Genomic DNA, 64,693 nt, shown 5'->3' with positions numbered 1-64,693 from the left:
AGACTGAGGCAAAGAAGGCATTAAGTACCACGGCCTGATCCTCATCCCTCATCTCTGTTGTTCCCCCTGCACCCAGTAAAGGTTAGGCTGGCTTTCCATGTCTCTTTTTTTTTTTTTTTTTTTTTAGAAAAACTTTTAACTTTTTTCCTTTTTAATCTCCTGATTACTGATCAGTTCCATGTCCATACAATTTTGAAAACTGATTGTCTGTCACATCTTTGGATTTCTGCTATGATGGCCAGCATGATATTCATAATGAGAAAGAAACTGTAAAAGATGCTGAATTCTTCTGTCAGGACAAATAATGATTGCCAGACTCTGTATCTGCTGAGATTTTTCTGGATTTTCTCTATGCTATTTTGTAATGAGTTCTTGCTAAAAATCCTGTGTGCATTCAAACTAACTGTATGGCATTATCATACCAATGCTATGGCTGGGTGAGAGCATTTTGAGTGTGCCTCTTGCTACTGGAGCTGCGGTGTTAGGGTAATTATTGGATGCTATGTAGGCTGAATCTGCTATATTTTTTTCCCTAATATTGCTATATAATTTGGAAATACTGTAGTAGAGAGCTAATGCCTGGCTAGTCGACCTTAAGAATGAATGACCCAACGAGCAGTACTTCTGTGATCATGTTCTTCTTTGACTGACCTTTAACTCATTACAGGCTGACTTGTGTAAGGGCAGAGAAGAGCGAGAGCTCACAAGCATATCTTTGTGTTGCAGAAAGCATGCAACCTGACTTCTTAGTCCAGTGGGCTCATGTGGACTCTCTTCTAAGTGTTAGGTTAGGTGGATGAACCTAGTCAGCATCCAAAATATGTTCTCACTCTAACATCACCTTAAAAAATGACTGACCTTGTGTGTGCTGCCTTTTGATGAGCAGACCTTGCTCTCTGTAGTACAGCATAACCTAACAGAGTGGGCCTGGCTTAGAGGATGTGCTATAACTGAATGTAATTTTTAAAGACTTACCAGAATAGTTAGTTTGCTCTATATTAAACAATCCGCTTCCCACCAACAAGCAGTCATAAAATCCCAGTGGTAAATGCCATAGACACGTGGATGTTGCTGTAGGAATCCACATGGTAGAGACAAAATGTGACTTGTACAATGGTGGGGTAGTTCGAAAGCTGTTGAGAAGGAAATAAAAAGAGGCTAGTGAGCCAGTTAAGCAGTTTGTTCCAGAAATTTGCCTTCATTGGTTTAAACTTCATGTTAAAATTATATTTTTATTGTTACAGTACTGACATATCTTTACAAGGAAGTTAATAGGAGGGAACAATCTTTCAGCAAATTAAATGAAAGGCTACTATTTGCAGTTGACATCTGTGAAACTGCTGCTACATTCCTTGCAGTAGTGCTTAGAAAAATAAATGAGCAAGTATTCATTATAATTGAGCTTTAACGGTATCCATATGCTATATATCTTGTAATGGTGCTCATGTTGTGTGGCTTCTGTGTAGTAGAAAAAAAATGAGTATTAGTCTGTCAAAGGCCCATTAATGTAAATGTCTTGATTCAGTATGTAGCTTTGGTGAAGCTCATGTGTTTTAAATATATCCCAGCATATTGTGGTTGGTGCAGCAAATCTGACAGTCTTTCTGGTTGACCTTTCAGGTTGTCTGTTTCATGTCATACAGCCTACTTTCTGATAATGAACACTGTAGGACCAAAGAAGATCTTAAAAGTGTTTCATTTTGATTTTAATTATTTTGAAATTAATATTTTCTAGTGGACATTATAATGTGCAATCTTTAAGCAATGTTGTTTCACATCATGTCTTCATAGTCTACTGAGGCCATAAATAAACTATTTTCTCCATCTTCTACCCAGAATTCATTTTGTAAATTAATTGAGTTTTGCTTAACTATGTTGTAGTCAGCATCTTTTTAACAGCTAATAGCTTTTAGGCCTGTCTTTGAAGGCTTAAATCTGTCATTTTAGTATTCAGTCTGTTTAAGGCTAATTAAGGTTTACTAGTATCCAAGGTTTTCATGAGCAGTATGAGTTCACAAGCTTGCTTTTGAGTAACTAACCTTTGGACAGTAGTTCAAACTTGCTTATTTTTCTCCACTTAATGAACTCTAAATTGTCTCCATTTTTGCATGATAAACAGGTTCCTCTGAATGACATACCACAGATGCTTTGATAAGGCATACCTTAAAAATTAGAAAGAAACTCTTTATGGGGCTTTACTTGCTTCCCTCCTCCTCCTCCTAAAATGCACAGGGATGGGATGCTGTAAAATTTTTATTACTATTTTTAAACAAGCTTAATTCATCATGTCTGATTTAGCTTTCTATTGCTTTATCAGATGTTTTTGGGGAGGTTTCAGAAATTAAATAATCACCGAAAACAAGGCAGAAGATATGTCGTCAATCCATATCTTCCAATACTGAACACCTAAGTTGTGCCTAAGTTTTCCCAGACAAATGTTTGTCTAGCCATTTCTTCAGCATCACTTACATTTATTTCCCTAACTCAAGTACAACAGAAAGAGAAAACATTGAACAAAGCCATGGCACCATCAGCACTTTTAGGTATTTTTTGGTGTTAATTCTATAACTTGTCAGTACTTGATCCTTTGATATGGGAGTCTTTGTGTTTTGGTATCTCTTGAGCCTCTTTGAAGTAAACAACCAGTTTATTTTTCCTCTTTTTCCTTTATGATCCTTTGTAATTGTATAGCTTTTTGTGTGTGGGCCAGATTGGTTTGTTGTTAATCAGTCGTGTATTGACTAAACATGCCTTAGGTACTTCAGAGGACTGGAAGAAGACTTGTTGCCATCCACAGAGATAGCAGCTGTGGCAGAGGCTGTTCGTTCTTCATGCTTACTTGCTAGGCAGGAGAAGGGAGCCTGGCCTTTTATATTCCACCCCTCCATTCACTCACACATCAGTGACAATTTGGACTCTGGTTGCTGGCCCTTGAAGACACCCTTTGTAAATCTGCCTACCTGAAAGAGGTGGGAGTGAGAGAGGACAGCCCTCTCCATTTCTGTGTTTACTCTGATCATTTTGACGTGGGCCAGGGTGTTGTTTTCATACTCCCAAATTTGTAATATAATAAGAGTCAAGAAATAAATAGTTTTGATACAGTAGACAAACTCTATTTTAAGATACTCATAAGGGAGCTAAAATAGTTTATTTTGATGGCTTTTTGAGTTCGAAAGACAATTGTGCACAATACCAAAAATACTTATTTTAACTGACATTATCTTTCAAAAGTGTCAAAAAGACTAATCAATATGCCATATCTATCCAGAATGTACTCCATTCCTGACAAGGTCTTTATTTTAGTTGAAGAACAAGCATAGCACTTCTTACATGATGATCGTTGCAAGATACTCTGTGCTATACTCTTCCAGTCTACAGCTGGAAATACAAAAAAGAAAAACAAAAAAAAGAAAAAAAAAAGAAGCTTAAAATACAGTTTCTTGCACTAAAACCATTAAAAGCAGTGAGACATTACAAACAACATTTAAAACCTTTGATCAAATGGGGTTTTTTTTCTGAAATTGGGATAGAAATCTGATTTTCTTAAATGCTTTAAAAATACATAGCATCATTGTTTTAATATAAATAATTTTAAAAAGAAAAATAGCAAGGTACATCCCCTTGTGTACACTGTTTAATGCTCAGAAGCTTCTTCAGTGTGGTTAATGAAGCAATGTGTGCTGGTGCAAGAACAAAAAGTACACATACTGTCTCCAGCAGGATTCCATAAGTGTGTTTTTTTCTGAGCCTTTGATTGTTCTGTTGTTTTAAATAGTGATCCTTTCATGCTGATTTAACTTCATCCTTTATTATCTTATTTTCTTTGTATTGATTAAAATCCCATTACTGTTAAGAAAAGCTTATTTGACTACTCGATGCCAGCCCCTTTATTATCTGATAATCTGGTTTACGAAATCCTCCAAGGAATATCCTACGTGTGGTCATGAGTATTAACGCATGGCTTGTGATTACTTTTTTAAGAAGTACTTTTAGAAGAAATGTTTGGCACTTCTCATTTTTCTGCTGTGCTGAGGTAGCATAGCCCTTTCAGTCTTTTTCAACTCTATTGAGTTATTTGGTAATTGAATGGAAAACTTTCCTTCTTGAAGATATTCACTACTTTAAAGTATCATTGTATTGTAATTTAAAGTGTGGATTACTGCAGAAAGATTATGGAACAAAATTACTTTTTCCTTGAAAATACAAGTATTGCCTAATCTGACTTTACTGAGTTTTCAAGGTGATGTTTGTCCTTTTTTTTTTTTTTCCCCCTTCTTCTCTTTATGGTATAATCAGATTGTTCTGATTTTTAGTGCACTATCCAAGAATTAAGCTGTATTGTGCTGTGCCGTGCTATCTGAGATTGTCAGCATCATTGGTTTCTTGTAAATAGCTCATCTGTAAAATGAGCAGCAGCTGCGTAAAAGTATTTGTTACTTGAAGTAATTATAAGTAGATTAAAGGTGAAATTCTGGATTTGGTGGAACACAATTGAATAACCGATAATAGAGACTCTACCACAGGAGAAGTGTAATGAGGAGATTTTCCTCAGGTGAAAATCAGGTGCATATTAGATTGTGTTGGGTTTTTATTCTGTCTGCCTGCTAGACAGTAGGAAATATTCCTATTTAATCATACCTTAATTAATGGATTTGATCATATTTTAGCCATTGGTTGATTTTCCTTGATCACATAAACAATGAGGGACTTGATTCATTTATAAATATGTGATCCAATGAAATCACACTTAATGTTTATTAAACCATATGGCATTATGTTTGTAACGCAAGCATAACATTCAGAATCAGAAACTGGTAAATAATATGGATATCTTCAACATGCCTAGTGACATACCTGAAACTAATGTCATTTCAGAAGAATAGGAATAGCTCTTTATCACTAAATTGACTGAATTATACTGAATAATATGTATCTTCTGTAAGTGTATAAAGTGAGGAAAAAGGAGACTAAATTGCATGTGAGTACTTCTTTTCTTTAAAGTAATTGACTTTAATCTTGATTTTCAAATAGTTATGGGCATTGAAGAATAAAGCTGTGCATAATAAATATGTCATGTGCTGAGAAAAGAAACCAGAACAGGCTGTTTTTACATTGTATTACTGATTTCCAGAAAGAGAACCAGTTCCCAAATCTGAATGGTGTTGATGGAAAGGATTTATATGGTGATGCTGGTGTTTCAGTCAGGCTGCAGGGATTCCTTTTATTCATATTACCTATTTTCTCTGCAGTAATTTTAATGACAGTTATAAGATTTTTATGCTTGATGGGTGTCTGTTGAAGCCACCAGGAGTTTTTCTGCTGGCCATGAGTAAGGATCAAGCCCCCAGTGACTGGCAGTGAGAAAGACATGTTTATCTGATCCCAGAACAAATGGATTTATATGACACAGCAATGTATGAGTAAAGAAGAATGAGAAGGCTGAAGCAGACTGGAAAAAAGGGACATTTATACTTTTCTTAAAGCATTTGTCAAAACAGATTATGTTTTTAGCAACACTAGTCTGAAAAAGACTACTTCAGGGGGGTTTTTTATCTGGAAAAGCTGTCCGTTTCAGTGAACCAGAATGCCATTTCAGAAGTGTTTTGTACAGCTGTCACAGCATCTGTGAAAGCGGATACTGAAGAGAGAGGTTTCCCTCAACAACAGTGGTGTCTCTGTATTGTACGTGTTTAGATTGATACACATATCTATAAATGCATATGCAAGTGTAATTTATGGCATTTGTAAGTTAATGTTATATCAGATGAGTATCACAGCTGCAAGTCTTGTGACAAGCTGTCCAGTATCTGAAACCACTGTTGATCCCACAGCTGTATTAAAAGGAGAAGTAATTGACTGTCAGTCAGAAAGTCTTTGGCGTAGGCTCCTTGCAATGGATGGTAGCTACAAAACTGCTTAAAACAGACCTTTGCAAATTGTCAGCCAATTATTTTTAATAACAGAGCCATGCAGTTAGTGTAATGATTTTGATTCTCACTTCAAACTTTTAATGGTACTACATGCAATATCAAGCACAATAAATGTGACTAAATGCTTTGAAATACTTTTTAACTTAACTGGCTGTGAATCCACTTAAAATATTTTCTTGACATGAGAAGCTAATAAAAGCTAATTGAGTTCAGAACAATAAAAGATTAAAAACACTTTTTGAAATGACCAAATGGTAGTAAGGAATGAATATGATCTGGATAAATGAGTGATACAGATATATTTAAAATGACCGAGATTAAGATTAGGAAAATCTAGAGTATGTATAAAATTAATGTTAGAAAGTGGGAAAGTGGGAATTGGTGACTGGGAGGTTTCATATGATCTGTCACTTGCCAACCATCGCTTTGAAGCTTTAAATCTTTACCTTCTCTGAAAAGTCCTCATCACACTGAAAAGACTGAATATTCAGATTTTGTCCTCTCTGGAAGATCCATAGTGGCTTTCCTTGAAAATGTGACCCCTGCTCCTCTGATAGAGAAGCCACCATTTTCACAATATTTCAGTACGTTAGTGTTCTTGGTTGGGTTGTGAGTGTCCTTAACCTGAACTGTAGGTGACCACTGCTGCAGGATCTTCATCCCAGAAATGCATCTTGCTGCTTTCCACTTGAGGCTGTGTGGGGACAACTAAGATCTCAAGTGACTGGCAGTAGAGGGAAGAATATCTGATAACATGGAAGTTGATTGTGAGAGTAAGAGTAGAGTTGTGGGCTGAGAAGGAAAGAGAAGCATCAAGAAAACCCAGCAAACATGTCACAAAGAAAAAATAAATTATTTTACAGATCAAGGAAATTTGCACTTGGACAATACAATTGATATGAATAATTTAGCAAATCTCAAATATCAGTTACTAGTAAAGGAATTTTGATATGGGATAGAAACTCACTGAAGTTAGAGGTTAATGAATTAATCAGGGTGGAGGAGGGATTTCTATCAAATCCTCAGCAGAAAAAAGGATAACCTAAAAGCTGAATGCTGGAAAAGTGATATAAAACTGGGAGCAGAGTTTTACAAAGAGATGTACTGAGAAAAGTAGATCAGAAGTGCTGATTGCCGTCACTATGGTGGTTTAAGGCAGCAAGCATTCTTATTTAATGTGAAATATAAAGTTCTGAAATAAACTTTAGACCTAAACAAACAAAGTTAGTTTGTCTTCTAGTATTTAAAGGCATGGCAGAGAGGAAGAGAACATATATAAATGGTGTTTCTCAGGGACTCTTCCAAAATTCTTAATTATTGTTTTCCCAGTGAATCTGTTAAGAAGGTGCTTTCCATTGGCTTCTCAGAACCAGGAGTTTTTGGAGTTCTTCATGCTTTGGATTTTTTTTTTGCTGGTGGAAGGGCTTGTTGTTTGGTTGGGTTTGGTTATGGGAGTTTTTTTGGACTGTCATGAACACTAAGTTATACCAGTTGCTACAGTAGGGAATTTCATTCTAATACCTTCTTCTTTACACGGTCTAACTTATTATCTCATGGATGGCAGAACTGTAGACTTCTATTCATGACTTTTCATTTCCTGTTATTTTCAGTTTTCTTCAGGGACCTGATTAAAAGTAGTCTACGCTGGTACTTATTTTCTTTAGCCTTCCTCTGTTGTGTTGTATTCCCTCTTGCTTTTTTAGCCCTTGGAAATTGATTAATTAAACCTTCATTGCATAAATAGGAAACATGAATTGTTTAGCTTATTCATTAGTGTGTTGTGGGAGACATGTAGGTCTGTGCTGTGCTCAGATAACTTTTATCAGAAATTATTACAGTAACAAGTACAGTTTTAGATGGTGACACTGAAAATTACCTTTAAACACTTGACATGTCTCATAGTGACATTTTAAATCATGTACTGCTTGGCTACTAATTGTCTCTCCCTGTCTCACACTCTTCCACGTGGGTGCATATGCCTGAGCTCACTACTCTGTTGGGTTGCTGCAGGGTGCCAGTTCCACAAGCTTTGATGCCCCTTTAGAGTACCAGTAACATGAAAAGTGTCACAGAGCAGACAGCCATACGGAAAGGATTGTACAAACCCTGCCAGTAGAGTCCTAAAGAAATTCATTATTTGTCCACAGAGGAATGCTGCAGGGATTTGACATAAAGTAAGCAGCTTAACGGGCTGAATGGACTGGTAAGGATAAGGTACTCTGATTATTTTAAGCATCAATAGACGCAGTATCGCTCGATGCAGATAGTCAAAACCCATGTATCAGTTCACAAAAGAAGTATTCCAGGGTGTCTGATGGTATTCGGAGCCTGTGGAGGTGTTTTTATTTTTCATTCTCAGCAGCTGACAAGAGTTCAATGTGTACAATAAAACGTGATCATCCCACAGGCAATTTCACTGGCCTTTGCTTATTCTCTGCTGCACTCCAGAGGCAGATGAGATTATCTCCTCTTTGTTTTGGTTCTCTCTGGCATTTTGGTCTCCACCTGAATCTTGGCTCCTGCTGCTGCCTCTGCCACTGTTTCCATTCACTTCAGTGTCGGCTCCCTTCATTGTTTCCCCAGGACCCATCATTACTCTGACGCAATCATGAGCAAGTAGATTTCACCACAGTGAGTTTGATGGTGGTGCTGAACAGTGTCTTTTTTTACTGAGCAAAGAATGCTTAGTGGGGTTGCATGGACTATGACTTGGACATGGAATAGTCACAACTCTCTAGCCTCATCTGTATGTTTATACACACACTTCTCCAACGCATCCTCCACCACTGACTTGATCTTTCAGGGAGGTGGGGACCTGTCCTGACAGAGGCCACAGCACAGGCTGATACTGGAAATTTCATACCTCATGCACCTTCTGTTTCCTTCCCTCATTGCCGTTCTGTGCAGTTTCAAGAGAAAATGCCTGTTGGATGGTCACCTTGAGGAAGATAAGCCCACTTGGTCGTGTTCCATGATTGTTGAGCACTTTAACCATTTGCCTGCAAGTACAGTAAGGAAATAGTGACCACTCTAGGACAGCTTTAAAGGTCATTGGGTAGGTTTCCTTATGTTAGGAGGGAGATAACTTGTTCTTGAAAAATTTAACCACAGACAGTGCAACTGATGTACCTAGGTACTGTAGGGTCTCTAAAACAACTGCTAATCTTCAAGAACCACAAAACTATTCTGACTGTTCTCATCTTCCTAAAATTGACAAGGAGAGCACAGAAACAGTTTCCTCTTCCCCTGCCCTTTTAGAGATGGACATCTCTGTAATGTTTGGCTTGGAAAGTGTGCCACATATGTTGCCTTTGAAGGACCTCATGGAGAAAAGCAGGGATCTTGTTTTAAGATCTGTTTCATATTAGCATCTTTTTGGAGCTGTGCTGGTAGTTTCTCACATGATGAATGGTCAGCCACGGGAATCTGACTTTTCCTACTCTCATTTCCAGACAGATGGTGATGTGCATGGGCTGCCAATACAAATGGATGCATCCCCTGTACTGGCAGAACTGAAGTGGCCAGGAGATCAGCATATATTAATGCTGACACTGCATATGACTAAGCAAATAGACAAAATTAATGTTCTCAAACTAACAGCTCTTGAGGCTATACCTCTTCATTATCTCACTCGTTACAGTAAAAAAAAAGAAAGTGTTCTGTCTGACATTACAGCATAGAAATTTTTTTATTCCCTGTCGTACTGTAAAATTGAGTAACCACTGTTGTTGTTAGTCTTCATGCTGCAGTTGCTGATGATACTAATTCACAGTCTACCTCCTCCGGCTAAGTCAGCATCTCTAGAAACCACCTCACCAGGTAATTGGGGGTATCATTCAGCCTTCAGAGAGGGCAGCTCAGCTGGGCAGGAAGGTGCCAGCTGGGCCATGATTAGGCGAGGGCAATAGTTACACAGTCATCGTCACAGCTGAAAAACTAACCAGCTGTTAGCATTTGCCTAAAAAAATCTCTTAAAGAGGAATAAAACAGGCATCAAAAATACCACATAGGCTAGCTAGCTGATTTAAGTTTCTTTCTCTGCCATCTCCAGCTGTTGAGACACTGTGTGAGAGGTGCTTAACCAGATTATAATCATTTTCCTTTCTTGGAAAAGGGATACTGTGGAAAAGTCAGAACTCTGGCAGGAATCTGTCTGCCTTGGTCGATGCTGTCTGTGAGGGAGATAAGGAGGACAGGAGTGCAAAAAGTTAATTGGAAGTTGGACAGGAAGGTGGTTATGCTTGCTACCAGGGCTAGAAATAACAGAGCTAGTGTGCCAGCCCTGTCAGGGGTTCCCCGGTTTGACTTTGCCCACAAAGTGCTGTCCTGGCAGCCCTGGCACTAGAGTAGGGTGGAAGACTTGGGTACCAACGGTGTGGGCAAACCTAGGATTTCTGTGTTCCTGTCTTTCTTCTGTCAAATATGACAGGTATGCATGGTTTGCCAGATATGGGAAAAACAAAACTGCATTAAGTATCTTTGAAGTCTTAACAAATAAATCATCAGTTTCAGAGCTTCTGAAGACAGGGTTTTACACCAAGTTCTTAAATGTTGTACCCAGGGCGGGGGAATAAATATTTTGAGCATGTAATTTATCAAATACAGTTGAAACTTTAGCAAGTATTGCCTGTATGCTCCATGATTGGGATTTTTTGTTTTAAAAAGTATGAACCTATGATAAAATAATTTAATTCTTCATCACAGCTTCTTTATACATTAAATCATAAACCATAGTTGATTAGCATAGTTAGTTAGCTGCAATACTAAAAGGAGAAAGATGGAGCAGAGGGAACCTCTTCTGAAAAGTATCAACAGCAGATCACCCTTTAACTTCCCCAGTTTGGTCTACAGTATTGGATTTCGCTTCTCTCTTAGCAAGTGTTTAGCAAGGGATGTGTGTCTAATGATCTGCATTGGTTTCTGGGAAGAGAAGAAGCAGCTCCTCATTTATTTTTGTGACATATTGACAAATGGTTCCATTCAGGGCAAAATAAAAAATCATTCTTATGAAAGCATTTTCAGATGTGGCAATCCTAAATAATGCATGAACCATTAGATATTCTGTGAAAATGACCTCTGAAGATCATCCTTTTAGCTGCCATAGTGACTCCCTTAGCTAAGGGATCAAAGTATGCAACTATAGTATCCATTAAATATTTTTTCCCATTGTTTTTATGTTGGGGTGTGTATCACAAAGTGCATTTAGAACATATTAATTGTTTGGGTTTCAGTGCATTCATTTGCGTAGGAAATGCTGAAAGCAATTAAGTTTTATTTAGCATTTTGACGTATTTTGTGCCATATATTGCTTTACAGCAACTTAATCTTTTAAATATATTTTGTTTAAAATGAGAAATAGATACTGAGTATGTAAATGAAAACCTGACCCTCTACTGACCTATCTTAATTTGTTATAAGGAGACTTACTTGACTTAATTAAATTACAATATTATTATAAAAGACTGGTAATGGCAGAAAAGAAATAGACTGAAGGCTGTTGCAATGTGTAAACACTTTATTCAAAATGCAGTAACTGGCCATTATGTAGTTTTATTGACTTTTTATGAAAGGGCGACATTGTTTAAAGAAAAAAGTAATCCATAGAAATAATGACCAATTCTGCCAAAATGGAATGTGCCCTTGGAGATTTTTCCCATTGGATTGAAATATGGCAGGAAAAAATAATAATAATAAATTGACATGTATTACATCTATGAGAGAAATTTTGGACATAATGCATTGTATTAACTTGTTTATTTTACTAATTCACAATATTATGCACCATCTGTATGGCTTTGCTTGGCTAGGTATAAAAGATTCATGGACTTTGAGGTATCCTTTTCATGTCACTGTACTGCAGAAAGGTTTTCTGTATTTATTTTTGTAGTTTAATCTGCCAAAAGTTATCCTGCAATATTTTATAAAAATGTCACGCAGATGTGGCCTGTACGAAAAAGAACCATTAAGAATAAATTGTGAGCTAGGAAAAACCTTATTTTATGATTAAAGTATTAAAAATATAACATTAGAAAGCATTTATCTCCAGTCCTACTTTTTGTTATACATATTAGCCTGTAGATAGTTTAAAAATTTATCTGATACCTCTGAAGTTAATTGAAATCTTGGGGAGATTTGGGCATCTGGCAAGGGGTAACAGTCGGTGAGACTGGTCTCCCTGGGTTTACTCTGTAAAGGGAGAGACTCCATCTTTAGCTTAATCTTCTCTGTGAAGTGATTTAATTCTGTTATCTCCCTGTACTGATTATCAGGGGAGCCTCACAGAGATTAATTTCTGTGAATACCCTTGTTGCTGGAGTTGCACTGCTCCCCCATTTCCCCATCGTCACTCAGGATCAGCCCTGTAGCTGGCACACAGTGTCCGTGTGCTCAATTACCTGGTCTGGGGTATGAGCTGTGCAGCCGAATCACATGTGGTCCTAATCTTAAGGCTAAAACATGGAAAAACGATCATGTTGTGTTTTCAAAATTGTCTGAGGACCACAGGCTTCCTTTGGGGGGAAAAGCTGGGGGTGATCTTTTCTTTCACAAAAAAGCTAATAATTTTACTTTATTTCTATTTATAAGGCATGTACGCTTGGGGGTTGAGATTCAAAGAGAAGCGTGAAGTGTGTCCTGGAGAACTCGGAGGGGTAAGAAGGAGAAAAAAGCTGCAGGAAAGTTTGTGTGGCCTTCACATCATCCTCCCCCTTTTTCTTGACCTCCATTTGGGAAGGTTCCTCTCCCTCATGGGTGTCAGAGGAGTGGCTGGTGGTGTGGAGGGAGACAGGCAAGCCAGGGGCTGCAAGCTGGGCTGGGCAATGCTCTGCTCATGCATGTTAAAAAAGCATTAAGCCCAACCAATTCCAGTCATAAGTTGAATTCTCTGGGCAGATCTCTTTGTCCCCTCAGCCCTCCTGGAAGTATCAGGCACAACCTATATGCTCCAACTCAAGTCTCATGGCTCTGGGAAATTTAAATGGACCCTTCCTAGTGCCATGTTCTTATTTTTGTCATAGTGTTTTGCATTTTAGAATCATAGAGAGGTTTGGGTTGGAAGGGACCATTACAGGTCATCTAGTCCAACCCCCCTGCAGTGAACAGGGACATCTTTGACTTGATCAGGTTGCTCAGAGCCCCATCCAGCCTGACCTTGAGTGTTTCCAGGGATGGGGCTTCTACCACGTTACTGGGATAAAGAGGTGATTTTCACCCACCATCATAGTTGGAGGAGCTTTTTTGCAAAAAAAGATCAGTGTTAGTAACGTCCAAAGGGGCTTTAGGGAGTTATTTTCATATTTAATACTGGAACCTTTTGCAACAACAGCTCTTGGACATTTCACATTGCTGCTGCTGGATCTCTTTTATCCTGGCCTTTCACCTTTATGACCCCATAAAACATGGATACTGAATATTAGGTTAAGATTTTGCATTTGGCATTAAATATTGAAATTCTGAAGTCTAGCTCTGCCTCCAGCTTGTGGAGTTTTCCTTGCACCCTCCAGGAAAGGTTGGGGGATAATAAACAAGCTGTCCACAGAGACTGAAACAGTTCTGCTCACTGATGGCAAGAATTTTGATTTGATAAGTGTTTTGACCCTTTGAAGTATTTCCCTGAAGCTTTGCTTTTCCTTTCAGTTGAAAATTAGCTGCTGCATTATATGTATTGGGGACGTAATGTAATTTTTAAAAAAATCTTCTAAATATTATTGTGCCTCTGAATTTCAGTAATTTTTTTAGAAAAAAAAAAAAACAACAACCTTTAAATATTTATATTTCCTCTGTGGTTCCCTCTCCTGGTACATTCTGTACGTTTTAGAAGAGATACTGATCTCATACTTTCTGTTGCTATGTACAGAAGGACCAACAGTAGTCTACTGGAAAAGTACTGATTTGAGTTACCAGCAGCCCAGGTCAATCAGGCTCATATTTCCTGAGAATGAATGACAGTAGAATTACAAACACTATATTTCAGATTCTGTATTCAGATACTGGACACTTCTGGTGTTCAGTAACTAAGCTTATAAAGTAAATGGGAAATCTCACAAACCTAGTGATGGTCCTGCTCTAATACCAGTTCCTCACTTCAAATTTCACTTAATTACATAATGCTAGTTACAACACTGGTTATAATGATATAGAAATAAGCTCTGAAGTTCTATTGATGTTTTATAGAATTTTTTTAATGAGTTTTAAGTAGTATAAACAATATGATTTTAGATACAATTATTTGAGATGCAAGCTGGAAGTATTTTAGTACTGGGCTGGAACTTCAAACAAGTTTAAGTTGTGTGGTTTCTCCTTCCTTCCTGTACAGAAGGAGTTTTGTTTCTGACTCTTATGTCAGTACATGACTGACACTAGTACAGGTTGTAGTGAGTATCAACATAGCAAAATTGAAAAATACAATGACAAACTAAATTACAAAAAGAAAGCAAGATAAAGGATTGCAACTACTAGAAAGAGCGAGTGTCATATCTGGGCCCCCTTTGCTGTCCTCTACCAGTGGTGGTGCCTCTTTCTGAAGAGTGCGTTTGTCAGCTTACAAGGCATTTAGGACATTAAACCTTTTTGGAAGAGTAATTTGAGTGAAATTAAGCTGCAAAAACTTTTCAATGCTTTACAGATTTTGCTTTGGTTGAAACGAGTGATCTGCACATAAGGTTGTGTGGCTCACAAACTGGGCCATACGCCACCTTTTGAAAATCCCTCAAATGCCCTGATCATTCTCTGGGTTCAGATTGCTGCTGTAGTTTCTTACCTGAGTAATAGGTGCCCTTGGAAGAAAAACTGTAGGAACATGCAATGTTATACATAGTTTTGCTAAAACATGGAGTAGAAATAAAACCTTTCACCACAGCCCCAGGCTTACATCTCAAGACTGCAGGAAGACAGCCCATAACTTCATAACTGAAGAGCAGATAGATACCCAGCATTGACTTTATGGCTGAAGAGTAAATAGGTACCTAGCATTGACATTTTTAACTTTGGAGAATTTTTTGGTCACCTCAGTAATAATATTGGTGAAAAGCTTGAAAAATGTCTTGAGTTGGGAGCACTGGATGTGTTGTCTCATGCATGGGCAAAAATCAGTATTTTACTGTGCCCAGTTATTAAGATTTACTGAGCTATTACACTTATTTATTGCATGTTATTTTCTAGGGCACCTCCTGTCATTTATAAATGTACTCATTGTTTATCATCCTTGACACAGAAGTCATCTTCCATTTCACCATATCCCTTCATCTATTCAGATTCTCTCTTGCTTAAGATATTTTCTGTTTAAAAGTATTCAATATTTAGGAAAATTTCTTTGAGGATTGGGTGGAAAAAGAGCACCCTCTCCAATTTCCTTTTTTTTAGCCAAGAGACTGTTAAACAAAAGCTGAAGTCTATTTTCCCTGGTCAAAAAGGATCAGAGAGTATGGAATCTCTCTCATTCTTAGAGCTTTGTTGAGTATCTCCCAGGCTCTGGTAACGTCTCTTCAGGAGCTGACTGCATAGCCGTGCACACTGAACCTATCTACTTAAAATAAGGATAGAGTTAAATGGAACCAGAAGCAATACTGTTCCAACTGAAGACAATAAAAGCTACATTAAATAGTACATAGATGTGACATAGGTGTTTCTTTCTACTTTTCTTGCATTTTACAATGCCAGCTTGCAGTTTTCAAACCATCTTAAGGAAGAAGAATGGTCATTTTCTATTTACTTAGGTAAAACACATTGCTGCATGCAGAAAACCTCTTGATAGCTGTGCTTGGAAAATTTTCTGGTTAACACAATGCAGTTTATCAAAAAGTTCTGACAGGTTGTGTTGATATCAGCAGACATTGTGGTGGAGTGCAGGTAGGGACATTACTACATTTTCTATCAAGTTTGGTTGATGTCTTGCTGCAGGAACTGCTCAGTGTCTTCAGTTTGAGACTTATTGAGAAATTTAATAGGAAAAAAAAGTAGGCTTTTGCCAGTTGCATCATAATGTGGTAACTTTTCAAAACCTTGAAATATTTAACTTCATTTTTTTGTGAGCTTTTTTTACCAATAGTGTTTTATGTCATCTCTTTTAATCTGGGTGATCTGGAAACAAGCTAAAATATTTTCATCTACAAGTCAGCTGTTAGGGAGTACTTAGGCCAGCATGTGCCAGAGATGGTGCCTGTTTCTTGGGAGAATAACCAGTCTGTAGGTATAAGCTCATCAGTCTGCAGGCAAGAGGTTTCCAGACATGTTGTTTGTAGTACTCACCTTGATCTTATTTTCTGTAATATCTGATGCTTTTATGTCCCTATTTCGAAAAATTCTGACCCACAGTAGATTGAAGTGCAGACAGCTTGTAAGGCAGGTGGGTTTTCTCTTTGCTTTTGTTTTCATCAAATGTAAAAAACACTCTTATCTTTGTAAGATAGCTCTTAAAATGAGATATTGAGATCCCATAAAACTTGTGTTCTATTCTGTTGTACAAGTATCATATCGAAGTTGGATTGCATGCATCTTTGCAGTACCCTGATTTTATTATGTCATTGATTTTGTCTGCAGCTATGAAGATTAGAACATTTTTCTCCTTTGGAGTTTTGGGCAATCATTTGCATCAGAGGACTTCGATATGTCCCAGCTTCTTGCACTTTTACAGTCAGCCAGGGGAGCCTCATCTCATCTCTTTCCTTTTGCTCCACCATGTTCTCCCTCCACTCAGAAATCAGATAAGCTTAGTCACTTCAATGTTTTATGGTCTGGGAAAAAGAAAATCTATAGAATACTTATGGGGAGTATTTGACAGATGCTTTGGTACTTCAGACACAGGACAATATAAGTCCCTCTATCAGCAGGTAATATTCTGGGTTTATTTTTGGTGGCACTTGAGTGAGTTCCAGAGGTGCCTTCAGTTCAAAGCCAGGCAGCTGAAGATGTTGCATGGTTTAAAGCTGTGACATTTAAGCAGGACACACATGTGCTCTTTATTTGTAGCCTTTACTCTATTTTTAAAGTTTAATGACTTGTTTTTACTTTCTGTGTGTGGCAGAAATCTCAAAACAATGTGTTAATATAGCTAGTGGAGAAATTAATTCTTCATTTAATTATGTTGGTTAAACTTCAGTTATAGGTAGTTGACCTTTTGAACAAGAAATTTTAATAGAACTGAGAACTCCCATCGTACTGAACTTAAGATGGGTTTTCTTGGGTTTTTTGCTTTGTTTTGTTTTTTTTTCATTATACGAGTCACATTTTAACTAAGGAAGAATACCAGATTTTCATGGTTGTGCAAGTGCTAACTGATGACTGTAATGACTGCTTAAGTCTAAAAGTAAAATTAAGTTTTTATTTATATAAATATGTGTGTGTTTAATGCTGTTTACAACTTGAAAATAAGGAAGACATTCCAGTGCCTAATAAGTGTATTTGTATCTAACATTCATGCTAATAATATGCTGTTTTAATATGTCATTATTCACCTTGATGATCTGGAAAGTTGGCTAGCCTTTTTTAATTTCAGAGGGTTTTCTGAATAGTGCTGCTGTAGATTTCAAGGTGAAAAGCCCCACCTTTTTGAAACTTTAGGACACTTTTCAGCCTGAATCTCAACCAGCATTAGTTTCTAGTGAGGATTTAGCAATAAACGTGCTTTTCTCTATTCTCAGCATAAAACCTGAGATTAATTTTGCTGTGAAGTATTTTGAGGTCTTAATTAAAACTGAAGTTACTCGTCCTGGTAAAAGTGCCCAGACAGACAATGCCTAAATATCCTACTCTATTAAATTCCCAGGTATTAAGAAGGATATACTGCATGTAGTACTTTTAACTTTAAGTCTATGCTCTATGTATGCAGTATTTTAAATTAATAAAAAATGGCACAGTAGGAAGAAGAGTTAGAATTAGAGAGTGTTGTGTTAAATACCAGGAAAACAGGTGAAGTATGAGAATGTTTTCTCATACTCAGTGTTTTTTGTAATGTCTTTAAACGTGATCCCATATAGTGAAACATTGGTACCGTGATACGTGTAATGGAGCTATTCATGAGCTAAGAGACTGGCTTGTTGCAAGAAGTGATTTTACAAGCCTAAATGGAGCTGGACTGAAGTAATTCAAGGTCCTGTGGTGAAGTCATGGATGGCTGCCAAAGCATCATTCTTAGGCAGATATTAAGTACATTTTAAATTATTTATCTTCTCTTGATAACAGTATATCTACTACCTGTTATATTTTAATAGCATTGCCTCATAAGTGCTCATGGTTATTTTCTGTATTTCTCTTCACCCCTACTTTAGTGGAATAGGTCGAAATTGGCCGTGGGCCTCTGGCGGCAGCAGCATTTTGGCAGAATTTGGGACTTTGCACCTGGAGTTCGTACACTTGAGCCACCTGTCTGGAAACCCTGTCTTTGCTGAAAAGGTTAGACTGTTCAGTCAAAATCATGTTGTAAAAGATAAATCACATGTTGGGAGACTCATATCTCTGGGGAGAGATTTGGACTTACCTCACTTGTAAGCATTTGTCACAGGAGGTAGATATTTTATAGATGTTTCCCTAATCACCTGGATGTGTTTTTGTATTATAAAGTCAAAAATCTGTTCCCAACTCATTGTGATGCATCTTCTTGTATATAGCACTTAACTGGCCCCATAAAACATACTGTTTCTGTTTATGTTCTAAATTTTATCACATTAAACAATTGGACTATAGAGCTTTCTTCAGTACTTAGCCTGAATGTGGTTAAAACAAAAATTTACAGTATATTTGGGTTAATATATGATGCCTATAGAAAGCAAAGTACTATGGCTACCTTGTGTGATTTCAGCAAGTTTAGTCTTCAAAATGCTGAATAGTATCACTACTGTCAGTAAGGTCAGAAAGCCCTTCCATTGCACTGACCTTTAAGAAATGTGCTTTGATCTTTGTTTGGGGGAAGAAAAAAACAAAACAAACCATCCTTTGACAAAACAGTTGCTGTGCTTACTGGTTTTTCCAAAATTTGATAACATTATTTTCTGGCTACTTTTTATTTATGTAAGCCATGGAAAGCAACTCGGCTCTCATGAAAAGCACTCAATTCCTACCTAAGAAATTTTGCTTTGCTTTTTGGTGCATAAATAGTCAGCAAGTCCTGTTCTTTATTATACGCCATATCATTTGTCTTTTCTTTCTTTTTTTTCCTAATTAAAGCTTGCAGTTGTCTTGGGTTTGTATTCTTACTCCAACTGCTCCATCTTAGCTAAAACTGATATTACCTATCTAATAATCTAATTAATAATGAGACTCCAAATGTTTTAGCAGTAGGTTTAAAAGCAATAGTCAAATCTAAAATGAATACTAGTTGTACCAGACTCAAAGGACTGAATGACTTTACTGCGACATCATTGTCAGCACTGGAATAAATCTTGTGAAAGGAACTCCTAGCAATTTGAATGTATTTAGGGGTGAATTTAAAGACCAGAGTTTCTCTTAAATTGGAACTGGGGAGGGGGGGCAGACTGGGGAGGGTGGCAGCAGCCAGGAACAGCCAGAAACAAACTTACTAGGTAAATTAATTTTCTTTTGACATTTATGGTAATTTAATATATAACATCTGTTCTATTAAGAGGCAATTAAAGTGTGATGGAAGTGCATATGTTAAAAATCCCAGCCTGTGGTTCTCTTCCAAAGTGGCATTAAGCTATAGCTGCAAAATGCTGAAAATCTGTTTCTGTAAGCTACTCTTAAAACCCTTTAGAGACTGCAATTCCACAGCCCTCCGAGGCAAGCCATTCCAGGGCTGGTACACTTGATAAAGAAGAGGGAACACTGGAACAAGCTTTGCATGGAAGTATTCATAGAAGAATTCATTAAATGAGGTCTAGGACTCGTTGCAGTCTGCATTTGGGCAACGGCTGTTAGCAATGTAGCATCGAGATGCAGAAGGCAGTTTGTGTGCCACAACAGAAATCCTTCTGCAGCCTGGTGTAAGCTAATTTGTCTTCTTTCTCAGCAGCTAGTTCACTTGATCTCTAGGCGTTCAGGGTGTTATAGTGAAGCTATCAGTACCTTTTGGTTAAAATTTCTGGTCTGTAGTACTCAGGATCTTCAGTCTCCCAAGTTACTATATTTGCTTTTTCTGTGAATGTTAAAATTCAGTATAAATTTCATGTGCTCTGCTATGGATTGTGCTGCTGGATGAGTCCAGATGCTCTGCAACTGTTTCCCTGGTCTTCTCATTTGTGGCAAGCTCCTTAAGGGAGCCGGCAAGGTGCTCAGGGCTGCATGGCCTCCTGCTGGGCAAGCTGGTTGTATGAAGCTCAGATCCAGCAGTGCTCTTCTTTCCATGCAAAACTGCTTTACAGTTCTCTTCTGCATCTGAACTAGTTGATCGGCTTAATGTCTAATACCATTTCTGATTTGGGTGTATGAGGAATATAATGCTGAAATAGCTGATCTTATTTAAGGCAACTAGCCTCTGTGAATTTCAGTATCCTGGGAAGGGGTAAGATATTCTGTATGGCAAGTCCTGAACTTCAGAGCTTGCTTCTGTTGTGTTGTTTCATTACCAACACCTGACACAGCAACTCCAGAGGTTTTGAGGAGCTCATTTATGCATTATATCAGCTTAGAGGATCTTTTTTAATAGTAATATGATTGCACAGAGGTATTCAGGTATATGTGTTGGAATACGACCTTTTTTATTTTTAGGGATATTTGCACTTTGAGAGTTTTTTATTTTGGGAGGAAAAATGGATCATGCTCAGTGTTTTGTACCATTTCAATAGGTAATGAATATTCGAAAAGTTCTAAATCGACTGGATAAACCAGAGGGCCTTTACCCCAACTATCTGAATCCCAGCAGCGGCCAGTGGGGCCAGCGTAAGTAGATCCCTTCTTTGGTACTGTGACCTGTCTATCAGCGTGCTCTTTGCAGTCATTAACTTCTTTCAATCACTGTTATGTGGTTTTTGTATATACCTAAAGAACTTTTATAAAGTATAAAAACTCGCATTGTATCTGAGGTTCTATACAATATAAAAATCCTATAAATATAAAAATAATAATCCTAATTGCTGTATTTTAGTGTACTTTTCTTTGATCTTTCAGTATGGCTTGTGCAAGCCATATGTCTGAATATGTATTGTTTTGGAAGGGAATTTGTAGACTACAAAAGTCTTTTATTCAAAAATCTAAAGTGCTCTATAAAGTAGCTGTTTAAGGAAACATTATCAGCTCATTTGAATCAAATTCCATATTTTTAGAATGGTGTGGCTCCACTGAAGAATAAAAAAAAGTCTTTCCAGTTAATACCAGCTCTGATTTCTGTTGAAGTTTAATGCCAACAACTGAGGAAGCAAACTAAACAGAACTGTGTCCTGGCATTAATCCACTTGGAACTGGAGACACCAAAATTAGAAGGGAAAGAGTATGATAAAATGCTTGAAATATTTGAACTTCTTAGCCCCTTCCTGATGACTGAGCCCTTTCTTCGTGTACATTGCCTTCTCCAATTTTCATAACATGTTCAAAGCCTACATAGTGTGCAGGATCACAATTTTAGACTTCTTCTTTTTCCACTTTTCCTGCTTAGGTTCAGTCTACCACCCTCCCGTTCAAAGTCCTTGTATTTTTTCTCCCCTAAGTTATTGAAAGAAAACAATCAAGATATGCTATCTTGGTCTCAAAAGACACGGGCAGGTGAGGTAGTCCTGTAGATTATCAGTGCTGGAGCTGGTTAGACAATACAAGAGAGGGAAAGGACTGAAGGAGTTCTTGAATTGTGTGCTCACTTGTTACTCATGTTGGTTTAGCATGGCTTTGTAAAACATTAGAACTTCCCACTGGAAGTGTTGATCCTACAGCAGTAGGCACTGGGCTTGGTTAGAAGGCCACCTCAGCATCTCTCAGCCTGGGTTCAGCCAAGGTCCAGTTACCTCCTTCCTCAGCTTCAGTCAGCTGCAGAAACTCAGCCTTTTGGTGAGCTGCATGAGAGCAGATCTTTCTAGTTGCTGACACCATTAGTGGCTCTGCCTTATCTTTTTTAAAGCAGTCAAATGCTTACTCTGCCTTATGGCCTTTGCCATTTCCTTCTTTTTAATATAATTGTGTCGTAAGTACTTGTCATTCACGTTAAATGCCAGTTTTGCTGGTGTGCACAGGAAAACTTACAGTTTATACCAGGTTTGCTTTCCAATAAATAGCATGTAGTACTGATGTAGCAATTAGCTTCCTGCATGTGCAAGTGATGGACACGGATGTTGATGCAGGTCAGCCCCTAGCACGCTGAAGCAGCAAAACCAAATTTGATCTTGTTGCATCTCTTCCAATTCAGTTGCCCCTGTGATTTTTTTCTTCCCCATAGTAGGAGATCAGAATGTAAGACTTAAGAGATGTTTTATTTGAGATTGCTTTTCTGGGCTGTTTTCACTTGATTACAACAGGAAAAAAAAAAAATTTAGACCATTAATTGGTACAAGATAGAAGTGTTATCTCTCAAACATCAAGTGGAGAGGGGGAGAATAGTTTCTGAACATTTCTTCTCTAGCAGTGCTGCAACTGTGAAGGACCCTGCTGGATCACTGCCATTGTTCCTGTAAATTCATTTAGCCCTTGTTATTTTGACAGTAAACTGACAGTGATTTGCTGCAGCATGCGTCAATTGGATTTGTCTACTGCAATAATGTATATAATAACAGGGCTTATTATTGATGAAACTGTGCTTGTGCTATTTAGTTTGCAAATGTCAGAGGTTTCTATGGTAATTTATTTAGGAAACAGTAAAGGTCATTTAAATGCTGCTGTTCAAAGATCAGCCTTCGATCATTGAAAATGTTCTCTTTTTTTTTTTTTAAGAAGCTTCTTTTCCTTTTGGATAATGAACATTTAATTAAATAAATAGTGTATTCTTTACAGAAATCTAATATATCTCATTCAAAAGAGGAGGTGGGGAAAAAGCAGTTTATAACCCAGGTTTGATGGTACAATGTATTCGTTAGGCAAAGGGACAGGATACATTTGGAAAACTAAATTATTTTTTTTATGTCCCAGGCTAGTGGAGGAAAAAGACATTGTTAATAAAGTTTGAAAAGAAAAAAAATGTATCTTCTACATTTGCATGGCTTTGCAACCTGTTCAGTAGGCAAAAGGAGGCATTCCATGAAGAGAAGACGCAAAGGAATTTAAAAATAAATTATCTGTGGTTTTTTGAATGCAAAGGAGGCATTACTTTGAAGCCAAGATCAGTTAGGTGTTGGGCAGTGGGAGCTCTGTACCACTAACTCTTCTGCATCTCGCTTTATGAGCTTGGATTACCCTGTGCATTTTCTGCTTTTCTCATGCCCAGAATTTTGTGGTATGACTCATGAATTTGCTGCGTGATGCATGTACCCACATCTCCACCCTGGATGTCTTGGGTGGAATTAGCGGACGCCTTCCGCGCTGTAAAATTGGCAGCTATCAATGAGTAGTCCTGGTAAAGCACTTTGAAATCCTTTCACTGGAGACTCAATAAATGCCAAATCCCGTAATGTTACCAGGCAGCATCTACTTTAAAAAAATAAAACCTCTAGCTAGTGTTCTCAGTTTAACGGAGCCCAGAGAAACACTTTATAATTGTAGTATTTAATGTATTTAGGGGATCTATGCTGAAATCATATGAAAGCCTATTGAAATTTTTCCAAGGATCTTGTAGGCTCTTGGACAGCCCGTGAGTGCAGGCTTGTGCAAGCAGCTGAGATCACCAACAACTTTCACATCATTGGTGCAACTGACATCAGACAATCTGACTCGCTGTTAATGCTGCAGGCTCACGTCCTAAATGTATGCAGCTGAATAATCACAGCACCTCTACTAGTACCAGATCATTTCACATAGTAAGCGTAGGGCAGAATAAAGCGGCATGATAGCAATAATCATCTGTAGATGTGGCAAAGTCATCTTTTTCCTTTCTAGATCCACTGCTGAGTTCTGAGAGCAGCCGGATGTTCAAAAATGTAGTATTATTTTTAAACGTATGGGTCGGCATTTTGAAATGGCATAAAATAACCTGAAATTCAACTCTGAAGTAAGGAGCTAAAATATTTTGGTCTTTTTTGTGAAGTGACTCAAATGGAGCAATAGTGAATAAAAGAGGAAAAAAAAAAAAAAAAGCCTGCATGTTAAGAGGGAAAGACTTTGAGAAATTAGAGAGCACTTTCTCACTTTTTTCCTGGTTTTAAAATTAAAAAGAACTTAGGTTAGCACATTTTTTGAATGGGATAGACTAAATGAGTTAGAAGTCACACATATAAATTCTTGTTTCTTTGCCGTGAACTCCTGTAGCACATTGTGGGTATTAAGTAACTATTGTGCTTTGGCCTGATGAAAAAGTTAGCAATTGAAGAAATAATTATCTGCATATACCAGTTAAGTTTTTCCTGAGGTTCCAGTTTTACATTTATTAAAGACTGTTGTAGGAAGAGATGTTTAAATGCATTAAATGCACTGTTTCAAACTGTAATTGTATTTTATTGCCCAGGCTAAAGATGAAATTTGCTGTTGAATCTTTCTTCCCTTTTTAGATCATGTTTCCATTGGAGGACTTGGGGACAGCTTTTATGAATATTTGCTCAAGGCATGGCTGATGTCAGACAAGACAGATGAAGAAGGCAAGAAAATGTATTATGACGCTGTTCAGGTAAATAAGATATTTAAATCTTCCTTTCCATAATAATCTAATCTATAATAATCCTAAAGAGACAGGCTCTGGGGACAATGTGAGAGATTAAGGTCTTTGCCACCACAGTGTGGATTTTTAAAGAACTAGTTTCTCTTTCAAAAAGATTTCATAAAATGTAAATGCTAGAGGAATACAGATACTGTGGGAAAGGGGAAAGTCTTGAAGTATAGCTGGTTTTTTTCCAGCTGGAAAACAGTCAGCTCTCTCTAGCACTGGAGGAGAAAAATAGGAAATATGCAACAAAAAATGTGTCTACAAGTAGTTCTCAGGTAGAAGTTCAATTCTTTTTTCCTCAGTTTTCCCTAAATACATTCCTTCTGTCCTTTTTCTTTATATCCAGGAGGGGGACCTCATATGTAAGCCATAACAATATTTTGATTGTGATCAACACAGGAATCAATATATTATGGTGGATAATTCTAAATGGAAACAGAAATTTTGGTGCTCAGTGACTTTTTATTACAAGAGGCATATATTTGCCAGCTTCTATAAAACAGGCAATTATTCAAATTGGGCACAAGAGGAAGTTTTTAAAAGTCAGAATTGTTCATACTTACATTTCTATGTGGTATTTTATTTATGATCCTTCTAGTCTGCAATTTGCTTTGTTATTGATGGTATTTCCTTAATATACTGTTTTGGGAGAAGTAATGGTTTTGTGACACTGGATTGAGACTCGGGAATTAAGTTTAAGTCCGTATTTACAGGGTTTCCTTACAGTCTTAGGTCATTGCAATAGGCAAATGATCTATTTTCTAGGTTCTTTGCTTTCAAATATATATAAAAATATATATTACTTCTTTTTTCCCCATCCTTTCATCCTTCCTGTTTTGACGGGAAGCTTTCTCAGGCCAGGACTTACTAATTTATCTCTTACTAACTGTGTGTATGTACAGTGCATCTGTAGACAAGGCTTCGAGATGCTAAATAGTATCTGCTTTTTCTTTCATACATCTGGAAATATGCTGTCCCTAGGGGAAGAGACATAAGTCTCTTTTTACTTCCTACACCAAATAAAGTGGTAGCATTTAAAAAATACAGCTCCAGCTCATTGCAGCTTTTTTTTTTTTTTTTTTTTTTTTTTAAATTAGAGAGAAAAGTCATATGTCATGATTTAAGGGAGGGCATGATCTCTGGTGGTAGTAAATTAGACAACCAAGTATCCTCTGCTAAGAAAATCCTGCCTTTAATTTTTTAAGTGCAAATTTGGATGCAGTTGGCCTCATTTTCACCACTAACATGGTTTTAGCTTCAGAGCAAAAGGTGGATTTTAAATTAGGTTTGAGTGCATTTGAGGCTATAACGTAAGAACAGTGATACTATAATAGCTCAGTCATTAGGTTGGCAGCTAAAAAGACAGAACAAAGTGTCTGATAATACGGTTTCAATTCATCTTACCATGGAAGGCATTTTGGAGCACCTCAAAGCTGCTTCAGTCTTCTGCTTCCACTTGTTTAATAACATCATTTTTTTCTTTCAAATACATTCTTACACAAGGTAAGCACTGGCGCATAGACGCACGCAGTAAAAAATGTGCTTTTGCTAGTACAGCTCTTCTGGAAACCACTGCAGTTAGAATATCCCAAATGTGGTGTGGTGGTCCCAAATGTGGTGTGGTGGTCACCCTTGTCGGTGGGACTGTGTGCGCATTGACTCCTGTCCTGCCAGGGAACAGCAGGGGCACGTCGATCCCAGCCGATAACAGAGTCTGAGAGAGCCCAGTGCCTCGATGGCCAGCGCTGGGCTGCTTCTACTAAGGCTGAAGGTTCACCTTCCCCTGACTTGAGCATAGCTGAAGCAAGGTACGTCGGGAAGTCTTTCTTGCCTTGCACCACACAAGCACGTGTGCCATCCCATGTCAGCTGCATGGTGGCAGTGTGCCTGGGCCACACCTGAGCCAGCCCAAACTGCCCAGGGCATGGAGAGCTACCTGCTGTTGGACGGTCGTCGGGGAAGAGGGCCAGGAGTGCTCTGAGGTGTGTCCGTGTGGGCTGCAGCAGTGTTTGAGAGGGCCAAGTGATCACTAAATATGTGCCAGGTTTCACCACGCTGCTGGTTGAATGCCATTTCCAGTATTTTCTCAGCAGTGGCGTTCATGTTGTCTATACTGAGTGCATCTGTACTGAAGCTGAAAAGTGTACATGCAGCACGTGGAGGTACAGCTTGATGTTGTAATGTAGCTTGTTCAGAGAACAGCACGGAAGTTGCAGTCTCACAGAAACTGCGGACTGGTTGGGCCCCATGGAGATGGTGGGTTCTTCACTGGAATAACTAGCCTGCTTTGAAATCCATGCTGATACTGACTTTATTGCTATCGATCCCTTACTTATCTAAATTAAAGCTAATTTAAGTGTCTGCACAAGCTGCAGACTTTCTTTATGACTAAGCCTACATCGTTTCAGCATTCTGAGTCTGCTTCATATTTTCTTGGATAAATTTCCCCTGACGCTATCAGAATCTTTTTAAGACTATGCCAAAGGGAACAGCGTGATTATTCCTGGCCGTTCAGTCCAGCCCATACACACCAAATTTTGAAAGAGCGATGTGAAGGTTTGATGCCTAATTCAATATCTTCTGCTATCCAGAAACCACAAATGAAAATATATGGTGAGTTTCAGTTCACTGTGAAAAGCTGACATTTATTTAGATAAAGCTTTAGGGTTATTTCTTACCTTGTTCTGTAACTCATATTAGAAACACAGAGTTCTTTCTATTAGAATTTTTGTAGCACCTATAGATTGTTTTATGGCTTAAGTTAAAAGCAATAACTAAGATGTCAGACTATGTTTAAAAACTTTTTCTGCTTGCTATGAATAAGATGTGTCTTTGATGCCATTTAAAGAAGAATTTATTTCTAATGGGAAAAGGGATAGAGATAGCGTATTAGAGAGATCTAATGATTGACTAGCTCCAATCCAGCTGTAATAAGCAAGGTTTGAAACACAATCCATGGGTTGTAATTAAATAGCCTCAAAAATGTGCATGACCTTAAACTCCCCGTGCTGTGCCGTTGTGTGTGACAGGGCTGTGAGTAATGGGGTGAAAAGGAGACGTTAAATAGACTGAACAAAGCTGTGACCCAAACAAGCAAACTGCCACACTCAGACGTTCCTTACGCAGATGCAGGGAGTTAATGACATTGTTTTAAATGCTGCCTTTACTCAAATCTCTTGTGAATAAACGTCTCCTTTCTTAAGAGGGAGGATGTTTGCAAGGCCAGCAATTGGTTTGCATTTTCTGCTCCTGGCAAGCATGCGTCAGGCTCCTGCCCTCTCCCTCCCAGCGCCAGGTCTGGGAGCCTGGCAAGCCCGGAGGGATGGAGGCATCTCTCGGTCCCTTCCCGGGACACACGACGCGGCGGGGCGGCCCTGCCCGCGTCCTGTCCTTGTTTTGAACAACAGAGCATACTATGAATGTATTTATAAGGCCATCAGAGGGATTCATAAACTCTAGAATTTGCACAAAAAGACAAGTGATTGTATTTTAAATGTAATTTATTTTTCTCTTTTGAAAAGCAATGCCAATAATGTCCTGTTTCACATAATACAGGAAGTAAGAGATCTTCTTAGACTGATTTCAATGGATAGCATGTAACATTTAGTTACAGAACAAACACGTATTCAGATTTTAGTCATATTTTGAGGATGTAACTGGCCATAGAATAATCTATCAGTCTTTGCAAGTATCCAGGACAGGAACCATTCCACTCTTTTCAGTTAATGCAGTTGTCTTGAGACACAGTTCTGAGTAGGCTTAGTAAGAGAACATGATAATTCAGAGCACAAATGGACCTTCTGGGTTCACTTAAGTCTGGTCTAGCAGCAGTGGTGTCACAAGCAACTGCATCAAATCCTCCCCTCTTGAATGTGTCAGCCCTCATTTTCTAAGTTGAAGGGCAATTTTCCCAGTACTCCTGGTAATAGGTTTATCTCATGCTTGATGTCCAATGGTTAGGTATTTTCTCCAAATTTCCCTATTACATTTATTTATGGCCGTTGCTGCAAGCTTCCTGCATCTTAAATATTTCTTCTCTCTCTGTGGCACTGCCTTCATTCCCTCCTCAGTGTATTTCTAGAGAAGTACCATATCTAAAGGCTGCAAAGAGAGCAGTAACTCGGCCCAGGGAGAAACCCTCCCCAGCACTTCCCAAGCAGCTCCGTGCAGTGCAGCCCGTGGGGGCCCCATGGTGTCAGAGAGGTAAAGCCACTGCAAGCTGCAGTTTTATCTGTAGTCAGGATAGTTTACTTTTAGACATTTAGATTGTTTAATTTTTCTTACTGGGTAACAGCTGGAAAGATTGGAACAAAAAAACTAGTGATCTCCAGAGAACCGAGCACGTGTAAGTACAAACAATGGAAATAGTGAAAAGAAGAATAGGTGTGGTAAAGCAGTGCCATGGCTGTGGCAGATTTCATCTCTGCCAGATTTCAACAGCACCACTGAAAGTCAGCCTGATGGTAGGCTGGGTTGTGCGATTAAGGAATGCAATAAACTTTTGTGGGTATCAAAAGAGGAAAAGTCCTCTTTGGCCTCAGGATTTTGAGTATTCAGACAGAAAATACATAGGATCACTTTTTAATTTTTTATTAATTTTTTCAGCACATTGCTAACTTTTGACACTACCCTTAATATACTCAGTTTTTACTCTGCCAAAGGAAACTGTGGTTTTGATTTTGTTTTGGAGGGTTTTTTTGGTATATTTAATTGTCAGTGTGATGTAGTGAATATTTTTCAGACCTGTCAAGATTTCAGCCTTTCAAATGAATGAACCAAATCCATGTAGACTCCTTTCTCACTGAAATGAGGGAGAAAACAAAGTGTTGTTAGCAAACTGAAAATGCAATATTGGCAGGTAGGCCCTTTTCATCTCCAGAGTTTCATGAGAGTCTGTTGAACTGTGGTGACAATCTGGTGGCTGGTCTGTGCTGATTGCAGTTCCATTAACTTGCTTGAAGTGGTTTGCTTTGTGATCATAGTGATCTTAAAAACTGCGTAACTGATGTGGACAATGACAAAACTGCAACAACTCAGAATAGTTTGTCATACTGGGTAAAGCCGAAAGTATATTAACAAATTGAAGAGTCAATACTTGAGCACTTCTTGGTGTTGAAGGAAATGCATAAATAGGGCAGGCAGGGTGGTGCAATAGGAGCCCATCATCAGAATGAAGCAGTTGGTGCAGGGGGCCCAGCATTCCCACTGCATACTTCTTTCTTTTTCTTTTTCTTTTTCTTTTTTCTTTTTTTTTTTTTTTTTTTTTGTGAGGGGAGGTATTGTGTATAAATTAAATGTGGAAAAATGAAGAAATATGGAGTTTATTTACATATTTTGTCAGCTGTCATGTTTAAAATATTTATCACCCGGCTGCACTGGTTTCCTGCACGTAGCGATAGTGTAACTGTATTATGTAGGAACACAAGATTCATTACACTTAACAGACAAGAGCATCCAGAGGGCTCGCTGCTCCTTTTTATTCTCGTTACTGTATTTCCCCTCTTGACAGGAGGTTTGAGGCTTTCTACAACTTCTTATAGAAAACATCAAGACGAAAGACAGGCTTCTGCAGATTTTTAAATTGGTAACTATAGAAAGTACTTATTAAAATGTTTGCTTGTTTATGTACTGTCAGGAGAAGCAGCAAGCTATAATGTTGTTAGAACTCTTTAAGGAGGATTTTAACTAGAAAAGTCCTGCAAGAGAAATCGTCCCCTTTTTGCTTGTGGCTTTGCTCTTGCTGTCAGAGGAGATGTCTCCTTACAACTTGTGCTATTTTCCCTTCCTTTTTTGACAGAAAAAAAATTGTCAGGAGTGATATTTGTTCTAGAATATTCAAAAAATACATAATGTAATATTTTTAGAGTCACTTCCTTTGATTGATGCCATTCCATTAATACTGTTTTAAGATTATGAATAAATCTAGCCTTCTGGTAGCACACAGCATCAAGTACATTTAGTGCAAGAGTATTGATGCTTTTAGAGACATGAATAGAGCTATATAGGGGAAAAAAAAAAAACTAAGCAGATTTTCAGACAAAATTAAGTTACCAATTTTCCCTAGTACGTAATCATCTTTTTAGTGATCAGATGGACAAGTATCATAGTAGTTAAATGCTTGCCAACATTTCCATTTTAAAAATTTAGACATCTCCCATTATAAGCATTCATATTTCATTTCACATGTAAGCTTGTCTGTATAACATGTCTTAAGTCCAAAAGCAGTTAAGTGCCTTATTGCTTTCAAAATGCTTCTTATATGTTGTGTTTAAACAAGTGAAAGTTCTTTTGTGTTCAGATTTCAGTTTTGATTTTTAAAGTACAGTTTAGTAAGCAGTAATGACCTCAGGATAAGAAGATGCCACTTTGTCAGAAGTATTCAAATAAATTGTAACAAGGGCTTGAACTTCCTATTCCATCCTAATTTTTCTGACTGTATGCTTTCACGTGATTCGTGCATCTTGTAATACATATTTAAAACCTGTATGAATTGTATTTAAGAAAACAGGATCAACTAATAAATACAAAGTTTAAAAAAAAAAAGTGCAATGTTTTTCTGCCATCTCCAAAACAGCTGTAGTAATGGAACAATGCAAATCTTAAACCTCTCATAATAAACTCATTGGAATTTTGGATAAAGGATAAATTTGATGAATTACAAAGATTGCTGAAGTAGATATAACATTAGATCAACTCAACAGAGAAAACATGAGGGAAGTATCTTAAAGTCAAGAAAACAGGCAGTTGACTTAGAAACTCACAGCATGCAAAAGCACAGTAGTCCTGACCTGCCTGCCATGTGTTGTTTCAGAGCAATAAAATGTATTGGTGCAAGCCGTAAATATTAAAATAAATAAGCAAATAACATTATACATTTTTGAATTATTGGAAATATCACATGGTAGAATTCTCTTTCATGCTCACTATTGCTTCAAATCATCAAAATACTGTTTATGAGGAAGATTCCTGGGGGAAAAATATATTAAAAGTTTGGACTGAGATAATTTATAGCACTTTGTTGTAAAGAAGCCTGCAGAGTTGTAATTATCCCCAAAACAAACATTATAAACCGTGGAAATTTAGAACTAGGATCATATTTTTGAAGTTTCAAATTTATTAATGTATGGAAATATGTAACTATGACTTGCAAGACAGTTTTATCTCCAGCTACAGGGATATCTTGAGGTGGGAAATGAAACACCTGGGTTTTGTTGTTAAAACAGCAGTAGTCATTGAATAATTCATTAATCATAATTAAACCATTATTGTAATAGGAGAGTCAAAACGCCTAAATGTTAGAGGAAGTAGAACTGCAGTTTTACATTGCATTTTGAGGGTTGTAGCTTGTTATCCCTGCTTCTTTAGCAGAATTAACTTTTTGTGGCATGTGTTTGTTTTGAATAGAACTACTTTGAGGTGCAGAACATTCTTCCTGAGAAGGCCACATCTGTGCTCTGTAGGCATCTCTGTTTGTATTTTTATTACCTGTCAGCATAATCCACCAAGAGAACACCCTCTATTAAAAATAGGCTTGTTGATTGGGTTTTTTTACTCATTTGAACAGTGAGATGACTTCAGTTCTGTATCCTCTAGGTTTCTCTATAAGCACTACAGTTAAACATCCTAAACAACTCAAAGGGTAGATGAAAGACTTCCCAATCACAAGATCAAGCCAGGGATTGAGGAAGGGGGCGGTGAAGACAGTGTTTAAGCTGTGCGAAAACTTAAAGGAGTGAAAACTGAATGAAGGAAAATGGGTATTTATTAGGAGGGTCCAGTTCTGCTTAATTTTGCAAGGGTAAGGACTGGCAGTATAATATAAAGGTTAAGGAACAGGCTGATAAGCACAGAATACAAAACATATCACCTTAAGAAAGGGGGCAGGAGGGAGAGGAAATCAGGTTGGGAAAAATCGAAAAATCGAAGCATTTCTCTTTTGTGCTGTCAATTACACACGCACGCAATGAGCAATCCTGTAACCTAAACAATTCATAATGTCTCATTCACTGCAGTTCTTCCAGTGTGACAAATAGGCAAGGGCATAATTATAACATGCAAACTCATGAGAAAGATGCTAGGAGTAATACAAGGTGCACTTGAGTCACAATTCAAACCATAAACGGGACTGTTTGAGAAAGATGCTAGGAGTAATACAAGGTGCAATACAAGTAACACAATTCAAACCATAAACGGGACTGTTTGTGTTTCTAATTGAGTGCTCAAGCATTTTTACAGTTGTTGTATAGAAGGAATAATTTCCCACAAGATGGAAAAAAAAAGTAATTTAGCTAAAGGCTTTATTGCAGTGAGGATTAAATGCAGAGCCTTACATAAAAGCACAAAAAAAAAAAAAAATTGCCAGGAACTGTATCAGCTGTAAAAGTCAGTCTGGTTATAAGAGCTTGCAGGTACACCACAAACTGTATGTCCCATCAGTTTTACATGTAGTGAATTTGTTTCTTTAAATATTGGCAAATGTTGCTTATTTTCCTTTAGTTTCCCTTCCTCTCTCTCCTTTTTGTCCACTACAGTGTAAAATCAGGTTGTCTGTTTTTTTGTTTGTTTGTTTTAATGGGGTTTTTTGGTCAGTTAGCATCTGCTATTGCTCCCTTTGAGAACATACATTTGCAGACACATTTTCTTTGCGACCTTTTATGTTGCACAGTCTCTCTGCTTTAGCTTGATAGAAAGAAAGAATTCTGTTTGAATGCAGAAATATATTCTGGAAAACAGTAACATGAAATTTCTATTTACTTAAAAGAAAAACTGTACCAGCTCCAAACAATTATTCATCAATAATGTATTTTCAACTAATGAAAGATCACATTTTTCTAGCTTTTTTGATTTTTTGCAGATATTGTATATTGGTTTATACTGAGAATATTCATTATAGTAAAATTAAATAATAATCTCTATAGTGATAAATATGACACCACTTGATCTGCAAGTAGAACAAGAAGGAATTAATCATAGGTGGGGACCATCTTATAATACAACTGCAATTCAAACAAATGTGTACCTTTCTAAAATGTGTAGATAATTTTATCAAAATAAAAGTAAATTTATTCTAGGTAGGAAATTAAAAAACAGAGCTTTTCACTTGGGTCATCTTTCACTTAGATCTTTGTCACCATACTACTTATTCTCCTTTTATAATAACTTGTTTTAGTAACTTGAGTTCCCTGCCAGAGCTGCACCCACAGCACCGCAGACAGCAAGTAGCATGTCACTGTGGGATTGAAACCCTGCCTTCCATCCTACTGCTCAAGTTTGGAGACTCTTATTATATCTTCATTTAAACTGACAGTATTTCTTTCTCATCCTAGTACTTTCTCAACTTTATGTTCAGGGGTTTTTTTACACTTAAAACAATTGTCCATGTATTCCAGATAGTGATGTAGTACAGCTCTGGGCCTCAAGCTTATTTAAAAAATGAATGTCTCAGAAAGTTCAGTCCAGCCTGATGGCACTCACAACCTTTGTGAAACTCACTGAAAAATATTCTGACGTGCTGCGCACAGAAGTATATGCCATTATAGTATAACCAAATGAATATTAAAAATGTGAATAGTAGTTTTGTGAATTTCCTACAGATGGGTGACGAGACGGCACTTTGACAGTTCGAGTATAGATTCAGAATTGATAATTGAAAGAGTACTGATTTTTCTTTATTGTTTACTTTGAAAATATTTTATTATACAAATGCATTATACGAACATTATACATTCCAGAACCAGTGCTTTAACAATATTTGGAAGTAATTCTGAAATTAAACTATAGTTAGGTTGGACTTGCACTATAGTTAGGTTGGACTTGCTGGGAAAAGAAAAAACAGTATTTGCAGCATTAAGACATTTACCATGTCTTAATGCTGCAAATACTGTTATCGATACAGGATTTCCAAATTTCTGTGAATACATTCATCAGTAGTTAATGTTGGGGAGTTTCTTTGATATGTTCTACTCATGCAGGTTATAAATTTTTTTAAGATCAAAAGCATTTAATTTTTGAGGCTTTCTAAATGTGCTGATTTTTTTAAGAATAACTTTTTTTTTAATGTTGGGTTCCTGAAACAACTGAAACACACATAACAAATTCATTATAATCTAACACTTCAATGTCATGCTGGAATTATTTCAAACTTCATGCGACTTTGATACTCCAAATTCATTAGCAACCCTTTGGTGAATGTTGTTTCAGTCTCTCTGTTCTCAGTCGGAGGGTAGATGAATAGTGATGAGAAAAGGGAAACCTATATCTGACAAAAACAGTTTGTCCTGCTCAGACCAAATATGGCCCGTGAAGAAACTTCTCAGATTTAGTTGAAGCTTTTGACAGTCCCACTGTCAGCTGCCTGGGAGTGGTTTTGTGAGCTCTACTGCTGCACCACCCAGCAGCACAGAAAGAGTTTCCAGCCCTCTGGGAAGAGACGCTCCCCTGCCTTTTTGTGCTTTACAAAAGCTGTTTGGTTGAGGTCAGTTTGCTTAAATCATGTAACTTCTATAAACTATTACTTCATAAGCATAAAACTTCCGATGAAGTTTAGGCTTCACCAAGTTACAGTATTTGTTTTCCTGTCTTCCAGAATAAGAGTTTGCGAGTGCTGATGGACTTGCAAGTTCAGCACACTTGAGTTTATGACTTTTGAAGGTTATTTGTACATGTGAAAGGTTATCTGTATTTCATGTCTAGGTAAAAATGATTAGTTACCTAACATGCCTTTAATAAAGGTTTATACATCAGTATAGGCATTATCTATTACACAGGGACCCATGATTGCACAAAGTATGGCAAGGCAATTTGAAAGTCTGTACCATATCAAATAATTACCTAATAAAAATAGCTCTAAATAAGATGCTTACATAATAAAAATTACTTTAAATAGGCATATGTACTAGTTCTTAATAGGACTCATTTATAAAACCAAGATTATTTACTTTACTAAACATGAATAATCAATTTGGAAATATATATTGATTTTTCAATTAACATAAATTTGTTAGTTTCTTAACACCAGTTTTCTAGAATAATTTTAAAATTTCCCAAGTGGAAGTCATCTTTTTTCAACCTGAACTTTAATCCTGAGCAAAAAGAGGGGGGAAAAAAAAACTCTGAAAGACTAATTGGTATTGCAAAATCCATTTTCATACTATGAGAATTAACTCTGGTCTAGTTACTATAATTCTGATGGTGCATGATTACTGTTATTTCTGTCAGGTATGGTAATACTTCATTCTGTCTTTCATTAATTCTTTACTAAAAAAAAATGCAATGTAGGCAAATTTAGTCATCAATCTGTTGTTATATTTGTTTATTTTTTAAATTAATTCTGACTCAACAGTTAATTGACTAGTGGGGTTATTAACTATTGCCAGAATTGTTTATTTGGTGAGATGGGGATACCATGCTGAAAGGTTTCATGAAAGATAATTAAATTAAAAGTTTTGCATTTCTGAACTCTGTTTTAGGTAGCTTATTTTTTAGAATGCCTAAGTAGTCTGAAAGCTATTTCCCACAAAATTGTTGTGTGTTTTCAACAATAAGGCATCCTATTACAGAATATGAATCGTTTCATAAAAATGTGAACAGAACTCTGAAAGATTCTGGCAGGTTTCCAATTACTTCTATCTTCTCATAAATTTTGCCTGTTTGTGCTTTAATACATTTTGTAGCAGGTTCTTTGAACCCTCTTCTGTCATTTCTTTAATTATAAATTCAAGTATTTTATACACATGTTTTAAAGAACATTATTTTTTTAAAAAGTACCTAGATATTTCTTTACTAATTTCCCAGTCTGACAGAAAAGCTTTTTTATATGCATGTGGAATACACGACCACCAATTAGCTTGACACCAACTCAGCCTCAGTAATTCTTTCATCTTGGATGCTTAAGGAAACGGTTTTCCCACCTTTTCTCTTTCATATTTAATTCCTCTTTTTATAGGTTGATTTATGCAGGATTTGTTTAAAGTACGGGAATCTTCATTATTTACTGCTGCTTTAAAATTTAGGTATGCTTTCAGTAGGTACTAGTGCTAAAAACATACAATTGAGGAAAGAAAGGGATGGAGGAGTTTTCTGAGCCAATAATGGGTCTGGAGGTGGGCAGACAACATCCTTACTAAACTGCTTTGCACTAATATTAGTGGTAAACAAAGTGTTGTTTTCAGTACGACATTCTTGGCACAAAAAAGCTACTTGGTAAGTAAAAATTTATACAATTATTCTACTGATGCTTCTAGTTTAGAGAAGATTTGTCAAGCTTATAAAAACAACCTTTACAGATGTTTAAAAGGGAAGAAATAACTACAATCAGTACCTTCTCTTGATAACACTTTTTTTTCAATCCTGACTTTTTTGTTAATAGTTCTCTGTACTGATATTTTATTCATGTTTTTTCTCTTGTTTAATGCATGTTAAGTACTGATTCTGGATCTTATTATTTCAACAGAATAAGCCAGAAGACTGCTAGATAACAGAATGTATGATAGCGTTGTTTATCTCCTCTCTATTACCCTTTAAAGAGTAATAGCTTACTTTCTGTGTGGGTTTCTAATTAATGTGCCTCTCTGCATCTCCTCTATCGTTTTAATTCTGTTCCTGTCATAAGGGAAGGTTGTTTTCCTGGATTTTGTAATCAGTGACCGTACATTGCTAACAGCACTGACTTCTAATTCTCTCTAGGAGATTTGTATATTTTTATTCTGCTTGGGTTTTTATTTCCATAAATCTCAGTGAGACCCTACTCTTGATTGATAACTACAGAGGAATTCAGTCTGGGAGGGGAAATTCATTGGACTTTGGGAATGCCATATAGACTCAGAGGCCTACCATCATTTAGTGCACTCACTGAGCCAGGCATTTTGAATATGAATTATGTCTGCATATAACTGACATGAAATTATATCAATAACCACATCCTTTAAGTTAGAATTACAATGGGAATTATGGAAGCTGAAGCAATGGCTAATCACCATTGAAAGTGAAATTACTGAAATTGCTCAAAGTAAAAAGGGAAAGAAATAAAGAAGTTTAAAATGGAAGTGTATTTTTTGATCTTTCCAACATTTTTGTAAATTGTACTGCATAAATTGCTCCAAGTTTTAGCAAAATTAATCATCATTACACATGCTAATGTGTGTTGGTTTGGCTGCACTGTGGAGTTATGCTAGCTCATATTATCCATTGCACTTTATAAGCAAAGGCGATAGGGAGAAAAACCAACCAACACACAAGACAACTCTGTCTTTGTCCTTCACACTTTACCAAAGACTTTGGTTTGAAGTCGTGTACTTTTGCAGGCCATAGAGACCCACCTCATTCGCAAATCAAGTGGGGGGCTGATGTACATTGCTGAGTGGAAGGGTGGACTGCTTGAGCACAAGATGGGACATCTCACTTGTTTTGCTGGAGGCATGTTTGCTCTTGGAGCAGACGGAGCACCTAATGACAAGACAGGCCATCACATCGAGCTGGGTGCTGAAATTGCGAGGACGTGCCATGAATCCTATGACCGTACAAGTAAGTGCTGCATTACAGAGTTTAGTTTAGTTTCACAGTTTGACTTTGTGAAGGCAGCCATTGGTATTTTTGCATAATGCTGCATGAAAGTTGTGAGAACTCTTCATCCTTCCTGAGCAAATGCTACTTTGCTCCAAGAGTAACTTTAAGAACGGCTGCTCTGTTTTATAATTTCTATGCACCTGAATCATATCTATTCACTGTAGTGATTAACATGACAGCTTTTTTTTTTCACTTTGCCAATTTCTGTATATCCTAATACAAATAAGAGAGGAAACCTGTTAATTTATATGTCAGTATAGCTATTAATCATGCGTTAAGCTCAAAAATTTATTTTATTCTCAGTTCTGTTGGTACAATGCTGCGAAAAATAGAATTGCACAAAGAAAGTGGATTTCTGTACAGGAAATTTCTTTGGATTCTTTCATCTTCTTACAAAAATAACCCTGGCAGCATTTCAGGTCCCAGAGTGTATTTTCCAGTTTGATATAGAAAAGCAAATATCCTTGTCTTTTAAGCAAAATTTCACATTTCTAGTTATATGAAGTTTTTCAGAATGCAAATGTTAGCATCACTGTTCAAACTGGAACTGCTGTTCAAGGCATTGATGAGGAACAGCTCTCTCCTACTGTCAATTATGTACAAAATATTAAAAACAGGAGGTGCTGCAGTATCTTTCAGAAATTATATACCTTTTGGATAACCTGGCTTGTGTCATATGAAAGGATAGTTGATTTGGTAGGTTATGTAATTTGAAACTTTTTTTAATGCTTTTATTTTAGCATGTGTTTTTATATTGGCTAGGCATGAAACTGGGACCAGAAGCCTTCAGATTTGATGGTGGTGTTGAGGCCATTGCTACAAGACAAAATGAAAAATACTACATCCTACGACCAGAAGTCATAGAGACCTACATGTACATGTGGCGACTCACTCATGACCCAAAGTACAGGCAGTGGGGATGGGAAGCTGTAGAGGTAATGTTCTATGGGACTTCTTAATTATTGAATTCTAATATCTTGTTAAGTGAGCTATTGAATGGTATCTGGATATTGTTTAACAGTTAGAGAGTAAACACTTACTTTAAGTCAGTAATATCAATTCAAATTTCTAGGGGTTCATTTACTAAATAGATGAACTAAGATTAAGATCATTTTGACAAAACTAAATACTGCTGCTATTGTCTATTAGAAAAACGTCTTGTGATTTCTCCTTCTTAAATATTTCTCAGATCAGGGTCATATTTGGATATACTGCTTAAGATGTTGAGTATTGTTGCATGTGAACAGCAAGCGCAGACTTGTGTCAAATTTGAGCCTTGAACACGGAAATAAGTTTTATGAAGTGTATTTTCAACAGTAATTTTACAAAGGTGATTTTAATTAAGGTGATGAAGGTCAAGATGAAGTACCAGACAGTACCAAACATTTAAAACATGGGTCACTTTCAAAAAGCATAGGTCATCTGGACTGAACTCCACTAATGGTAACAGTCTCTTCTAGATTTAAATTTCTGTGTCCCACTAGCCTTTGAGCTTCAATGAGTCATGTTGAACCTAGCTATTCGTGTTTGTCTAGCACAGGCCTTCCAAGAGGGTAGCTAGTCTATACTGCAAAAATTGGCTTGCCAAATCCATTGTTTCTCTTATTTCAGTAGTTAATCACTTACTGTTAGAGATGAGAGCCTTTGGATTTACCATGTTTCATCTTCCAGGTATTGAGTCCTTATTTCTAGAGTTTACTTATTTTCTCTTAACATTGATGTTGCCCTTGCTAAATTTTCTGTCTTTCACTGTTCCTTTGGAATTTCTAAGCAGACTGAGATCTTATAGGAGACAGAGGAAGCTGAAGAACATTATTTTTGTGGCTCTGTATACGGAAAAAAAAAACAAAAACAAAACCAAAAAAACCTCTGTGCAGCATTTTGTTCACAGTGACCTCTCCTTTGCAGAGTTACTACTTTGCAGGATTTCAAAAACATCCTCTTTGTCAGTTTGTCCAACACCTCTTGTTTCTAAGAGTGTATAACTTTCTTGGAGGGGCCCACACTGCCAGTTGTAGAAGGTTACACTATACTAAGGGCAAAGCCTGTAGACTTGTGTCATGCAATTTCTCATCCCTGAGGGACCCTACTAGAGAGTTATTACTGGGTTATGACTCCATGTACCTGGCTGCCTCAGCCACCAGTTACCTGACTCCCTCAACAGCAAACAAGATGTGTAATTGTATTCAGTATCCACTGTGTGAGATATTGAATGTATCTCAAATGTTGTGCAAGTGCTGTGAAAAAGTGTGTTTCAAGTTTGGTGATTAGATATTCTTGAAGAATTAAATTTATAGTAAAATCTGCTTTCTATAAAAGAATAGCTGCTAGCATTAACTATACTTCTACTCTCTAACTCCTCCTTGTTTGAATATTCACAGCAATTCCATATCTGCAGTCAACACTGTATTCAGCTAGGTAGACTATAGTTATTTAGGGCATTTTATTTGCCTCCCTCAGGTGTTGATTTTATTGGCCCTGAAACAATATGCTTCTGAGTTAATGATTCCAAAACAATTTTTTTTAAAAAAACCCTCTAATTTAGAGTGCTGTTCCCTTTACTTTCTTCTTTGCTAACACCACCCATAGGCACACATTTTACTACTGGAATCTTCCCAGGCAGATTATAATTGGAACATTTACAATGGCTGTTTATGGAAGTCATCCCACCAGGCTTCAGCAATGCCAAGTGTTCCTTCTCCAGGAGATGTTTTTCCCGACTCATTGTTGCTGCCCACACCGATAACATTGTTATAAGCAATTGAAATGTTTTCCTTATTATTATTCTTTACCCTGTTGGTTCAGTTTGTTTGTGTTTATTTCAAGTTCGTACACTCGTTTACCTTCTTAGTACTCCCTATGTGTTCCTTGTTTAACATTCTTGTGGTTACTCTCTTCTGGCTCTAATGTAGTGGATTAGAGCCCATTCATGGGAGATGCAGCTGGTCTCATCTGTACAGACCCATCTTCCACTGTCCTAATGTGCATCTGAGTGTTTCACGAAAAAAAATCTTACAGCTTCACAGAAGTTACACAGTCAGTTGTAGGTTTCAAATCTTTTTTTTTTCTTTTTTTTTCTTTTCTTCCTTGATGTTTATAGCCCATACAGCTCCACCTGATACTGTATTTTTTTGTTCCAGCACGTGTCATGATAGCTTCCTACAACCATTTCATAAATTCTGCTCCTTCTTGCACCAGAGAGCACATCACTCCACCCTTTTGTTCTTGGGGAAGTCCCTGACCACTGACTATGGCTGGTTTAATTACCAACACGTGGCACAAAGAGGAAGCTTCTTGAAACAAGAAAAATGGGGGAACAATCAGACCATTTGTTGTTGCCTAAAAAAGTTGTTGTTCAGGTGTTTCATGTTGATTTTCAATTCATGACACTGGCAATAACTCATTAGGTTTGTTTCCCAGTACCTTTGTCATTGAAAAGGAGGTTGCTCTACAGGTCACAACTTCTAAACTCTCCAACAAGTCTATCAATTCTTTCTCTAACTTTAATAGACTAAAAACATGCTCTAGCCTCTCCATTTTTTCTTTGGAAACTTGCTTTGCTGCTTTAATTTGAGTCCAAGATTATTCTTTGTGTACTTCAGCAGCTGGAGAAAATGCAGTTATGACCAACAGCAATATCCCCTGTTACTGAGTCAGAAAGGTTTTCTCAGCTTAGCTCTTGAAAGTCTCCCTTTCTGCATTATAAATGCAGCACATATTTAGAATTCACAGTACTTCCTTTGTTTTTTCCCTTTATGATACTTTGAGACTGTCAGACAGTTTTCACTCCCCTTGATGTTTTCCATTACTGTAGCGTAACTGATCTTAGCCACCCTCATTTTTCTGAGAAATACTAATTTAAAATGTGTTTGATTGTTTCTTCCCACCCACCACTACCCCACTGTCAGTGTGAACATCACTGTACTCTGAAACTGCAGGTATGGGCACAAAAGGCCATTACTGCCAGTTAAAGGAGGGTGAGGACCCAGAGCCTTTTAATCCTACTAATGCTGCATGTAAACATCCTGTTTCTTTAGTTAAGTGGAAAGTAGCTTTGAGAGGTAAGATACTTCACATTTGCATCGAGTAGATACCACCAGATGGCTAACATGGAGCAAATTAACCTCTTCGTTTCCACCACAGCAGCGTATTCAGGTGCCTGTACAGTATCTCCCTACAATGAATTAATAAAGAAGGCTCTAACTACATGTTAGAGCACATAAACCCCCGATGCAATTTGCTTTTATTTTACCTCGCCCTGTTTAGAATGCAGATGTTCCTTTTAATAATAGCCTTATCCTTCAAGTTCTTCTGCTGTGCTTTGGAAAACATAATCTTGTGTTTGACATTGAAAATCCAGACACAGATTCAGCATTTTGAATTCATTGCAGGTTGAAGTAGATGAGAGGGAAGGAGTAACCAGCCAGGGGAAATTACTTGTTTACACTTAAGTATATTTGTCACTTAGTAAAAGTGTCCAGGAAAATTAAAGAACCTAAAGACACGTAAGGAAAGACAAATAGGCCTGTTATATTTTAAAGGATCTCTCCTGGAGAAAAATCTCTTTTAAATATACAATAGGCAGCTTACTCTCCAGTGAAAACTACGGAGAGCCTGACATGCAAGCTAAATACATGCAGATAGCTACAGGGACTCCAGCAAAAACAAGGACGTTTAGGATATCTACTCACAGCAAAACACAGATCTTGAACAGCCTTTAGTGCAAGGGGAGGCGATGGATACCTCAGTAATTATTAGTGACTTTTATTCCCATTTCTCATCAGAAAATGCTTATTCTCCCTGTTTGCTTGTATAGACATATCTTCTGCTTTTTCATAGCTTTTTGCAGTATGTGGTTTGAAAAGCAGCATTTTTTTTTTCCCTAAATAAAATCTACATATCCTGTAATCACTCTAGTGACATTTGTAGTAACTTCACATATAGAGGAACTGGTTGTCTTCCATCTCTCTGTCGGGGGTTTGATAAAGCTCCAGGTATTTTTGTCTGGAAGTTATTGTTCCAATACCTGTCTCCACAGCAAGCACCATGTTTCAGAGTAGTGTGGCCCTGAGTAAATGTAGTAATCCATCATGTTTACTGTCATTTTCACTGTGAGAAGTTACTTAAGGCCAAAGAGTATTTCCTGCTCCAGCAGGGGGATTGGACTAGATGATCTTTCGAGGTCCCTTCCAGTCCCCAACATTCTGTGAGTCTGTGGATTTGTTTTTGAATAATGAGTTGTTTTAAATATAATCATCTTAGAATCTCCTCACTCCTTTGTTGAAGATTGGATGGGGCCCTGGGCAGCCTGATCTATTGGTTGGCAACCCTGTCCACAGCAGGGGGGTTGGAACTAGGTGATCTTTAAGGTCCTTTCCAACCCAAGACATTCTATGATCCTAAAATTTATTATACTGCATGATACCAGAGAGTTATTATAAAACAGAATAAGAAAAATGAAGAGGCTAAGAATACTTTTGACCTTGTTAAATAGGTCAATTATCAAGAAAAAAGATGAATTAATATTTTAAAAGTGTTTAAGAGAACTAATACTCAAATAAAGTATTGGATAGCAGTCTATTTAAAGACGTTATGGCTCATATAGGGGTACCAACTTTCTAATGCAAACGCCTGTCTAAAATAAAGCAAAGCAGCAAAGTTTATTAAATAGTATATCTGTATATACCTTCTACACTTCCAGCATCAGGTACATGGTTTTTTCCCTTCTGTATACACCTTCCATCTGATCTTTTTTCTCCTTCAAAATAAGCTGATCATACAGAACATGCCTGTGGTCAGAAAGAAATTATATTTTTAGGTGGTCCCTGTGCTCCTTTTTATTGTAAAATAGGAATCAGTTATTTGTTTTATACCTTTTAACTGAATACACAGTTTGGAAACTAGTTAGAGAAAAACACATTCTTACATCTAAAACATACTGCGTTGAGTCCAGCCACATCCTAGCTTTCCATCTACTCCTGTGTAACACACAAAGCTTTTTCAGAAAGGTATCAAAGAAAAATAGTGCCTACTGCAGAAAAGAAATTCAGTCACAGCCCAGTATCAGAGGTTTCCCATTGAAAAATGAAATAATTGCAAAGAGAAATCAAACAACTTACATAGAAAAATGGAGAGTTGACTTCCCTTTTTCGAAGTGACTTACAGGAGATAAGGAAAAGACTGGTCTTTATCGTGATACTCATTCTATCACAATAATTTTTAAGCACTAAAATATGAAAAAGAAAGGTATATGTGACATAATCTCTGAAGGCTGATAGACAAGCCTATGAGAGAGAGGCTATTGTTATTCCTATTAAAAAGAGGAAAAGGAAAATAAGTGAAAATACATATATCTTTCCATCCATGTCTTTCCTTCTGAAAACTGATTTGTGTTCACTTTTTATTAATTTATAATTTTGCTTCTCTTCCTAAATGTAAAATTAGACATGTGCCTATGTCTTTTTAAAAAGTTTTCTATCTAGAGCTCTATCTAGTTTTCATCTCTTTATCAAAAAAATAGTGACTTTTTTTTGCTAGTTTTATTGTCAAACCAAGAAAAACTGACAGATTATTCATTCTGTTAACCCCACTGGTGTTTTTTTCCCCCCTCTTCAGGCACTGGAAAAACATTGCAGAGTAGACGGTGGCTATTCTGGCATTAGAGATGTTTATAACAATCATGAAAGCCATGATGATGTGCAGCAAAGTTTCTTCCTTTCAGAGACACTCAAGTAAGTTAAGAAAGTTGAATTTCATTAATATGAAGTAGTTCTGTGTATCATCTTTAGAGATAAATATTTATCATTAGTACCCTCCACATTCACATAACAAAATCTGACTGATAAAGTAGAGCTTTTCTTAGATGATGGGGAGCTTTTTTTTTTTTCTTTCTGTATCAAACTAAATGCTATGACTTTTAGAAATTGCCTTTACTTCTGATAAAGGTACTTGGTAGTCTTTGTTGAGCAATTACATCTCCTCGCTTTGATAAGATCTAATTATATATGCCATCACTAATGTAGTAGTTTAACTTGGCTAGCAGCCAAACACCACACAGCTGCTTGCACCCCCCCCACATCCCTCACCCCCCACCCAGGGAATAGGGGAGAGAGCTGGAGGGGTAAAGGTAAGGAGACTCATAGGTTGAGATAAGAACAATTTAATAATTGGCGTAAAATAAACTTAAAATAGTAATGATAATGATAATATATATAAACGAATGATGCACAGCACAATTGCTCACCACCTGCCAGTAGCAATCCCAGTGGAGCAAAAAGGCACCCTGAACCCAAAACTGCAATCCCGGAAGACCGAGCCCAAGTGATTCCTGAGAGAAACCCCTAGCTTTCCAGTCAGCCCTCATTAATATACTGAACATGACATGATATGATATGGAATATCTCACTGGCACATCCAGATGTCATTTTGGGGGTTTGCTAATTACCGTGTTTCCCCCTCCCAGTCCTTTGTACTTCCAAACTACCCAAACATGATGTCCTTTGACTTCCAGCAGTGACTAAAAACATTAGTACCTTATCAACATTCTTCTCATAACAAACCCCACACTGAAACCAAAACACAGCTATTCTAGCTACTAAGAAAGAAGAAAATTAACTCTATCCTAGCAAAACCAGGACAACTAGTGAAACAAATTGAGTAGACAGAGGACTTACCAGGCTTGTATTGCATTGTTTTCATTTTAAAACTACAAAGAAAAAAACTTGCATGGTAAGCTCACAACAGCCTGCTAAGAGGAAAACCAAAAGCATTCATTATCTATCACCATCTCCTAAGTTTTTAATGAAATAAAGGAAGTTTTGTCTTCATCTCATGACTTTTTTTGCTGTGCAAGAGAAAGTGTCAAAGATCAGAAAGAAGCAGTCATGCTAGTTCAACAGAAAGTATAATACTCGAGTAAATGAAAAGTCATATATACATTTATGTACATCCTTTTTTTTTTTTTTGAGATAGTGTACAGCCTCTACTATACTTTTTACATTGGCCTATCAGAATTAGACCAAGAAAACCCTTAAGGAAAGGATGGTGATTTCAAAAAAATAAAATTTTATTTGCTAAGCAGACTTCAATAATCATGCTACAGTAGCTACTACCTTGTATCAAGACGAAAAATTAAAACATTGGATTTGTTTATCGTTAACTACTGGTTTTAATGAACCTTATCTTAGTAAATGGCTGGCCAAGCTCCTGCTAGTTTTCTTCTTTAAAAATCCTAAGCCACACATTGTTCTCAGAAGTAAGACAGGATTGGACTACGGTGTTTTCATTCCTACACCTTGATATATGTGGATATTTGGGATGAAAAAAAAATACTATGGTTGTATATTACCAAAACAATATGTAATAAAATTATAGAGGATGAAATGGAAGTGAAGTGAACTGTTGTTTAACCTTGATAGCATAAACTTCTTTGTCCTCTATCAGGATAGAGGCGTTCTTTTGTTGGTCTCCAGTTGCTATTGCCCTTAAGTCCCATCTGAGTTGAGTAGTGCAAACCATTGTAATCCTGGGACTTACATGTTGGTCTCCAGTTGCTATTGCCCTTAAGTCCCATCTGAGTTGAGTAGCCCCAAAGCTTAGTGCAAACCATTGTAATCCTGGGACTTACGGGTGTTTTGTGTTTGGTCAGCTGTTTCCATTGATACATTCATTCAGGGAAATCAGGTATTTATGTTTTCCTGAAAACCACTCTAGTTTCCCCTCCCTGATGTGGTCACATTTCCTGCTTGTTTTCTTGCCAGGTACCTATATTTGCTGTTTTCTGAAGATGATCTTCTTCCATTTGAACACTGGGTCTTCAACACAGAAGCTCATCCTCTCCCTGTTCTTCACAAAGAGGATGGGAATAAAGAAGAAAACCAGAAATAGATGAAGATTAAGTTATATTTTGTTTCATTCCTTATGTTTTTTTCCAGGACTTGGGCACATGATTTGCTTTTAAATTCCTGAGTTAAATTTTTAAATCAAGTGTTTTGCAGTCTGTTTCCTTTAACAGTAAATATTTATGAATGGACTCCAACTGATTATGGTAAAATTTCATTCCTCTTTATCCACCTGAACCACTTCTTATAAGAGAAATAGGACATCTCTCCAGATTTTGTTAGGTTGCAGTGTCATCTTGGCCAAAAAGAGCAGAGGGTCTGCATGTTACTCGTTTCCTGTTATGCTTTTAATTTGACTGCAAAATTCTTCTCTCCTCTGTGAGGAGATGTCTGCTTTAAGCTGTAATATTTTGCCATGTTGCAAAAAGCCATATTGAAGTATAAGAGCTTTTTTCTTTTATTTTTTTTGTTCTATGTTAATTTGTTTTATATGTTAATTTTTGTGTGTCATCCAAGACAAATCTTGTGACTGTGACAGCCTCTTCTTATGCGGGTCTATCATTATTTGGTAAAGTATCTGATGTATTTCATTGTCAATGAAGTCTACATAGGAATATTTTCATCTCATGCAGACACAACTCTGAAACTGCAGTATGCATTAAAGTTAGTCTAAACTTAGATTTTATGATTTTAGCACATTAGTTAGCAGTCTGTAGTTTTTCAGGTTTTTTTTATTAGAGTATTGTAATAGAATGAATTGTTTCCTTCCTTTTCTACATGGTGTTATTCTCATGTCTTTAGTCAGGCTACTATGGAGTAAAATAAGATAGTAATTTCTTATTAAAAAAGGGAGTCTTACCTTCTTTATATATTTAGTCCAGTAGCTTTCACTTGGTCGGATGGTAAAAAAGACAAAACAATAATACCTGATTACATTTTCCTGAAAGCTGAGCTGAGAATTATACCAGAGACAATTTGTTTGGTTTTCTGTGACTTCCTCAAACATTCAGGTTTAGACTTGACAGTTTATTATCACAAGGCAATTTAATGTATTTACCTGAATAATACTAGATGTTCAGGTGCCTTGAAAGAAACTTTTCTCCTTAAAAGAAGATAATAATTTAGGGAGGAAATTATCCAGCATAGAACTAAGACCTTCTGAAAGCACCAATCTATCTTCTCCAAGTGACAGAAATGCAGTGTGCTTAAAAATATTCCCTAGATTAGAGCCCTGGCTTGCTGAGAAAGGTAATAGCTTTGCCTAAAATATTTTACTTTGTGGTGTCACCAAAGGCGGGGGAAATAAATAAATAAAAGAGGAAAAAAAAGGCGCAAGTAATTCCTGTTTCTACTTCAGTGTAGTTTGGAATGGTTTACATGATTATTAAGTCTACCTATGTTTTTATTTAGTGACAGGATGACTTTCATACGTTTTGAGTAGGGTATAGCACCTGACTTCCCATTCATTATGGGAAGCACATTATTCACCGATTGGACTGCAGCAAAACAAACACAGTTCTCAACATAATCTTCTTTAAATGTATTTAGTAAGATAGCTCACATGTCCAGCATAGCTAATCACAGCTGAGGAAGCACATTTGTTTGTTTAGGCATTACAGAGTAATTTTTATACTGATAGAGGTCTGCAATGTACATTTTCTTAGGTAGAATCCAAGAGCAAAGATAACTGATTACATTTTTATATATAGCAGCTGGAGGCTGACCCATACATTTGACCTTCTGGAGTCTGTAGAGACAGCACTGCCTCTCTGGTTCCCCTGCAGATAGAGAAGATAGATAGATAGCAAGAAGATGCCAAAGGCATTTATGTATGGGACAAGGCAAGAGGATCTTCAGTGATACTGATCCTTCCATTGCAGGACTGGCAGAGCTGTGCATGGAAGTTAAGCATAGAATGGTGTGGGTTGGAAGGGACTTTAAAGATCATCTAGTTCCAACCCCCCCTGCCATGAACAGGGACCCCTTCCGCTAGACCAGGTTGCTCAGAGATTCATCCAGCCTGGCCTTAAACACTTCCAGGGAGGGGGCATCCACAACTTCCTTGGGCAACCTGTTCCAGTGTCTGACCACCTTCACAGGAAAAAAATTTCTTCCTAAAATAGAAAGTAATAGGGGTAACCCAGCACTGGGAGAACGGATCCAGATGTATGTGCATCTGTCTCAGACAAAGCCTGTTTGCATGGAACCAACACATGAGCTCAAGACTTTTTGCTTTACTGCCTTTTTTTATTATTATTACTTTCTAGGTTTGTTTTTGTTGGGGGTATCTGGGTTTTTATTTTTTTAAGCATGGATTCCCTCATGTCACAGTAACAGTTTTCTGAAATTGAATTAGCAAGAATGAAGTCTTGGCTCTCCTCTGTTGAAAAGCAGAACTCCTGCCATTTTTGGTATTCCAGAATTTGTATTGCTAGATGACTACAATATTTCATTGTATTTCTTCAGAAATTGTATTTATAAGGGAACTTCCCCTCCCCCCCCCCAGTACCACAGAAAAACTATAACTGTGGAATAAAACCAAAAACTCTCTTCCCTCTTTAACCAGAAAAGTAATAATAACTACTTTAGTCTTAGTTATTTTTATTGGGTCATCTGCTGCTGCCTACCACATGGTTATGCATGTGCTGCAATAGGCCTCATATCAGTTAAATAACTACCATAGCTCAAACAAAAACAGCCTTTGAGAAATGTGGTTTGTAAGCCTTTTTACATGGTTTTCTTAACCACAGTATGCTTCCCCTAGGTGTGGCTACTGACCTTGCCTTTACTTAAAAAGCTGAAGAGAAACAGTGGAAGACCAGATGGCTCTTCTCCATGTTTCAAAAAGCAGGCTACATACACACAGTGGGTCCTGTGTACTTAAATATAAGCATCATGACTGTTTCCTTGTCATACAGACATTTAGTATGAGATTTTGGGGGGTTTTTTGGTTGTTGGGTTTTTTTTAGTTTGGAAGTTATGATGATTTGAAAGAGCACAAGTTTGATGTGACTGATATTGGTATTCAGGTTGTATGTACAAACTGCACTATACTGTACTTTTTGTAAACTAATGTAAGTAGACGAGAAGATTGTACAACGTGTAGATCTGCCAACTGTAAGAAAAAACCTTTTCATAAACTGAGAATATATTGATTTTTTTGTTCCTTTTTTTTTTTTTTAATAACCCCAAAACCACCAAAGTTAGAGCCATCATTTTGAAGCAGTCAGTACTTACCATTGCTTGTTAGATTGCTGAGACAACATCTGTTTTATTTCCCATTCACTGAACTAGCTGCATGGAAGTGGCTAGTGATGGTCACTCCATGTTCTCATTCATAAGAGCAAAAGAATTTGCTTTATGGGGGGGAATTAGCTTTGCATAAACACATTGCCTATACTTTTTCCATTTCTTTGCACCATAATCATGCATTTAAATCTGCTTATGTTAAATCCTAAGAAATCATTTTAAATGGCACCCACATTGTTTCATGGGGGGAAAAAATGTTTTGATTGTTTGTGAGATAAGTACTGCATATGTGTTGGTTGTACACAGATTTTTTGCAATGCCCAGTGGCTCACTGTTTCTATGGTGACTTCATCATACATTTTATCCACTTTTATCATGCATTTAAATTGTTTTTGATTTGTACATAGTCCATTTAGTCTTTTCATCTTTATATAAACTGAAATTATGGAATACATAATAGATCAAGATGCTTAATTTTTAAGAACTTATATTTGTAAAAATTTCTCTATTGTGAATAAAGTCTTTTAATATATCTGTTCAACTTGTTTGAATTTTTCTCAAGTGTATTGCAGAAGTAACTACAGGAATCTGCTGCATAGTCTAGTTTGGCTGCTATACTCATGAATTTTTGTCAGCAGACTGCTTTGATAGGGATTAGTACTGTCTGTGCTTGTTAAGATACTATTCTTAATTAATGTTAGTCAGACAGTGTATAGAATTGCTACCATCAAGATAAATTTCTAGAAATTTTTGTCAGTGAAATTCATCCTACCAAATGTATTTTGGTAGAAAGTGAGCTTACTAATGAAAAGCAGGAAGCTGGGAAGTCAGAGGTGGCAGGCAGTAAGCACAGTGAAGGGCAGTCACTCCACTTCATGTTCTGCACAATACAGGTGGGCTTCAGCTAAATGCCATTTAGGAGCAAACACCAGAGCAGAGATGACAAGGCTGTCACAGTGCCCAGCGTTACACGATCACGTAATGAAACACTATCATTAGTCCGTGCTCCAGAGGAGAGAGGGACAGTTGTCATAGGAACTGTAACTACATTTTTGTGTCAGAAGGACATGTCAGTAAGAGCTCCCATCTAAATATTGAAATTACAGCTCTACCTCATAGATAACCTTGCTTCCTCTGTTTAGTAGAAAGCCTCATTGAAAGATGGTAGTGAAATACACTGCTGTGATTTTACAGAACAGTGTCTGTAGTTATCAGTTTCTGTCAAAGGACTTACTCATTAGACCTGCTTACATCATTTTTGAGGGTAGCTCTTAGATCTGGTGTCTCATTTTTCCAGCATAGTTGTGGGTGTGCAGCTCTAGAGTGCAATCCATGGGGCAGTCAGCAGGCTGGAGCTGGCTCCAGGACCACACAAACTGCTACGCAACAAATCAAACATGAACTAAGGCAAACCTTCATGCAGATCATTATTCACGAGATATATAAACACAAGCCGAGGTTAGAATTTCACCCGATTTGGTCTCTTAATTGAATGCTTGGTGTGGTTTGTTTTCTGCAGAGGAAAAAGGAACTAGGACTGAGTTGACAATTAGTGGAGACAAACAGGATTTGACCTGCCATCTGCATTGCCCTATCACAAGAGGAACTCAGCACTCATATGACAGCATCTGCTGTGGAAACAGCCCTCCATCTGATCCGCCTTAATCTTGGGATTAGTCTGTCCTGGTTGATCTCAAATACAGGAGGAAAGATTATGCATCAAGAAGCAGTCTGCCAAACCCAGGAAACGGTCACTACAACTCAGAGGTCCTGCCTGAATACTGCAACAGGAAATAAAGCACAGAGTTTTGCTCTCTCCAGGTTTTATGCATTCATACTTGCACAAAGCGGTGGATGGAGCAAGTCACACAGCTGCAGAACCCATAGAGCCCAGTAGGCTGTTAGCATTCAGCAGTACCTCACAAGCCAGCAGTTTGACCGTCACTTCTCAGTTCTCTGCTCCTCTATCTGCACCAGCTCTCCCTCACCCTGTAATTAAAAATCACAATACTCAACCTTCCCTTTGGAAGTCCCTCTCCAAAACTTTCACATGCTCTCCAAACTTTCTGCACACACTTTGTGGCCGATTTGTGGAAGGTTATTTGCCTTTCCCTGTCCCCATACTGACATTTTACAGGACATTAAAGACCCCTCTTATAATTGGTATTTTATCCTTTCACTTCAATTGTGCATTGCTTTTACACCATCAGAGTAGCACAAAGCTATTATTAGTCTTGAGCACCTGAAGTTTAAAAAAAAAATAAAAATTATCAGTGTCACTTTATTATATTGTTACATTCTGACCCTTGATTCATTTGCCAAGGAGCATCACCATACGACAAGGGGACTTGCTGGTACTCCAGAAGCTCAGAAGGGTGATAGAGGAGCCCAAAGTCAGTTATTTCAGCCACAGGGGATAATTAAAGGATGCTGATGCTGCAAATAGTGATCCTTACAGTACTGACAGGTTATGTGATTTTAAGAAGTTTATCAGCATATATCCAATGGAGCACACAGGCAATGGCATACTGAGGCACCATGTAATACCATGTCCCACCTACTCCCAGAGCCATGGGAATCAGCCCATCAGAGGTCCATCTTCATACTCCCAGAGGAGCACAGAGTCAGGGACTCAGAGGAAAGGACATCCTTTCCAGGCCCTCTCACAGGGCTGGCCCAGGACAGACTCAGCCCTGCTGCCCAGGTATCCACCATCAGCATGAGTCAACAGGAGTAAATCTTCAGAGTAGCTTGGGTGGGGGTGGGCATTGCCAAGAAGTATGCAGGGGAAGAGGATTTTGGCATTACACAAGACTTATCATAGAATCATAGAATGGTTAGGATTGGAAGGGACCTTAAAGATCATCTAGTTCCAATCCCCCTGCCATCAGCAGGGACACCTTCCACTAGATCAGGTTGCTCAAAGCCTCATCCAGCCTGGTCTTAAACACTTCCAGGGAGGGGGCATCAACAACTTCCTTGGGCAACCTGTTCCAGTGTCTGACCACCCTCACAGTGAAGAACTTCTTCCTAATATCTAATCTAAACCTCCCCTCTTTCAGTTTAAACCCATTTCCCCTTGTCTTGTCATTAGTTGCCCTTATGAAAAGTCCCTCCCCAGCTTTCTTGTAGGCCCCCTTCAGGTATTGGAAGGCCGCTGTAAGATCTCCCCGGCATCAAAGGTGACCAAAGCAAGGGATATAGGTGATTTCCCAAGGATGGGAAAACAGAGAAATAAGAGGCTTGCATGAGTGCTGCGCACAGCTGTGCTGATCTGTGTCACTGGCCATGTACATGCATATATACATTCTGTATAGGTCTGTCTGCATGTGCATGTGCCTACTGGGAATACTTGCCCAGCCCTGCTACTGGCTGGACCCAGGGCATGGAGCTGTGGCAGCCGAGCTGCTGCTGAGCTGCCAGGTTCAGCTGCCCCAACACGACATGGCCCAGCAGGTACAGATGAGGCTGAGGCTGCGGGAGTGATGGCACAGCCAGCAGCTGTGTCACTGGTTGACCTCACCTGGTTTAAATTTTGTTTACAAAACAAGGTCAGAATTTTTCAGTATTCTTGCACTGCTGTAAGATCTCACAGTGGCGATCCTGTTGCTCTCACCCAGCAGTTGAGCAGTTATAATCCAGCTTTTATCTCTAGCTGGAGCCTACTGCCAACTTCTACCTGCTAAATCTTTGCTATTTAATAACCAGCACTTTCCCTCCCAAACAACTGTCTGTCTTCTTCCTTGAGTTACCTCAGTTAGTATGAAACATTTCTGTGCTTTAGTCCTACTTTTCTCAATCCAGCACTTTCCTTTTGCTGCTGGGGGCACCTCTGTTTCCCTCAGCTCAGAGAACCTCTGGTCCCCCCAGCCCCTCTTAAAGGTAGAGACTGTTCTCACGGAGGTGCGTTCTCAGATCTTACTCCTCTGCTGCTGCTTGAATCTTACAAGCCACTGCTGCTTTCTCTGAGCATGTTAAACCCCTTAACTTCAAAAAACTCAGAATAAGATGAGGCTCATAACCTTGCTACTTTCACATTTCCTGTGTCCAATTGTATGTCCAACCCCACGGGGAAAATAAATAAATAAATAAAAATGTTGCTATGTACTGTGAAGAGCTGTATCTGTAAGCTTCATACCAGTCCCTCAATTTGCTATTTAAAATATTACAATATTCTCTTTCAAAAGTACAGTGCAAAAAAAATTGTATAGCAGGAGGGACAAAGTAAGGAATGAGCAAAACTATACCAAATGCTGTATTTACAGGGGTTTTATTATAATTTGATTATCTTTTAGCTGTACAGCCGCTGTTGCTTTCTATTCCATTTGCTTCTGGGTTTGATGTAATTCCTAGCTCCTCTTTGTACGTGTTTCAAATACTTTTTCTAAGAAATTTGCATTTTGCTTTACAGTGGTAACAACTAGGCATAAGCACTCCATGGTGTTTTACTTAAAAAAAAAAAAAAACAAAAAACCCCCAAAAACCACACAACATAAACACAAAACACTCCAAGACTTCATGTTACTTTAAATATTGAGCTACATTTCTGTGGTACACAAGTAAGCAGAAAATAGAACTTATTCTAAAACCATATTTTTCATGTGCAGTTCCAATCATTGCAGTTTATACAACACCTTCTAATCTACAGCTGCGCCAGAGTTTCAGGATTTGTCTCAGCTGTCCTTCAAGCCACTACCCAGAGCTAACAAGGGCAGCAGCACCAGCTAATTAATACCACAACACTCCACAGACGTTCTGGGCAGGAGCTGACAAACACCAGATTGCAGGAGAAACCCAGGGAAAGCAAAATGGAACAGCTGGACATACCACCAAGACTCTAATAATAATAATAATAATAACAACGTCCAGACACGTTTACTGTGCTGTGCCCTGGAAGGACAAAGGGAGAAGAGACTCAAACCACGAGCTCAAGCACCACAGAGGAACTTCTTGGTTTAGGAGCCAGAAAATTGGTCACTGATGTTTTCCTTGTGTAAGGAGGAGTTTGCCACTGGTCTCCTTTGCTGCCTGTCCATGTGTAACCTGTGTCCTTCAGTGTGGGTGCCCCCAGGTGCCACTACAGCGTGGTATGATGGTGGCTAGGCACTGCAGACAAACTCCTTTAGGCATGCCACAATGGAGCTGCTGATCAGCGATGGTGCCCCAAAGGCCTCTGCTCCCAGCTCCTTGCCTGTAATCCGGCTGAACACTGACTCTAACGACTCAGATTTTGAAGACAGAATCACACAACAAAGGGAGGTTTTGACCACTTCCAAACCTTCCCTGATGAATTTAAGGCTGTGGCAGCTTCTACTCAATGAATGGCTTCTACTCTGTCCAGACGGAACTGAAACCTACTGAGACATGTAGCACAAGTTGTAAGGAAAAAGCCACAATTCCCTACCACTACATGAAAATCTGAGAGCAGAGCTAATTAGAGGAGTAGATTTGCTAGTTGTGAAAAGCCATAGTTCCTTGCAAATGCACCACTTTCAATGCACCATTTGGTTACCAAAGCTTTTTCTAACCACCGCTGTCATCTGCTGACCAGAAATGCCATCCATCACTCGAGCAGACAAAGATGTAGGTCAAGCATCTGGTTCAAATTGCAAAGGGCCCCAAATCCCATCCTATGGGGTCACTGAGCTCTCCTCCTCCCCACAGGCACCTCTTCAGTCTCACTGACATATGTGAATGGGACCTGACCACACGAGTGGGGCCTTTGGAAGTGCTCAGCTGCAACAAAGCCAGGTAGCGCTCACAGCAGCTCCGTCAAGAAACGCCATGGAGCTGAGCGCTGCCTGCATGATATGGGAAGCAAGGTTACCATAATGGCCTGACTTCTCCTGGACTCCAGTCACGCCTCTGTAAACTCTGCAGCTGAAGGAAGATTACTACTTTATTTTGTTTCAATATTTTAACATTAAGCAGCAAATTGCCAAGAAGTAGCTTCAAACATGCTTTTCCTGCTGCTAGTTACAGCATAACACCAACTCTCCCAATCATAGTCTCTGTGTTTGAGAATGACCACACGGACTGAAAGCAAGCACGAACAAATCAGAACTTGCCTAAGAGCAAACAAAACCTGCATCACTAGCAGTTCACTGCACCACCTACTCATGATAAAATGCTGTTTGTTAATCAGTCACTACCCATGGAAACTGGGAACAGAGTGCTCCCCTCTCCATAGTGCCAAACTCCCTTCCTCATGTCTCAGCACAGAAAAGCACAAGAGCAAAATTCCTGAAAACAGGAGCAGCAATTTCTCAAGCCACAGCGCAGCCACTGCTCGGATGGCCCAGGAGACTAATTTTGGTGGCTTAGCTTTAGTGCAAATCACACCAGCAAAAGAAAGAAAAGTAGAGGAGGAGGACACTTAGCAGGCTGAGAGCAGAAACTTAAAGATGCTAGAAAAACCTGAGAGCCTCTAAAGCAATAGAAACTTGTTATTTCCTCCTTTTCCCGTGAAGCACCTTTCTACTGTGTCATTGCAAGAATACAGATAGATGACAGAAAACTAATTAAAACACACCTTTACTGGCCGATGGGATGGAGACAGAAAAAGGGAGTTTATCATCTTATTGATCACCTCTTTCCTGACACCCACAGATGCAAACAAGGGGGGAGAAGATAAGCTGGAATCTATGTAATGAGCAATTACCTGGGAGGTCTCCCCAGGGTCTCCTGGCAAGACTGGAGCAGAGCAAGGCAGAAGTGCCTCTCGCAATTTCTGCAAGGGCCCTCAGCTGCTACCATAACCATTTCCACTCTGAAAGCTCTAGATAAAATAAGTTCATGAGTGAAGCCAGTTTTTGTTGCACCCACATCTAAAGCCGTGAAAAACTACATGAAATTACAGGAAATTGTGACTATAGAGAAAAATAATCCTATTTTTCAATTTGCCATTTTTGTCTCATGGTTATCTCTGACTGAAGAGCCAATGAAGTATTCTTTTTTTTTTTTTTTCTTAGATCCAAAATTGAATACATTGGTCTAGTAAAATTTTATCGTCCACATCTTGCTTTAATCCAAAACCTGAACATTTCTCAATAAAAAAGAAAAAGTGAGAGTACATGTAGACTCTATTAGGGATTTATACTAAAATATATTTAGAGATATAAGCAATCCTTATAACTATCCACTTCTGCAGTAGGATTTGATAGACTGTAACATAGATACCAGTATCTAATTCTCATTTCTTTGTGTTCCAAGGCAAAAAGGAGAACGAAACAGCCTCACACTGAAGTCTGTGAACATTTTCCAACTAGAGAATTAATTGGCTGCTCATGGTCACAACTTGTTTGGGGCACTAAATCTTCTAGTTTATACCCACACTAGCTCCAAGGTGGGCACTCTGGGGAAAATTTCTTGCATCATTGGGCATTTTTCTTCCTAAAAATAACTTACACAGCAAGAAAATCAGCTCCATTTAAGTCAATGGCAGAACTCCCCTTTATTTCAGTGAAGTCAAATTTTCACCCAGAGAAAACAATTTCACAGAATTTCACATGGAGATTTATGAAGCAGACACAGCCTAAGGAACTCCCAGGGAAAAGAAAGCATAGGTGCTCTGTCTCTTCTTTTCTTTCTTTTTTTTTTTTTTAATATCCTATGGATGATCTATTTTTCAAATGTGGTTATTTCAGACAATAAACACTATGTCTGGATTTATTCTCGCTGAGCAAACTATCCATTTTTCTTATCATTCAGAGCTATGTTGTACCTAGTGAAAACAAATCAGTGACTTCAATTCAGCTGATGTTTGGCTTTTTTAATTAAAGTGTGCATGTCTTACCATGAAGAGCTTCATCAAAATTTGAAGCTTTCTTTTTTTCTATCACTCTCAAATGTTTTCATATATCATATCTCAGTCTCTTATTCTCTCCCTCTCCCAACACTGGCTGCCAACATACATAAAGCCAGATTTTCACCTTTCATAATTTGCATACAAAATCCCACAGCCTCTTCCCATTTCTCAGCAAAAATTTAACAGCCAGACACAGTAGTGAGGTCCCATTTTGTGGGACTCCATTAATTTTATAAAATACGCTGCAGAACATTTACAAGCATGCCATAAATATTATATATTAAAATAAAAGTACACTTGTCAAATAAGAGACTACTTTGCACTGCATTATTAATATCAACCATTTAAACTCTATAATGCCATAAAGGCAGAGCAAGTTATACAGACACATTCTCTTCCTGAAAATTTTTACAATAGAAGATAAAGTAAATGGAAGTCACTGGGCAATTATTCAAATGAGAAAAGGGCATAAGGAGATCAGTGTTGAAAAGAATAAGGCAAAATGAGTTGCTGGAAGCATTGGGTTGAAAGGAAGATGGTGAAGAGAGAACGACATAAATTTTACAGGCTGAAGACACTAAATCAGGCACGTTGAACTGTGATAATGGTGAGGTACTTCCAAACAGAGGAAGAGAAGGAGCCAGAAATAACAGGTATGTCTCACACACACACAAACTGGACACTTAAAAAAAAAAAACAAAACAAAAACAAACAAACAAAAAAACCCCTGAATTGTGGTGAAAATGGCACTTCTGTCTCAGAGACATCTCGTCCTTTCCAGGGCTGAGGCACGCAGAGCAGACACACTGAGCAGCTCAGCATCTGCAGGGGCACCAACCATCACGAGTCAATCATTGAAAACATGACCTGCTAACTACAATCAGAAAAAAAAGCCCGATATGACCCTGCATTGCAGCCTGGCCTCGGGTCCTCTTGCCACTCCAAAATTCCCCTCCCTCCTCCAGTGCATCCATGGGCTCTGTGCTTCTCCATAGCACAAGCAGGTGCCGGTAGCACAAAGGGACCCAGCTGCAAGGAAAACTTAAAAATACTCATGCATAGCTTTCCTTCCCTGCCTTATTAAAATGTGTTACACCCGCTTCTGTCTTACTCTGTGTTAAAACAACAAAAGAAACATGCAAGTTGATAATTTTTTCCCCTGTTGTAGAAATGACAGTCACAGGTTGTTGGTTGCTCATCAACACAAAAATCACCCAGCAGTTTTACTGATCACCCCCAGCTCTCGGCACAGCCTTACACACCTCACAGCCCGCTTGAGCCCCTCTCCAGATTTGCCCTTTTGCCAGGAGGTAGGTATCTCTACAGACACCTAACTTCAAGTAAATCTCTTAGAGAGGCACATAGACTTTTTAAAGGTTAGAACAGGCAGAGATTTCCTCGAGCTCATATGGCTCTTTCCTGCCTACCCAGACTTTAAACATTTTTACAGCTTCCTAAATTTGAATAGGCTTTTTAAATCCCGGTGGTGTATCACAACCCAGGCTGCAAAGCAGTAGGATTAGTACTCAGTCTAGAGCAATCACTGTAGACTTCAGCAAGTCCCAGGCCAAAGGTGTTTGTAGTCTTTAGTGAAGAGCCCCAAACTGTTGTAAACAACATTATTCACAGATTTGCAGCATGATGAGCTGATTAAAAGCACAGAAGCTGTGTGTATGGTAGTATGGCCACAGCACCTTCTTCAGAGTAATTTAACAAGGCACAAATCATCTTTCTGTCTCCAGTTACCAGAAATAATGTGTAAATAATTCATTAAGAAAGGGCAGTCTGCACATCATCACCACTCAAAGGAACCAGAAAGCCCACAAAAATGAAAACAGAAACACAATCATTATATTAATTACTGATAATGCAAGGTTTAGCAACTCCATTTTAGTCTATAATATTCCAGCTTCAAAATGATTTATAGCAAAGACTTCTTATGAACCAGAATGCCTGTAGAAATAAGTCAGTCTCATTGGTTAGCATTCTTAAGTCCCTAAAAATGCTAAAAGTGATGTGGATAGGCGGAAAATAAATATTTTGGGGGTTTAATCCATTCACACCACTAAGCAAACATTGTTTTCCACTGTGGAACCAATTAACTTTTGCTAGTCCCACAGACATTTTTATGAAGCATACTCTTGAACCTTCAAAAACCAGAGGCTGTGTCATAGCTAATCCAGCTTACCCTGAAACCTTCTCTTTTCCCTCTGCCTCACCTTCAAAAATAAAACACACACAACAAGACCTGTTGCCTTTCTCCTTCACTGTGTGGAACCAAATTGCTCCAAAGACAATTTATGCAAAATCTTTAGCTTATTTCATGCAAATTTTTAGCATTCACCTTGTCCTTGCCAAGTGTCTCTTATTTGAGGCCATCTCTAGACCTTGAGAAGGAAGCACTGTTCAGCCCACACCACAGACCAGCCCTGACCATCCTTTAATTCAGGGCCTTTCACAGCATTTTCACTAGTAAGAAGAGGAGTCTTTTTCTTGCATAGTTCTACTCAGTCTCCTTTTTGCTTTGTGTTTTTAATAGAGAAGTCCTGGGAAAGAGCTTCCCAGGCACACTTAATTTGTGCCTTCAGTCCAGGTTATTTGTCCAAGATGATATGTACGTTAGAAGATCTTATACCTCATCCGAGTCTCATAATGCCTAGTCCCACAGGCCCTAATCTTTTTATCTTACTATTATATATTTTTAAAACCAAAGGATATTTGCTTTTCTTTCAGGATTACATTCCACTCTCTCTGTCCCCAGGAAAGATGTGAAGGTTGAAATACACTCGTGGAGCAAACATATCAGCCACAGGAGGAGAAAACAGAAGAGAAAAAACTCTTACTCAAACATGGCAAAAGACCAGCACCACACTGGAGTCCTATTTTCTGGTGCTCCACATGGGGAGAACAAAACCCTCTACAAACTGGCCAAGAATTAGATCTGTATTTACAGAAGGGAGCATGCACACCAGGCACACAAAATGACTCACCCAAGGTTACGGAGCCAGGCAGTCAAACCCCTTCAGCACAGCAGCCAATTCTCAACTCCACTGCACTTTCCAGCTGCTAAACAATATTCTTCCTCCCACCTCCATGTAAGACATGAGCCAATTTTACTTTTATGAGACTAAATTACCTCTATTCATCTCCTGTCATGGTAAATGAGTTACTAGCAAACTCTCCCATTTCTCAAAATTTTATTCACAAAGTCTTGTCTTTATAATTCCACTTACCTGTATGTAAAGAAATGCATGCTGTTTATACAAGCATGCATTATTCCTTTGCATTAAGTTACTGTTTCTTTTACTGCATGGGAAGAGATAAGCATAACTAGTAAAAGAAAAAAAAAAAATTAGAAGTGCAGAGATTGTGGCTAATATGCCTTAAACGGGAAAAAATATTCCCAGTTTCAGGAGGCAGACTCAAAGAGACGTCACCATGAAGTGACTACCACAGCACAGGTCTCTCAATGTGTGGGAGCTGACTCAGGATGCCTCCTGCATCCCCTCTTTGTGTTCCTATGAGGTAACACAAATTCAACAATCAATTCTGTGAAGGAGGAAAAGCCATACACTATACAGACTGCTCCACAAGCAGCTCTGTACAATCAGGAGTCTGCAACATAAGAGTGTAAGAACGACATTAAATAAATTAAAAGGTACAAAAAAACCCAAAAAAAACCAAAAGACCCCACACACACCCTAAAAAAACAAACAAAAAAACCCAACCAACCAAACAAAAAAACCCCCCACAAACCCAAAGGGTTACCAGGAGATACTTGTCTTCATCTTTCGCTATGCATGTCAGTATATAAATGATCATGGCCTGACAACGCTCCTGGAAAAACAGTAAATTTCTAGATATAAGCCATTGCTAAACAGTCATTTAGTCTACCCATGTTAGCTTTCCCCAGACGGGCTGATTTCAACCAAGTTTTTCTACAGAGATGAAGCACTCAAGTCCCACTAACAATTGCATGCCTATAAGTTCTTAAAAATACATAGTCAAGAAAAGGAGAAGGTACTTACAATAGCTATGAAGGTTTGAACCTATCAAAGGGTGGGGAGGGGGTGGGAGGGAAATCAGTCGGGAATATGGAGCTACTCATTTTAGGAAAACCAGAGACCAAGGAGTCAGAGAGCAGTAACAGGGGGCCCAGCGCTGATGGCTGCTCTCAGCAAGAGGGACAGCAGGGAGGAAGGGGGCAGCTGCACCCCAGCAGGAGCTGCTGTGTTTCAGAGGCAGCGAGGAAGGGACTTGGCAGAGGTCAGGGCCCTGGTTGTGCTGTGTAAGGTCAGATTGGGAAGGAAGTATCTTCAAGAAAAGTCTCTCTTCTTTATACCAAAGAGAAGGCAGGGAGTTCCTTAGCACCTCTTTTGTTTTCCTGTCTTGTGACCTTATTCTGAAATGACTATTTCTTTCCCCTTGGTGACAGCGACATCAGCATTTCTGTAGCCAAAAGTTAAAAAACATCTTTGTAAGAATCATGTATACGAGATGAATATTTAACAAATGTTTCTCCTTCACTAAACAGAAATAAGAAAGGCCCTGGGAGGCATTTAGGTTTGAGTTTTATTTTAGGGCAGGGAAGAGAGGAAGAAAAGGGTCTTTTACTAAAAAGTAACTTTACTACAGTTCAATGGACTTTGAATTCCCAAGTTTTTAATTAAAATATGGATCAAAGTAACAACAAATGCCAGTTGGAAAGCCTGTATTCATCTGAAAACAGAGATCAACCAGTCCAGAGCTTTCCAAACCCATCACATTCAGCGGGCCCACAAGGGATGGAGGAGAACAGCACAGACCTGCTCAGCCAGCTGGGCTGTCAAGTGGCTTTTATTTCCCCACACGAGAGAGCTGCAAAGGTGTTGAGCAGACAGATGATTAAAAGATGGGGGTGGCAAGGAGGGCAGAACATCAGAGGAAAGAGATTCATAAGAATAATTTAATTTAGAACATAAAATTAATCCAACAAAATAGAGGAACAGATGCAAAGGGATTTGAAACTCCTTCTTGGATCATATCCCCTTAACTTTACTATACTCACAATCTGAATGTGATCTTATTTATTCATAATATCGAGACCATATTAATTAAGCAATAAAATACTCCAGACAGCTTATTGTTAGGATTATTTACATAATTTGTGTATCAAAGGGGGAGGAAGAGAAATTAGTGGCTCCATCCTGAGAGGTGACTAAACGCTGGAGGAAACAATTCCTGGCTTTTTATAGCATGAAGAATTCCTCTTGCTGTTGGAGCACTTCTCACAGACATTTTTTCAAAGAACTTGGCTAATGAAGATATGTACTCATAGGAGCAAATATTTGGCTGTCTCAGTGTTGCTGTTATCTCCTCTGTGAAGCTGAGAAAACCTAGCAAACAGAGAGGAATAAGGAGATCTGAAATATTTCCCATCTCTGACCCCACTGAGCAGGCCAAGTCAGTCATCTGCTTTAACCACGAGGGGATTAGTACAGCGACAGCAAACAGCTACAAATCTGGATGAACCCAAGGGAGCCTGCCAAGGAATAGGCTGCCTTTCCAAGCGGAAGACCTGCCACTCTTCAGCCTGCCATATCACTGATGTGCGACCCTGGGCAGCAAAGTACAGATCTCAAGAGCATTGGTTTTGCCTCCAAGGTAGCAGAATAGAGGTCACACTGCTAACCTCCCTGCTCTGCTAGCTTCTCCAGCCCAGGCCTCTCTGTTATTACAGAGCTATGGTGTGAAGGGCCTGGCTGAATTTTGCCTGTACAAACAAATTTGACAAATAGAAAGTAATTAAGAGGAGGGAGGAGTTCATCAGCATATGCTTACCTGAAATTTTACAGCAACAGGCAATACAATAGTCACTTTCTCTGTCCATGTGAAGAGTTCTGTTACTTTACAAGCTTCAGACTACATTCAAGTTTAGAGGAGGTGGATCCACAATTTCCTCAAGCAGGGATTACTATAAACCATGCTCACCTTAAAGTTGGATTCAGTTTTAAGGGACACCACTCATCTCGTAAGTACTTAAGTACAGGCCATCACACCTGTGCAATTTACTAATGAGACAGCTGCACCTGTGCTCCAGGTGCTTTCACTATTTTTTATTTGTTTTCCACTGGAGAAGGATGAACCACTACCACCTGAGTTTTTCTTTGTAATTTTAATCTTCCTAATCCTGTGTGCCAGCCATTCCCTGCAGAAGAGTGAGAAACAAGATCTAACTGCTGCCCAAGCAAGTACAGCTGAGGGAGGAAGCTGGAACATAACGTCTCTCATAGGCACGGGCTCACTGCCCATGACAAACATCAGCAAAACAATGTTTGAGAGAGATGAAGTTTTAATAACCTCACTGACTAACTCCACAGAACTTTAGGGCTGAGTGAAAGTACAAGAATATATCTGCAGGAAAATACATTTGCTTGTTTTAAACACTTCCCTCTTCCAAATATAAAAATTTACCCTTATTTTGGGATTGGAGATAGTAAAATATTTCTCCCCAACATCACCATTTTTACCAATCCTCTTTAGTTTGTTTTCAAGTCACTTAAGAGAAAAGCTTGCTTTTTTTGTAGATAAAAGCACCTTGTATGAGGAAGACTCAGTCAGGCTGGGAGCCCTACATATACATCATGGTAGTTACAGAATCACA

General features: G+C 38.2%; 1 protein-coding gene across 1 annotated transcript; it reads left to right on the top strand.

Moving 5' to 3' along the window:
• Positions 1–18,155: 18,155 nt before the first annotated feature.
• Positions 18,156–47,817, top strand: LOC104518849 (mannosyl-oligosaccharide 1,2-alpha-mannosidase IA). The gene is made up of 7 exons (XM_010168885.2): positions 18,156–18,317; positions 20,666–20,759; positions 24,440–24,555; positions 37,893–38,112; positions 38,917–39,089; positions 44,770–44,885; positions 46,914–47,817. The coding sequence occupies exons 1-7, from the start codon at positions 18,156–18,158 to the stop codon at positions 47,038–47,040; spliced, it is 1,008 nt and encodes a 335-aa protein (XP_010167187.2). The 3' UTR covers positions 47,041–47,817.
• Positions 47,818–64,693: the final 16,876 nt, after the last annotated feature.

Source organism: Antrostomus carolinensis, unplaced genomic scaffold (genome assembly GCF_000700745.2).
Source record: "Antrostomus carolinensis isolate BGI_N321 unplaced genomic scaffold, ASM70074v2 scaffold7915, whole genome shotgun sequence".
Classification (NCBI taxonomy): Eukaryota; Metazoa; Chordata; class Aves; order Caprimulgiformes; family Caprimulgidae; genus Antrostomus; species Antrostomus carolinensis.
The sequence above is the reverse complement of the archived record's forward strand: the minus strand, read 5'-3'. Positions and strand labels throughout refer to the sequence as shown.

Coding starts and splice junctions, on each gene's coding strand:
- LOC104518849 (XM_010168885.2), top strand. CDS start 18,156: ATGGTTATTTTCTGTATTTCTCTTCACCCCTACTTTAGTGGAATAGGT. Junction 38,113..38,916: donor TGAATCCTATGACCGTACAA/GTAAGTGCTGCA, acceptor TATATTGGCTAG/GCATGAAACTGGGACCAGAA. Junction 39,090..44,769: donor GGGGATGGGAAGCTGTAGAG/GTAATGTTCTAT, acceptor CCCCCTCTTCAG/GCACTGGAAAAACATTGCAG.